Below are 72,089 nucleotides of genomic sequence, written 5' to 3' on the forward strand. Positions count from 1 at the left end.
ATACACTAAGTACTGTTCGCGCTGGTACACATTCGACTTTTTCGCACTGCGGGTGAGACCTAAGAGAGCTGGATGACTCCCTCCTTCTTTTTTCGTTTTACCTTGCAGGCAACAATCGATTAGGTGTATTGAATAGTCCAGGAAAAACAACAGCATTACTCCATAACCGCTTCACAATATCGCACGTATTTTAATGATTTGAGAAGCGGTTGTGAATGTGGTTCCATTAGCAGCGCATAGGTGCCCACACCCACAATCACTCGCTTTATTCTTTTATGGTAATCCTCTAATATTCTCATTTACCAGTGCGACAGTGTAGCTACCCACACTTTTAATCGCTTTGTCAGTAGGTACTTCATCCGCTTTCTACCATTTAGCTGCTGGGTTTCGTGTCTCATATAAGCATTTTTCTTGTATATATTTCCTCTCGCATGGTTCAAGTGCCCTTAACCTGATTTAAAGCACTGCCACGAAAAGTCTACATACATGTGTCTGAAGCGCTGCTGCATCAACTTTTCAGCGGTTTAAATGGACGTAGTCGGCTACAGGAAAACAAATATTCAAGCGGGAAACCCAATGTCATGGTGCCAGTGAAAGAGACTGCAAGAATGAAGCAATTTCCCTCAGCCTGTTTGCTGATGTTTCCGGAAAGGATAGCCTCTTGTGAGCACAAAAGGTAAGTATAAGCGGGGACTGCTTCTGAAATTTTTCGTGTTACCAACAGCATTGCTTTATTGTAGCCAGCTTATAGTCCATAATGACTGCATTCGTTATCTAGCTTTATGGGCCTTAAACATTGCGTCTCAGGGCGTAAGATTCCAGGGATATTGATGCGTGAACAAAAACGTCCAACATTAAAGCTGTAGAACGGGAAGAATGTGAATATTTTCGAGTAACAATAAATATTGAGGTGATACCTTCAGTTCTCTCTCCATTTTCAGGGCCACGAAAACCGGCGTATTCGTTCTGGCGTTTCTGTTGTTCGCTCCAGTGCCGGTTCAGTGTTTCGAAGAGAGCCCGCACATTGTATTCTTTCTTGCCGATGACCTGGTGAGTGAATTCTATGCAGTAAAGAGTGCAACTACTTATCAAAGCGCGAATATTTACTTTTCGTAAAACTTAGGAGCCCTTACGAGAATTCATCAGATTATCACTCTTTTCATTGCCTGAAATATAGATTACAGGTGCACTCTTAAGCATATTTTTTTTTTTTCAGGGAAATTCATAAAGGCAGATAGCCTTGCGGATAAGTTCCAATAGATTCGACATATTAAAGGCTGGGAGCCACATGAATCGTTTAAGCAAAATGCAGCTAGATTATTTTGCAGAAATAGACCCACATATTAAAAAAAAATGATTTTTCCCCTTAAATAACTTTTTTTTTAGAGCAATTCATGCTGGACGACCAGTTTATGCCGGTACGTAATTCTCTCTGTAAATAGCACTATATTATGAGGACGGTTAGCTCTGATGGTCTGCCTATGGTCAAACAAGTTCTGTGAATAATTAGGCAAGTAATGAGAATAACAGCCAACAAATGCGTCATGATCAAGTTAATAGTCATTTTCGTTCAACGTCATCTGAACCCTTTGCTGCAGGGATGGGACGATGTAAGTTTCCACGGCTGTCCTCAGATCCCGACACCTAATTTGGACGCCATGGCTGCGGACGGCATCATACTCAACAGTTACTACGCCCAGCCATACTGCACTCCTTCAAGAGCAGCTTTGATGACGGGGATGTACCCGATACGCACAGGTGGTGTCTTATTACGACCATACTAATAGTTACAGCGAACAAGAGGCACATGTCCGACCATGATGACGGAAGGACTTCCAGTGGCGATACAATGAACCTGTAATACAGTTGATTAAAAATTCAGAGAACAATTACGGCATTCCTGATGCAAAATTTGAGCACAGGTTGTTATTCTTTCTTTTTTTCACAAAGCGAAATAGAGAAAGAGATAGAGAAAGAGAGAGCGAGAAAGAGAGAGAGAGAGAGCGCTGCGCTCTAAAAAATAAAAATAAAATATATATTTTGACGCAGCAGCTTACAAGCCAGTGATTGATAAGGGCAGTCAACATTATTTTCAGTTATTAGATTGCCTACTTATTATTTATGCTTCTGTGCGGCGTTAACATTACCGGCGGTAGTTTAGCCCTAAAGGGTTAGGTATGTGTGTCGGCATGTAAGAGGTTTGAATGAAGATCGTGTGTTCCGATTCGTTGTTTGGCGGACTAGTGCCGCTAAGCGCGCTAGTTGCGCAAGATCTGAACACCAGGTGTTTCCAAAAGGGGACACAGGTGGGGCAACATCATCCAAGAACATTCGCAGAAAAATAGACTTTTGGCTTCTCCGCTCCTTTGGCGATATTTGCTCACAAGCAAACACATACTTAGGGGCGAGAAAATTGGGACTTGAAAATGGAACTGTTATTTTGAGTCAGTGTATTTAAAAGCGCGTGACGTCAGGGACAAAAATGACTACTTCATTTCAAGTTACAAGTTAAAACATATTTTGAAACCGCAAAAACGATGTGCAGTGGCCATATATATTTGTGCTTTGTTTGACTCCTGCAGTTCATGGACAGTCCACTTTCAGTGAAAATAACCTATTCAGTGTAAGAACACAGGTATTCTAAAAATATATATAGACCGTTATTTATAGACTAGGAGTTTGTCTTGGCTTCCATCAACAAGTCTCGGCAAGGCGGAGAGCTATAAGTATATAGACGGTCACCTAGCTAGGCAGCAATGTTTTAATAATCTACTTTCTCATGATCGGCTCATGTACATGTAAACAAAAAGCAATTTTAGGGCAATTAAGCAACCATTATCCGCTTCCATGCATTCACTTTATTTTTCCGTCATTGGTCTTCGTCTTTTAGGCATGCAAGGCGTCCCGATTGAGGGAGCAGAACCATGGGGACTGCCCACAAACGTACGGATTTTGCCTCAGTATCTAAAGGAATTTGGCTACGAGCCTCACCTCGTTGGAAAGGTGGGAACACATTAAGCGCACAACCTATATTTTTGCTCTTCGGACGCAACAGCTGGTCCCGCTCTTTCAACGATGTGTGTGAAGGTTGTACAGCTAGTTGCCCTCTTGTGGTGTAGCACACATTTATTGGAAACTGCAGAAGTTACTACCAAAGCAAAAATGTGAGATTTTCAATGCAGAGCAAGGATCAATATAAATTGATGGGAATATTGATGTCGGAACAGTTTTCTTAAAGTGGCGAATGACTTGAAAGCAGCGTTATAGCACTGAGGCCGAATTCCTTTTGGAGCAAAGCTCTTCCATCCGCTTGTAGAGGATGTGCTCTGGGGCGGCCACAAGACTAGACTATCGGTCTTTTCGAAGTGCCATTGCGTCCGACATGTACTCGCATCGAATGAAAGTTTCGTAAGCGCAGATGGACCCGGCGGCGGTGTTTGGCATGGTCTGCCACTTAACTTCTAAACGCAGCAGGGTCGGACGCAATTTACTCGCAGGAAAGTAGCCATGCGCTCGCTTGTTCACACTAACTACGGACGACATTGTACATACTCGGTGCCTATGAGGAAACGTGTTAACGTTAGCACCACCAGAAGGCACACGTGGATTGCCCGCCTTACCAGCCGAGCCGCGTCCAGGCTGAAGGGGAAGCGCAGTGGATGTAATGTCCTTGCCCTCACTGCTGAGTTGGTAGAAAGTGTTAGAAATTTTTCGTATAGATATTCGCATTAAGTGGATAGTATTCGTAGAGGTTTTCAGCAAATTGATTGGCAGAAGTCATTAACGCAGTAACTAACAATAAATGTTGAGAAGGAAAGGTTCACATGCAAAACTTTCACAATGCGCGGACAAGTGAGCATCGCCATCACACTCAGCGGATAACTACTTCGTAAGTATAGAGTCTTGATCAAAAGTCCTTAAAGCAAGGGGCTTCCGTGCAGTCGCAAAATGTTGCCGTCACGGGGCCATGTAAGACTAGAGGGCTAATAAATGCTAAGAGAAAGTTTCATGTTGCAATAAGAGATAATTTCCTAGCATTTTAAACGCCCTTCGGTGTTTACTAATGGCGTGACGAGTCTATTTTGCGACTGAGATAAACATCTTTTGGCTTCATGACCTTTGACCGAAACTGCACGTGCTATTCACGTATTCCAATTGACGACCATTCCTTCGACGCGTCGAGCAAACTTATGTGGCAACGTAGTGAAACGAGGAGGTGCACTTTATCCTGAGTGGCTGTCATGTGGAACGGAAAATTCATCTTGAAATAACAACCTAATTTAGTTTACACTTATTGAGTGTCTCTCCCTAACCTAATAAGTATTGCAAGAAGACCCCAGAATATCCTTATGCAAAGAGAGCGCCTAAAATCATCTTCCCAGAACCACCACGAGCTGTATTCCGACGCAATAATAAATCGCGGTACTTTTGAGTTTTCCAGAGCTAATCATCCAGATTTTTTTTCTTTTCTATACACCATGTAGTAAATTTCACTGTAAAATTTGTCCACAGATGTTAGCGTCCTCGGCAGCTTCCAGCACCGCTTCCCGCTACCATATAAAGATTAAATGTAACTTCACATGTGGCAATGCAAATTTAATATAACTACTTCAATGTTCCTCCCGTAAGCTTCAGTACTTATATATCAGGCAGCATGCGACATCTTTTATACGGCAGTTTAACAATAACGATCGAGGCTCACAGTGCCATTATAACTAACATTCTAAGTACGTCAACTTTCCAGGCCATTTGTTTTATCAAATAAATAGTATTACATTGGAATCTGGATTTCTATTGCGTTATGACCGCGAAGTCAGATATTAATTCTTAATCCGCCAAGTTAAGGCTATGCCAAAACAAACCGTACGGAAGCTTACTTGCTTATGGTAGTAAAATCATTTGTGACTAACTTCAAATATCAGCATTGACATGACTGGTTTCCGTACTACTCCGTTCAGTGACGTGTTCTAAAAGTGGTAAAATAAGATTCTGTTTCTCCATGGCACTGTGCGTCATTTAACTTACGCCTGGTATTTTTTCTTTCATTCAATATGCAAGTACTGTGAGCCTCGAATTTCCTCACTTTATTAAATTACATATAATTCACGTTTTCGTGCACGTTATGCTTTGCAGTATTATCCACAGTGTACCTTGAAAGCATGTCTCTTTGCTGTAGTAAATACTTCTTGATGTGAAACATTATTATATATATATATATATATATATATATATATATATATATAGGACACCGCTTGAAATCCCCTTTTCCAAAGAAAGCAGTTCTCGCGTCCTCTGAAACATATTTGCAACCAACTCCAAATGAACCTTCACACGCACACGCGCGCGCGCACGCGTACACACACACACACACACACACACACACACACACACACACACACACACACACACACACACACACACACACACACACACACACACACACACACACACACACACACACACACACACACACACACACACACACACACACACACACACACACACACACACACACACACACACACACACACACACACACACACACACACACACACACACACACACACACACACACACACACACACATGCGTGCGCGCGCGCGCAAATAATTTGGCCCAGGTAAATCTAACCTAGATTTGAAAACTACTAGGCGCCCTGCATCAACTGAGAGCAGTTGAAAGTCAGCTACCCTCGTTTGCAGTATTCCTTCGCTCGACAAAGGGCATTATTTAGTACAACCTTATTAGCTAAGTATTTATTTACTGACTTCAGAAAAACGTGTCAGTGCACATCTATGAATGATGTCGAAAAGCGGCTAATCAACTGCATTTCTTCTATAAAGCAACTACTTACGTAGCTTATTGACCTTCAAAGAATGCGGTCGCGTGATCAGCTGCTAGCTTAAATCACACGCCCAGTGTGCGTATAAAGCTTCATTAGAGATAGCGTTCGCGACAAAAGCATTTTCGTTATGTCACAAGACTGTGAATTAGTGCCGCTGCAATGTGGAAGTTTCTTTTACTTATTTTTTTAGAGCGCAGCTCTTCGGCACCCGTTCCCGGGTTTCGTGTCGGCGTCAGCGTCGGCGTCGACCTCGTAACCAGCTCCGCCCCCTTTCAGTCCCCTAGCTCAGCCCCTCTTCCTGCGCGGCGCCGACCGCGCGTGTTATCTGATTGCTGCACGCGCTCCCCCGTTTGCCGCTGCTTATACCCCCCTATCCGCTTTTCCTGCGTGGTGGCAAGGGTGCTCTCCGGTTAACGAAACGCCGGCTCGCTATAGGCGGATCACGGTGCGTGCATCCCAAGCCGAAACGCAGAGTCACGTTCCCTTCCCTCGCTAGCGGCGTCAGCGGCATCAGTCAGTCGCTGCTATCTGTTTGTCGCGCAACGTTTCTAAGGGCCCACGCGCTGCCTCCCGCAACCTCCCGATAACTTAATTGCTCTCTTCATTTTTCCGACCACAAAGCTTCCTTCCTGACAACCAAGAACTGTCAGTAGTGTGTTTCTTGAAGGAATACGTGTGAAAAATTAAAAAAAAAAAACGTTTTCTGTAATTGTACATACGGGTCTTGATCGAAATTTTCGCCTCAATATATCGAAAAGATGAAACAGCTAATGAGCTGCGCTCAAATTTCGCGTTAGAAAGTTATATAATTGTCGGCATTTTTTTACTGTGGGAGTTATCGTCTACGGTCTGTGAAAAGAAGCACTTTGTGTGTATGACAGCTTGATGGAAACAACGCAGCTCGCTGTTTACGAGGTTATGTACAGCTTTTACATTGACACTGCTTTATCAGGTCAATTTATAGATATAAACGTAGTATAATTACCCTGTACTCATTAATGAACTTTGGCGAGAGAAACAATACAAGAGACTAGGATAGGCGGCTTTCTCTCGGTCTCACTGGGGTTTGGAAAGACCATATTTGTTAAAACCTTGGTTGCATTTTCCTGGGACACTCTGTCTGTGGGCTATTATGTCATTTCTTTGTCATTCAAACGGATGAAAAGTATGTATATCTTTTCCTCAACATGTAAGGGGGTGAAAAATGTTCTATTTATCAAGGCAGTACCTTTCAATTCGTTCCAACAGTGGCATCTGGGCTCGTATACAAAGAGTGTCACACCGCTTTACCGGGGCTTCGACAGCTTTTATGGATACCACTACGGAGAGCAAGACTACTATAGCCACAACCTGACTGCTGTATGTAACAAATTGATATGTATAATATTCGTTTTTTTTTTTTTGGGGGGGGGGGGAGGGTGCATCTTTACAGCTATGCGCATGATACCACAAAATTCCAACTACGTTTTCAGGAAAGAATTATTCATGACGTAGAAATTAAACCTTGGCAGCCGGTTGTAGTGGCTGGATAATCTAAGAGCGGTTTCAATGTCTATGAGGCATGGAGAAAAGAATCAAATAATCAAATAATAGCATCAATCAGCGAAGGCAACGCTTTGACGACGGACTTCTCGTCTGTCTTCGTCGGGGGTGACTCTTGTCGAAGCATTAGCATGCGGACAGAGGCTCCCCCTCAACCCTTCTTCGGTTTTCTGGACTTAATGCGGCCATCTTCTTCACTTTCTTGTACACAAGAAGAAAAGCAAGGTAGAGAAAGTGCGAATACTGGAAAATCCCCTGCGCTGTTCTATAACTTCTAAATATATTGACAACTCCGTGAACTATGCCATGATATCATAATGGAAATGGAAGTCTCTTGCCTCATATTGTAAGACTTGAGCTGGCGACATTAATTATACAAAGATTTATAATTTCAGTTTCGCTTAAAAATCACGCAAAGGAGGCTAAGCGACAATCAGCGAAGAATTCTTCACATATCAGCGCAGCACAACATGCGACCGCGTCTCACAAAAATTTTATCTGCATATGTCCTGTGTTTGTGTTTTCTTGAAAGTGTTCGAAACATTTTACAACACTTTCCGTTCTTTCCAGTGCACCTTTAGAAGAACGGAACACTGCCTTCGCATGGCTGATTAAGTGCTTTGAGCTATTCTTACTAGACGACACCACAGTGCTTTGTATGACTTGGTTGTAGTGTTAACCACGAACCACGGTGCTCTAAAAATATCGCCGATGAGGCATGAGCGCATGTGCCGCAAAGCATGGCCTAAGTGTAACGTTCATCGCAAGCCAATACCCGCTTAATATAAAGCGCGGGAGCTGAGGGCACGGCACTGCAAACTCGGGGTCACGGCCACTCGCATTTAACATGGGGCGATTTTTTGAAATGCCTCATGCGAGCCAGACTTCACAGCTTCGCATTTGGAAACTGATGTGCACGCTACACGGTGCTATAACTGCCTAATTGCTGAATTGCAGCCGAGGTTGCACTAGAATTAAGTTTACGCTTTTACAGGAAGCATTTGCTCCATGCTGACATCTTGCAGCATAGGACTGCATGTCAAAAGGTTTTTAAATGCTATTTAGGTAACAATCTGGTGACCCTTTTGATAACTATTTGATGCAGCAGCTCCAAGTATAATAATTCAACTCCTTCCGCCTCCACAGTATGATTGTAAGGCTTGGTTCTGTTTTCCTGTAAACACATTGAATTCGTTTTTTCAGCAAAACCATACAGGTCACGACTTCTGGCTTAACGAGGATCCATATTGGTCGGACAGCGGAATATACTCGACCACACTGTACACGCAAAGAGCTCAGTACATCATCGAAAACCACAACAAGTCGAAGGTATGCAACATGAGCTATAAAAGAGGCCATGTTTTTAAAAGAACGGGCTTGCCATACGTCTGAAAACGGTCTTTAATACTTGCTAGCCCCGAGGTGACGTCGATGAGCCTTTTGCTACTGTTATATAGTAAAGGTTTGTATATATCTCGTGGCCGCAATAAAATTAGCAACGCTAAATGCACCGTCGAGTTTATAAAGCGACGCTTCGACAAAACTGAAAGGAGTCTGTGTCCACAGATCCAGAAATTTTAACAACAAGCATGGTTGTTTGACTAGAAATGGAACATTTAAAGCTAGAACAGACCAAAAATAAAATATTTAGCTCGCTATCGACGGCCGATTTCGAAGATACACGGTGTGCATGAAAACTGCCCTTTGGGTGCACACAAAAAAGGCGCTGTCATGACTTTCCTTTCTTTCTTTTTTTTTTTTTTTTGTACGCTGGCGTGAACTGATTGAGAAGAGAGAGGAGGAGCGTCATTTCTGATCACTGATGGGTTCAGTGCTAACGAAGCTAGTTTGAGATACTTTGTGTTGGGGGGAAGATTGATGGAATATCTATTAATTGTGCTCGTTTTCTAGTTTAGTAAATAGCTTTTCGTGGGCCCTTATCATTATTGCTGCTGCTTTTAGAATAATGTAACATTTATAAGTTTATTATTGCTTTCCGACGAAGCTCATTTCACAAAAGAAAATCAGTACATTGTCACCAGGAAATCGTCACAAGGGGTCGCAGAAGAATATACACAACTTTGGCTTTCAGGACCAAATGACACAACTATGCTTGTTGCTACTGATCTTTTCCGAAGAAACAAACCGCAAACATTTTTATTTCTTTCTGAAAACTGCGGCTGGGGAAGCACGAATTGTTATTTGGGAGGCTACACTTGTCGTTTACAGGAAGAAATTGGTCGCCATTCGATGTAGGAGATCATTTAGCACAAATATATTTTTTCCAGCGAATGTCATTCATCCGTTTCAATAGCATCAAAACGACCGAAGAAAAGCCTTCCTCGAAGGCTCGCCGTGTTCTAGTGGCCATCCGGAACCAGAAAATACAATGCGACGCCAGGATGGCAGTCTGTGTTGCCTGGGAAATGTAAAGCCACTGTATTGGGGCAAAATTACAATCACTTCGGTGAAAAAATAATCCCAACCGCTTTAGAAAAGCACCTTTTTTCAGTTTAAATTACATTCTGATGTATATATTATGTTTCTCTGTCGAAAATTCTCGCTGCATACGCATTTGAAACGTGAATCTGTGAATGAGTTAACCGCGTAACAAGTCTGACGGTTTGAATTTGCCGGTGTCTCTACCAAAGAGCCCGTTTGCGCAGGAAAGGATCGGCCGACTACGAAAATCCTTCGCCCTCTTAGCTCTGCGTGCTTTGTCATTGGCAATACGGAAAAATAGAAATGAAAGTTACAGCCACGTTCACCATAAATTAATAATATTGCAGGGCTCGCTAACCATATCTCTTTTCCCCTAATAATGGTACCAGCTGAACCTACGATCGCTTCAATTTAAAACGGTGTGAACATGTCGCAAAATTTTAATTCGAAAGCATTACTTCGCATTGTTCACAGATTTCTGTCCGCCGACCGCGACAGCAAAATCGTGTCCGCAGCAGTTGTGAGTAATTGAGCAGGGGTAGAGGTTAATGAAGAGTGTCAGTCGATAAGGGTTACGTAATATTGTATCAGAAAATAATTAGGCCAATAAAAAGTGAATTAAGTAATTATTTACAGGCAAAAATGTAAAAGTTGTCCGCGGCAGTTGTGAGTAATTGAGAAGTGGTAGCGGTTAATGAGTGGTGTCAATCCATAGTGGGTGACGTTATGTGTCCGAAAAATAATTAGGCCAATAAGTTAATTAGGTAATTATTTAGAGGCAGAAATGTAAATATGAAGGCGAAAATGGTTTTATTAGCTAATGACTTGGCGCCACGTTTGAATATGTCAACTACTAAAATAGTTAATTAAATCAGTCAGTTAAGGTGACGTCAAGAATGTGACGTCACGCAACCTGAAGTAGAGCCGAAAAAGGACATAGGATGGGATTGGGGCGCAATTTAAAAGTACCAAAGACTAAAATTGGTGAACAAGAAGTGAATTAGGCAACTAGAAGCAACCAGAAGCCACCAACAGTAGCGTTCATTCTTTCGCATTACGCCAATGCAGATTCTCCAGTGCTCTTTAATTTTTCTTTCTGCTCTTGCAGCCCCTCTTCCTTGTGATGAGCTACCAGGCCCCGCACTCTTCAACCGGCAAAGAGACATTCCAGGCTCCGCAGGAGAACGTCGACAAATTTTTTTTCATTGGGGAGCAGAACAGAACCATTTACGCCGGCAAGTACGGTCGACGTGCGCATAGATGCGAGGTTCATGCGAACTTGGGAGTCATTCAGTCACTTTCTCATTTGCTTGGCGGATGCGTTACTGACAGGCAGACATGGCAGTAATTGAATTACAGTAATGAAATTACTGTAATTTAATTACTTTTTGCGGTAATTTGTAATGTAATGAATTACTTTTTCGGTTCGGTAATGTAGTAATGTAATGAATTACTTTTTGGTAGTAATTTCGCAGCAAAGGTAATTAATTCCTTTCGAAATTACTTTTACTAAAGTGCGCCACTACTCCTTCAATAGACAACAAAGTAGTGCCGCGAAAGCAGGAAGGCAGGAACGACGTACGGCAAGACGAAGCCAGCGTAACGGATTGGCAAAAGGAGACAGAATTGTGCAGAATTTTGCGTCTGAGACCTCGTGTGTAGCAGGGTCACTTAGTGCGGCTATCCCAAGACAACCATTCTCCAAGCAGCAGGATACAAGGCGTCAAGGGAATTCCGAAGGGGCAGATGGTGCAAGAAGGCTGGAGTTGAAAACTAGCTGGGAGCGCGGCGCAGTGGCACTCCCTGTTGCGTCGACTAGGGCACAGCGGTGCCTGGTTACTCGTCACCACGGGGCGAGGGAGGATTGGAGTGTGGAGAGATAGGTGGAAGGCTCCATGGCGTGAGTCGCCGTGGCTTGAGCATTACTGAGCAGCGAGTACAAGGTGCCGACGTCGATTCTTGGGACTGCGGAAGCAATAAATAAGCTAGCTTCTTCGGGCCCTTGAAATGGCGGAGACAGGCCAGCAAGAAGCTGCGTTTGCCGGTCATATAACGACCGTTCGACCCTGCTTCTGCTTTTTTTTATTTTTTTTTTTTTGCAGTTGTCTTGTTCTGGTAATGGCAAGTGCTGTAGGAAAGAGGAAAGGAATAGGTCTCTGGGACGGAATTTGGCGGGAAGACGAAAGAATGTGTGTGCTTCGCGTCTGGAGAACAAGTTGTTTTGTTCACTAGCTTTACTTAGTTTTTGCATGGATGGAAACTATAAAGTAATTTAAAAGTGATTGAATTAATCAGTATAAGTAATTGTAATGTAATTTCATTACTTTTTGGGAGTAGTAATGAGTAACGTAATTTAATTACTTTTCTGTAATTTTCAGCAAAGTAATTATTAATGTAATTTAATTCCTTTTGAAAAGTAATTTTGCCATGTATGCTGACAGGTCGAAAAACACTTTCTCATTACGGGAGTGCTGTTTCAATAGCACATCACCTGCATTGGTTTTAATACGAAATTATTTCTTTTCTCGTAAGCGGTGTGGGAAAAATTGTGGACAGAGTGTGTCCTTACAAACGTTCAGTACAGAAAAAAACATTGCCGCGACTAGATTTTGAGCCACGTCCGAGCCAACAGATAAGCTTCCCTGGCGCGGTCACGAGAACGCTATATATTATCTCCGCTATACTGTACTATCTATACTATACTATCTCCCTATATGATCTGCGCAGCCAATCAGGCCTCGTGTAAAACTACAGTACTCTCCAGCGTTGTGCTGTGAACATCGTGGCCTTCATCAACTTGTTGTTCAACAAGTTCCAACTGCAACTCATTCTCGCTCTGTGCAGTGAACACGTCACCGTCACGAGGTTCATTTGCACCGCTCCTTAATTTAACTTAAATAAATACGCCTTATATGTACACATACGCCATCAGGCCGAGTGTGGCCTATAGGTCCGGTAGGATAGTGCGAGGCTAATCCATAATGCGAATCCATAATCTATAATCTATAAGTAGACGAGTGCACCTCAGTAAGTTTTGTTTCCTTCATGGAGATAGGTGCAGCTGAAAAATATGCGTATCTACCATGGTACGTGGAAATTGTGTCACTAATGTTTAGGGGGCAGGAAATTTTTTTTTTTTTTTTTTTTTGAAGCTACTTTTAAGCTGAACCGGACAGTCGCAGACAGGTCACTGCCGTTCTTGGCTATTAAAAACGCTAACTTCGTGCGGCTTTCCTGCAAATTACAAATTTCCTCCATTCGGCCCCTTCAGTAAGTAAAGGCAAGCAACAACGCCAAGATTTAGTCTCAGAAAAGCATTATGGTTGCGACTTAGCCCGCCGTATGCCCGGTTATGCAAGTGAAATCTGTTATGATATGTTGCTAAGCCAGGTTCGAATCATGTAGATATTCTAGTGTACAGAGCGGAAAGCCTATTAAGCGTGGTGATCTATGAATTCCCAGAATGCTGGGAATTGGGGTACACAACACATGAGAGGAAATAATGGAAGCCACAAGAATAGCACAAATGGAGAGACTCAGGCAATCCGAGACGGGAAGGAAAATTCTAGAACGGGTTGGGCTCCAGCACAACAGAGGGACGGACCCCTGAGCCAAAACTGCAGAACCAACCTGTAAATGCTACCCACGCCAAGAAACATGAGCTCCATTCACAACAAAGAGAGAAGAAAAGACAGAGCCAAAGCCATCGAAAAGGAGGTGAGCAACCTTGACCCGACCCAGAGGTAGCAATTGCGTTAGCCTACGCCGGCGCGAAAGCTAAAGTGAGAATAAGCGACAGCGAAACAGCCATTTGGAACTTGACAAAAGGGAGAGTATCGGCCGCGGCTAAAAAAATTCTCGATTCCAGCCAGATCTCGCGGAGGATCACAATATAATGGACCCCAGGCCACGAATCGGTGTCTAGAAACGAAGCCGCTCACGCGCTCGCCCAAGATATCTACTACTGGACGAACGTCGAGAAAGTCGACAACCTAGAAACCGAGGAGTGGTTAAAAACCTACCACGAGATCTGTAAATACTACTAACTCAAAATAAAAACATTCTCTGCTTCACATGAACAGCTAAACAATGAAGCTGAAAATCTTCACAGACTACAGGCCGGATATTACCCAAACCCAGTATGGCTGCACCATTTAATAGTAAGGGGCAGACAACACTAAAACTAAGCACTGCGGACAGAGAGGTACACTATACCACATAATCTGGTAAAGCCACATTTCGCCTGGGGCAATGGCCAACATTCAAGACACGGAAGCTTGGGACTCCCTTCTACAAAGCGGAAACCTTGAGACCCAAAAAGAAGTAATTCGCCTGGCGGCTGAGGCAGAGAAGAATCAGTGTATTATCGCGCAGCTCTAGTTGCGGAGTCCCAGCCCCTTATTCAGGTCTGCGTACCTGACTGGGGGAGTAGGGGAACCTCCGATATTGGTGGCAATAAAGTTTTCAATCAATCAATCAATCAATCAATCAATCAATCAATCAATCAATCAATCAATCAATCAATCAATCAATCAATCAATCAATCAATCAATCAATCAATCAACCAATCAACGAGCTAGCAAAGTCTTGTCTGGTTTAGGCTTGTCTCAATATTTTGTCGGCACTCGTCTGCAGCTTGAATCGTTTTTTTTTTTCAATTCTCATATCTCTCCTGAGTCTCAGATATGCAATAAACTCGAGAACATCATCGGCCTCGTCATAATTCAGGAACATTGCGGGTGCTCTCCCCAGAAGCGATTACTCCATACGACTTGAGGAGCGAAAAGGTGTGCAATTTTTCGTCATGATCAACTCCTTTTTTTTTTTTTTTTTTACAGACGAGGCCACTTTTATTTTAACTATGTCCTACTGATTTTACTGAGGCTCAGTAAATGCTTCTTTGAATATTAATGGTTTTATTTATATCCGGTGCATCTAAACACGTAAGGCGAATGTAAATTCACATATGGCCAAATGACCGCGGTAATAGGCAGGGGCTGGCTTGTTGGTTCGTGATACAGAAGGATACAATGCAGTGATTGCAGGTACACGACAGGCGGACGCAAACACAGCTGCTGATGAAACGCAAAATGCAATCAACGCTATGTGGCTATAGTTTACAGCAGTTTAGCGGATACCTCACATAGCGCAAGAAGATAAATGATATAAAAGGGACTATTTTAACAGTTCGGTTTATAAATATAGACGAAACGCGTCTAGGTGTTGCGGTTCACTTAGTCCTCCTCCTCCTCCTCCTACTCGCCTGAATGCTCTTTTTGTTCCCCATATTTTCTCTTGTTTGAATATCTTCCTCCTTTTTTGTACCGACCTTCTCCATAATTTCTTTGTACAGGGCGTGTAAAGGGTTATTCGCACGTATGGAGATACCTGTGTTTTACATTAAAGGACCTCTTGGCTGCAGGAATGGTAGACGCTCTGGACCAATCAGTGGGCGAAGTGTTCCAGGCCTTGGGCGAAGCCGGCATGCTGGAGAACAGCGTCATCGTCTTCAGCAGCGACAATGGCGGCGCCGTATGGGGTCCCAATAAAAACCGCGGCATCAATTGGCCGCTACGAGGGGCGAAGACTACGGTTTGGGAAGGAGGCACGAGGGCAGCCGCCTTCATATGGAGTCCCCTGCTAAATCGGAAGCAAGCGGTGTCCAATGAGTTGATGCACATCACGGACTGGGTGCCCACGTTTTATTCAATTGCCGGTTTGTGCTCAGTTTATCGTGCAACAGTTTCCACTTTGACATGGACTTGCTGAGGGCTAATGAAATGTGAAATCACGAGGGAAGAGAATATATTTTAATAGTGTGTCTGGAGTAGTGCACGTGCATCTACTTGATGATTTCTGACACGGGGAAGGTAGTGCATAGAGAGTGTATCTGAATGTCCTAATTGTGATTGTCCCTACTAAGGGGTACAGGATGTTCTTATGATGACAAGATGGTAAACGTGGACGTCTAGGTTCAGAAAGAAGGATAGAAATTAGATACGCTTTTTGTTAACGAAATGATTGCTTTACTGAAGTGTTAAAGGATGCATACTAGTAAAATGCCTTCCGGCTGCAGCTTTGCTGTAAAAGAAGAAACACCATGATGCTGCTTAATTTCTCGAGTTAGATCTGCGAAAGCGCAGCAGAGGAACAGGTTAGAGCACATATGCGTCTTCTGCCTGTGCAAGCTTACAAGATGACTAGTGCGATATTAGATATGTCGGCAGTAGAGTGCTGATGCTGATATTAAACATGTATAGACGAAAGTTACAAGTGATATAACTCATCGTATTCAGATATATCTGAATACGATGCAGCCCTAACTATCCCCTCAAGCCGTTATTTTGATATAACTCAATATGCGCTTTCAGGAGGCAACCCGAAGAAGTTGGTTGGGCTGGACGGACACGACATGTGGCAGCATTTGTCTCACGGACACCGATCACCTCGAAGAGAGGTGTTTTACAACCATGACGACGTATTTCAGAAATCATCGGCACTTCGTAATTCCCGCTACAAGCTTGTCTTGGATGGTACGAGGGCCTACAATCAGCGCTACTCCGCGCCAGGTGACAGCTCACGGCATCAGGACTTGGACGAACTGCTTGCTCAGTGCACTGCAACCGAAGTACTCAGGAAGCTGTACGGTACAGATTGTTTGCACCTGCCTAAGGACTGGAGGAAGATATCTACGCTGACATGTGGCGCAGGGAACACAGAAAACTTTTCGCCGAGCACCGCTGTCTACCTCTTCGATATTGTCAGCGACCCTTGTGAGCTGAACAATCTGGCCAGCTCACACCCGAACGTGAGTGCGTATTATGAGCCACCATAGATGGTGGCTTGAGATTTCAGTGGGTCAGGAAATATTTGCGAGTTGCCTTCCAACGGCGGAACGAAAGCCCGCATAGGCTGATGGCGTACGTAGTACAGGGCAAAAGAAAGAAGCAGATTACGTTCAGTTTTCGATAATAGTAATATCTGAGTGGGCGTACAACCTTCAGTATATCAAGACCAAAAAGTATGTAAACCTATGGTATTCGAAATCGCTTGTATTGAATGTTCTGTAAAGATTAACATGTTATGGACATACTGTTAGATGCAGTCCAGAAAAGTTGCACAAAACGATCACTGTTGCGTAGCGCGACTGCAGCGGCATGCAGCTAGATAACCACTCGGCTTTCAATTCTAAGTCGGCGGCGGGCGCATCATTATCCTGTCGATGATATTGGTCGCATGTTGAGCTGAATATTCAAGGTCGTTCCGTGGCTCGAGCTCGAGGCTGTACATCGGCAATGTGTTGTCTTGCTATAGCGGTAGGAATGGGAGAACCAGTAGATGTCGCTGAGTTGCAGTTCTAACCACGCTACCGACCTCTCCCCCTCTATTTTATCCAATCTGTTGCGGAGGAATGAACGCAGTATACTAATCGCTGCCGGTGAGAGCCAGCGCAATGCGAAAAACGGTCAATTATCGCTCATAGCTTTCGTCTAGCGTCTCATGGGTATACAGTTCAGGGACGCATGACCAATAGGCAATACTTGAACACATCGCCTGCTGTTAGAATCTGTACATGTCCTCTTACTCACACCCCATCCCACCCCACCCTTTAATGCTTCTCAGCACTTCAAACGCTGCAACGCAGGTTATTAGTATTAAGACATAGTGACAAATAAAGTACTTAAGAGGACTGGTAAGAATGCAATTAGCAGCCCCGAACACCGTTGCTTCTGTGTTAAAACAGGCTATAAATGAAAAAAAAAAACTATTTTACTAGTGATCCCTAGCGTATAAAGCTAGGCTAGTTGGTTTCTAACACAATTTGGAGAGATTCTTCGACATTCTTCCAGCGCACGCCAAAACACGGACAAAGTTAGAAAGAGACACAAATGAACGCCGTTCGCGCGCGTCTCTTCTTTGTCCGTGTTTTTGCGTGCGCTGGAAGAATGTGTCCCAACTGCAATCGGCTAGTGCTTGGCTTTTGAGCTTGTATACCTACAATTCGCCTCCGAGTGTTACTTAGACTTCTAGAGTTTATTTTTCTCCCTCTTCAGGTATTCCCAGCGCCAATGGCATTGGCAATTTATCCCTGCGGTTGTGATACCTTTAAGGTGTTTTCTTTTTATGCCTTTAAGGAAATATTTCTGTTTAAGTCGGTAAAAAACTTGTCTGGTCTTTGTTTCCGACACGCGCAAGTAATTTAAAATTTTTCCTTCGGGTGTTTGTTCGCTTATACTTCGTATTCTGAGATGCTTCAGAGCAAAAATCCTGGTTTAAAGCATTGCCAGACGAGCGTGAACTTCGGGGCACTGTACCGTTGAAAGTTGAAGTTGAAATGCGCGTTTTTCCGGAAGTTTAGAAGTGCAGAAAAGAACCATGAAGGAACTACACAGAGTTGTGAGAAAAATTGAACAGGCTACGTGGTTTTACAGAACTGCATGCACGAGGATTGACAGAACTGCGTTTTCTGACGGTGCAGTGGCTGTCCACGAGATATGCATAGGGAGCGCCTCTCCATCCACCGTTACGACGTGCATTTTAATATTAAAAAAAAGTAATCGCAGCTGTTCACGCGGTATCTACAGCTTTGCGCAAGCCTGCCCTTATACAGAGAAAGCACGCACAAAAATGCGCTCTGCCTTACGACTTGTTGAAGCACTCCCACAACACTAAATTAAACTTTGATATGTGCGAGCAGGTGGTGATATGCAAGGTGCAGCCCTGGTGGTGAAGTGTGTCTTCTTATATTGTTTATTTTCTTTTGTCTAGTGTTCGGCTTTCGCTCGTAACTTCCGTCAAGAGGAACCCATGTACTAACTTCATTTCGCCTAACTTATCTACGTGGTATTAAAAACTAAAACAAACCTCAGCTCTTCAGTTTTAGAAGTCAAAGTTCAGCACGGTTTTCTTTAGGCACCTTTTCTTATCTATGCTGAAACGACATGTACATGCACAGCTTTTGTTTCGAAATTTCCTGCAATTATACCCCTTCTCGCTGGCGAATGTTTGCACGAGGGCGGCGAATTTTGGCAATTTAACTTCTACCTTTAGAATCATTATCGCCTACTTGGTGCACGTGTTCCACGTGGTCATAAATACTCAAACTGAATTTGCAAGATTTGATTTCAGCCCACCACTCGACGCGAACTGTTGAGAATGGTGACAGTCGAGTCAAATAACGTCGGTTGCATTATGTAGGGTGTTTAACTTTTGATCTGTTTCTGTGACAGGTTGTGGCGGCTTTGAAGAAGCGCATTGATTTCTACCTTGAGGCTGCCGTACCCCCAAGGAATAAACCTGTCGACCCTGCAGGCTTTCCAGAGAACCACAACGGAATCTGGGCGCCCTGGCTAGCATCCCCCTAGCGGGTATTGAGCAATAAAAACACTGATAACCGACTGTATTTCATATAACTGCGAGGAAATGTGAAGAGATCTAAAACATGCCAGACTTCGTCCAACGGCATGTCATTGTTTTGCCTATGAGAATCAAGGCCGTCTCGGAAAATGACGATTGCTAAAGTTGAAATGGGTTGTCACTAAGTTGCTAGAATCAAGGTCATTTATCTATAACGTCTCGCTTTAATACGCGCAGGAATAAATTTTCGACTGAAATATCATGTCTCCTCTTGACGTCATCGTCAAAGTTTTTTATTTCAGCGCAGGTCTTATGTGCCCGTTGGTCGGTTGAGCTACAATCAACTAGAATATCAGTTGTCAGTGCACGTTAAAGACCCACAGGTGGTCGAAATTTCTCCATAGCCTTCCACTACTGCACCTATTTCTCTCATTGAACTTTTAATCCCAGCTTTCTCTTTTTCCCTTATGGACGGCTCAGGTATCCACAGAAAAAGTGACAATTACAGCGCTTTTCCTTTCCTTCCAAGCAATTAAATGATCAGGCTGTATGCGGCATTATTACAATTTTGTTAGTCTTGGTTCGGTTTATGGGGTTTAACGTCGCAAAGCGACTGAGGCTGACGGACATCGTAGTGGAGGGCTTTGGAAATTTCGATCACCTGGGGTTCTTTTACGTGCACTGACATCGCGCAGCAAACAGATGTCTCCTCTCAGTACCCCCTCCACCTTATAGAAAATTGTGGCATATTTATTTAAGAGAGCGTCGCGCTGCAGTGAGTAGCGGTGGAGAGTGGCTGCTTCCAGTCCTTCGTAGCTGGGTGGATTTCCACGATGGACAAAATCGCAAATTCGGCATGACATGACCCAACACCACTAATTTCAGCTGCTCCGCTTCAGTCCGCGAGCAGCAATTGGCGATATGGTTATTTGCCTTCTCTTCCCGTGATACATCACGCCTCTTTACGCTGATGATATCACAATCTGGGTCACGCAAGATAACCAGGGTGACATGAAGACCTCCTGCAAGCCGCTGCGACCGTAGTCGGCGATTACGCGACCTACTGTGGTATCCAGTGCGTCTGAGCTAAATCTGAATTTGAGCACATACACCCCTCCTCTCGGGACAGAACTCAGATTCGCATCAGCCTCCTCTCTGGAACGATCCGGGAGACCAGGTGGGGCGTATCGTCTACCGGGTCTCCAGCAAGCGGGGCGGATTACGGAGCAAGGATGCACTGCGGCTTTCCCATGCTTTCGTAACAAGTAGAATTCTCTACTCGGCCCCCTTCTTGTGCCAGTGAAAACACGAGGATGACGAATTGGATGCCGTCCACTGGAAAGTCCTCAAGCGAACTCTGGACCTCTCGGTCAGCATGTTCAACCAGAGACTTCTGACCCTGGGTGTGGGGAACATTTTCCGAGAGCTCCCAGAAGCCCATTTACTCAACCAGTGCACGCGCCTTACACAGACCACGTCCGGTCGCCGCCTTCTGAACCAGGTACATATCAAACATGAATACTACACTGAGGAAAAGGTGAGAGAGCAACAGCACTGGAGGCGCGCCCTCCGGTTGCATCCCTTCCCTGCAACATGTTCAAAGAAGACCACAGTGGTCGTCCATGATGAAAAAATAGCACAAAAAGTACACGAAGGACGGAGTGGCGACACAGACAAGCGATTAGTGTACGTTTTGCGCTATTTTTTCATCATGAACTTACATCAACTCGCTCAACCTTCGGCACTGCTTATAGTGGTCTTCGCCAGGCGCCCGCGGAAGCGATAGCGATATTGTGTTCACAACAACACGTGTAATACGTGGACGTTGCCGGCCCACACCACAGGGGGAGTTATGCGGCTATAGTCGTGCAGAACACAAACAGAAATAAAGGGGCTCACTTTGAAGCTGACAGCACAACAAACGCGGATGAGATTTCCATCACTCTGGCACTCAGTATTCTGAAGTCGAAAACCATCATCATCGTCTCGGGAGGGGCCTGCCCGAACTATAGGCTGGGTATGGGCTCCCCGGTTGCTAGGCGCATACTGCAATCTAGCTGCCGATGCGTAGACCCAACTCCGCGTAACCTGATTTTGGTGGGCCCTGCTCCTCCCCCCCTCCCCCCACCTTCTCTCTCATCAGGGACTCAAGGGAAACGAACAGGCCGATCAGGCCGCCCGCGCTCTCTCCCCAGGCTATCTCAGTGTACTTGGAGGCCTACTCTCAATCACACACTCTGGCCCATACATTCAAAGACACTACCGATTACTGTGAGATTACTGATGTGAGAGACTGGACCGCACTGATGAGTGACCCCTCATCAAAATTCTCACCAGCACTGTACTGTGCCCGGCGGTGCTTAAGCATTGCAACACTTCCTTTGAAGGCGCGCGCCAGTACTTTGAGGAGGTGACTGACACCTTCAACATGAGCTGGGCGTGCCAATAAAGCCTATATATTCTCCCCAACCCGAATCCAACCAGAGAGAACTGAGAGGGGGCCCTGCACGACTGTCGAAATCTCCAGGTTCAAAATGCCTTGGTTCCACGGGTGCGTGTTGCGCTGCTTACCAATGGGGCCCCGCAATAGTGGCTCCATCTAGTACTAAGAAACTAAGATAAGCTAACAAGAGAAATCAGTGGAGCATTTCATACATTCACAAAAACCATAACTCGTGTGTAAGCACTCTTTCTGTAAAGGTAGATGACTGTGAAATAATGTATGTTCACTCCAAGGACTGAAATATCAGTATGACGTTTGGTGTTACACATGTGCTCCTAGTTGTGAAAGGAGTATATTACCCGTGCGTTTGTGTAATCAACTTCAATTGATAGTCGGCGCCATTGTTTTCTTCCTTCTTTGTCCCTCGTCTCTGCACTGGTATTCTCTTCAGTATGTACCAACCGGCTCAACTCTCTGTTTTATTGAACTATATATTTTAGTGATAAGAGGGAAAAGGCTAATAAGCCCTTAACCCAATCACCTCTCTATAACCATTTAATGGTTAATAAATGCTTCACTACCGCCTCCACCACGAGAATTTTCATTTGGAGCCTTCACGAACCGATGTTTCTTTTTGTTTTCATATCTATCGCATAAAGCTTTCCAGCCATACACCTTGTGGCCAAGCATGTACAATGTAACTAATATTGTACTAAAACTCTAGAGGAAAGTGAGAAATAGCCTCAAAGAACTGACCTGTACAGCTGCGAAGCACGGTCACACTGCAATCTATCCCTATCATCTCTCACCCGTTAGTAATTATAAGTTAATAACCATGCGCCACTGTTGGTGCGCACACTCGCAGACAAACGTAGAGGGAGGAGGGGTAGCGTTTCCGGTCTCAAATGAGATGCCCTCGGCTTGCGTGCAAACTCAGCCGGAAGTCAACTATCTGTAGTGACAGAAGGGGGTAGCCGTTCGGTGCCCAGCTTTCGCCGGTTCAAGCCAGAGCAAGGGCCGGAGTCAGAATTAAAAGGCAAAACAAACATTATAAGCAAGAGGCTCTAATTCAACACAGAGGCTTCACAGCAACGAACAATGCACGAGGGAGTTAGATCAGATAAGCACCAATAAATACCGCGACGTTCATCTTACCGCTAATCTTTCATGGGCGACACATATTGAAAATATAAACGCCGAAGCATCGCGCACGCTCGGCTAGCTAAAACGACGTCTACACAGCGCACCCATTTCTACTCGCAAGCTAGAATATGCATCTACCATCTGGTCACCACATCAAGAGTATCTAATTAAATCCCTAGAAGTTGTCTAAACCGTGCAGCACGTTTTATTTCGCGTGATTACAGCTGCCATTCCAGCGTTACTAACATCAATTTGTCCTTATCACTTACAAATTTACAATAACGTAGGGCTATCGCGCTTCTCTGCTTACCGCACCAACTATTTTACAGTCATCATGCATCAACACTGCCACTTAAAAGGCCGACTCGCCCCCCTCGGCCGAACACGTGAACATAACTTTTCTGCCTTGCCAAGGGCTATAAAGGGTTGGAATGGTCTTCCAGAGCGCACTGCTAACATATCTTACCCACAAAGATTAAAAAGGAATTGAGTACCTTTTTGAAGTCAGAATAAGTTTTATACTGCAGTAACTATGTGCAAGTTGGATACGCCCAATACCGCCAACTATTGTATAATGTTGTAATCTGTATTTACTCCTCATACATGCTCTAGTAACTGTTTGCAGTTACAATTCTATATTACTGTTCACTTTTGTGTTTTAAACTATCTACCATTGTTTCTTTCTAAATGCTGCAACCCCTCCCTCTAACACAATGTTCCATGCTCCGAACCTGTGAGGTATTTGTATAAATATAAACAAATAAATTGTTCACCGGACACACTTGCAGACCAACGTCTGGAGAGTAACGATGTGGCCGTCCTGTAGACGAGCGCGGCTCCCTCGCAGATCTGCGGGCATGCCGAGCAGTAGCACTACAACACTCCCTACAGCACTGGTTCCTAAGCTGTACCACTGGTTAGCTTCGTTTGGTTGTTTGCTTGAGTGGACGACGAGGAAGAAGAAAAAAAAAAACGGAAGGGAGTGGGTGGGCACCGCTACTGACGGCGGTGTCCGTTCTATGCGTGATTTGCGCAGAAATTACCGTGGCAGCAACTACGTGACATCGAATGCGTGAGCTCTGCGGCTGAACCGGGCAGTCGCTCGAAGGTATTAACCACTTTCCTCTAGGGTTAAATCGCGCTCAAGGTTACGCTACATGACCTTCGGCTTTTGACACGTACCGGGACCACAGGGGCAGCAGTCTGAATGATTGTCTTCTAAGGTTTAAAAGGAGCGTGGGCATGAAGATGTAATTGAGCGAGATCTCTTAGATTACAGAGAATCTCCTGCGTATTACATCATATCGAGCAAGATAGTCAGCAGTGCAATACCTCGATAAAACGGCGCAGCAGTAGCAAGAGTTCAGGCCCGCCACAGCCTGCCATGACTGCCCCAGCGTCTAGTGGGCCACCCTACTCAATAGTGCGCCCTTGCAAGGATCTCCTCTCTTGAATTCGGTCTAGGATCGGACGTTCACCCTGTAGTCTGCTATTTTCTCCTCTCGTGATTGACTGGCTAATTGATTGATTGATTGATTACTACCGATATAGGAAATATCCTTACTCCACTCGTGCACGCAGATCCAAGTAGCGGGCTCGGACTCCGCAACTAGAAGCGCGCAAGAATACACTGGTTCTTCATGGCCTGAGACGAAAGCGGACGGCTTTTTTTTTGTGTCTCAAGGTTTTCGCTTTGGAGGAGGAACTCCCAAGCTTCCTTGTCTTGAATGTTGATCATGGCGCCAGGCGCAAATTTCTCGGCAGATGGGCGGACAGCGCGCAACAAGTCACGTGAACGATCGCTTCGCAATTCGACCCGTCATGCTTTCGTCCTTTACTGTGGAGGCACCTCAATTGCCACCGGTATCCTTATCTATTGAGCATGGCGTCATTTAATGCTCCGAGGCTTCGGTGGTGAACGCCGACTAATCTTGCGGCGCGTGCCTTTCTTTCTTCCTTTCCTTCTTTCTTTCCTTCATTCTTTCTTTCGTTTTCTTTCCTTCCTCCTTTCTTTTATTGGATTTCTTTCCGGTAGCGCATCCCTTTTGAGGCCGGCAAGGGAAATGCGTTACACGGGACAGATTACTGGGCTCCATGGCACATTTTCTGCAGAAATTCATTCACAATATGCAGGTGGGCGTATTTACCAAGCAGTAATTGAGTGCAAAGCTGGTCTTGCCTAGCTTTTGCAAAAGGCTTGAGTCGCCTGCAAAACACGGTAATGTCCCCCCTCCCCCCCTTTTCTTTCTGTCGTATTTACCCATCGTAAGTGGATGGTGACGAAAGTGGCGATGCCTTCTCTCATGGTGCGAGCTAAGGGAGGCGGGGACAATAGAATGTGTGCATTTCCGAGAGGCTGGCGGCAGCTAGCGCTGCACGCAATTATTTTGCAGAAGTAGTTCGTCGCATCGATGGAGCGAGGGTTGTTGATTAGTAGATAAACATGTGCAGAAAACTTCATTACTCATTTTCGCCTGGCAAAGGTTGTGGGTGTATGAAGAAGGAAAAGAAAATGCACGGGCCTGCTACTGGCTCTGTAGCTGAGCCACCTCCGCTGCCTCGTGCAGACAGAAGAGAAAATAGAGAAGAAAGACAGAAAAGGAAAAGGGAGAGAAAGACGCGCGCCGCAACAACAGCCCTCGTCCACCACCGAAATGGTGGCGGGTGCAATGACGGCCTACAACAGATGAAACTTCTGTGGCAGGACGACGAAAGTGGCGGCCGAGAGGGCTTCATGCAGGCGCAGTAGAATTACTGAAAGGTTTATTCTCTTCTGTCTGCTCGAGAGAGATGCTTAAAATGAAATAGTCTTAGGTAAAACAGCGTTGAGCAAGGCAATGGAATCTGAGAACATGAGGTTTACCGGGTTCAATATTGCCGTCAGCATCTGCTTCGCTATGTTGCGCCGATGGGCCAGTGATTCGTTCAGCCATCGGACTTGTCCGCAAGAGGCGGACAAGTCCACCTCATGCGGCACAAGTCCATTATGCAGCTTTTTTCTTTTGGTGCATGACCTCTTACCAAAGCATTTCACCCCAAAAAGTCGATCACCAGACCGGGGGAAAGCAGTACACCCGTCAAAAATCAGTGGGTACCCGGTGGTACCGGGGAATGAACCTGGCACCTCCCAAATGCCAGGCGGGCGCTCTAACACAAGTCCACCGCCTCGCTACCAGCGTAAGAAGTGGAATTGCATGGACAAGTAAATGCTCCTATTCGGGTTTATGTACTAGACTAAGTATGAGCTACATTTACCGTCACATATTTAGGTGGCAGCATATGCGACGATTCAGACTAGCCGCGTGATAGCCGCATTAAGCTTTATTAAAAATAAAGCGAATGAGGACCCTCGGTTTAGGCGTAACTGAAATGATCCTTGCTGGAGTCCTTATGTAGCTTAAGGCAATTCAACCTTATGGGGGAAAACTGCAGTGTCTCTAATGCTGCAGAAGCAATTATAGAGTTGGAATTGTTTAAAAAAAAAAAAAAAAAAGGTTCTGATTAGCAGCCCGCTGAAACGACAGTCTACTATTTAACAAGGATGCACTGTTTATAAATGCCTTATCGAGGAAGCTGCATTTTCATAGGAGAAAATACAGAAGTGGGCATCGATTTTAACGGCGGATGTTAAAAGTCCGTAGGTGGGTCCTGTCTTTTTTTTTACCTTTCCAACGAAGTGTGTCTGTCATAGTTAGTTCTGATGATTTTGAAGCTATTTTTGTTGTGTTTTGTGAAAGCGGAAATTAACTGAGCATGTCGTCGACGATACCAAGAACATTTGTTTGAGTTTAATCTTTATATCGACTGTTGATTGTTACTTGCAATGTTTCTTATTTGCTTCACGTAAACGAAAAGACTAAATAAGGGGTCATCCACATGAATTTACTTCCCTAAGTAACAATTCTTCCCACTCTTGCTACAGCTACACAGGAATTCGTCTGCCGTTTGAAAGTTTGATATAATTATGCACTACGACACTGCCTTGCTTGCTTATTATCGAGGGTACCGACTCATCCTTGTGTAACTTCATAGTGCTGCTGGCGCACCTTTGGACTACAGAATGCAAATGAGAGCGTTGTTGCGACATATGGTAAGGAAAGATCTTCGCAAGCTACGAGCTGTACAGCAAAAAGGCGCCCGAGTTGACATCTATGTATGCGTACAGTGAGATCTACTTACCGCGGATAATTCAAGTACAGCCTATACAATACTTTTTGATAGCAATGAAAAAAAAAAAAAAGAAAAGGCTGCCGTAGTATACGTATGACTGCCTTCACTTCAAAGCGACGTGCGCGCTTTCCATAAAAGTTTCTTCAGTACCCATCCTTTTGCAAGCGTTTTAAAAATGCATGAAATCGAACTGGACATTGCCTAGTGGGAAGCAGAAATAGGATTTGAAGCCGCCATCATGACTGTCAGCTCAAGAGGTGGATATACGAACAGTAAATGTGCTGGACCTACAGCGCCTGGTGTTCTTTTAAAAGTGTCAACTAAAAACGTATCGCCCGTATAAAGAGTGATACACCTGTAGGTCGTATACCTCCAGATGATAGCCGTCAGCTAAGTCTTGACTTGGCTATGGGATTCCGAGGGAATAACATAAAAAAAAAAAACGATATACCAGCATAGCTGCGCCACCAACTGCTGCTGTCCACACGAGTTGAGTAAGAGTCTGTCAGCGCTGTGTTGGTCGCGCAAAAATCTCAATAGGGAACATGCGGGTGATCAGCTTTCGAGTTGTTATTCACGGGGTTTCTAGCGACAAGTGTGGACAGTGTGCCGGAAATTGCGATTCTGAGCAGCTTTTCTAGCTAATAATGATGCAACCGCACGTTGTGACTCCGCGACAGGTTCACGGCTACCTTCCTAGTTCCACAATGTTTATCAGTTTACGCACTGAACCCAATATGTGATAATATTCAGCGGGAATTTAATGAATGCAGGATATCTGTAATATATATAGTCACAAAACAAACATCATCTGTACTGGTTTCACCGCAAGGATATCTGTTAAGCCTTCTGCTTTTAAGCAGCACGTTGAAATGTATACGTGTTTAGAACTCCTTAGTCATAATACGTGTTACGCTGCTGTGTTCTTCCTAGTCTCGTGAAGGGGAACGTGACACGCTTTCTTTGCTTGTTTTAGAGTCGCTGTAATTCATTTTCTTGCCCTACTTTCTTTTGCTCGTCACTTATGTGACTGCGACGTGGGCATATGTTTGGACAAATGTATCGCTGCGGGAGTTCTGTGCCGTTCCGTCAACGCTCCTAAAATCTAAATGCATACCCGGTGTATTACCACCGTACATTCAAGTCGGGCAGCAGAGAACGGCGCGGACATGTGCCACTGTCTGAGAACGAGTCGTCACGCATGAAGGGTTTCTACTCGACACTTTTACATCTACCATCGACAGCAAAAATGGCGGCTCTACAAAAAACGTAAGCATCTTGCGTCTATCCCTTTAATCAAAGAGACCTGTTTGTGCAGTGCCGCACTTGAGCCTTGGACGAGATATGGGGTTGAACCATGCAATATTGGCAGTCAGCACGTGATGTGAGGCATGTGCAAGATTTTCTTTAGACGCTTGGAGAGATATATATAGTTGGTTTCGTGGCAGAAACACTGAGCACATCGGGAAGAGGACACTTGCGCCATTTAGGTAAATGTTTGCTTGATCATTATATCGCATAGCACGAGCACACGAGGAGTCAGACAAGCGCCATTCTCGAAACGGAAAAATTAGGAAAGAGAAGTTTTTAATTTTTACACTTTGCAAATACAACAAAATTGCATAAGTAACGAGACAAGTGGAAAGAAAACCTGGCATGATTGCGTAATTTGATTCGCAGGTCAAAGGCTTCTTTCGAGAATTCGTGACTGATGGCTTAGAAATTTTAGCCACGAGGCTGAACGCTCGTTTAAACATTCTTTTTTTTTTTTTTTTTTTTTTTTGCGCAGGGTAATCCACTTGTGTTCAATAACGCCCATGTGTTGCATCTCCAGTTAGCCAACGCAGTCATGAATGTTTGCGTCTTTTCGGCGCGCAGCTTCACTGCTTGAATTGCATTGTTATGAACACCTCTGTCGTAGTCATCCGGATACCAACGCCAAAACTTCCCAAATATAAATCATATTATACTTGCATCTAATTACGTATCTCCGTTTTTCATATCTAGAGCACACGTCTCGAAAATCTGCTGAATCACAGTTTCTGCCCGAAAACTTGCTTTGAATGAAGTCCACTTTCTGACTAAGCAACGTTGAAGGTGCAGCATGCAAAATACTGGATTCGCTTCCCGTCTTTTTCAACGCTATTTACAGTTCAATATCAAGAATCTAAGATCGTTAACGCAGGTGATCTGAAGCCCAGTTTAAACGAGAGTAGAAACCTTAAAGCTACGTTCTGAAAGAAAGAGGTAAGAAAACAGGCGCTGATCGGAAATATTTTCTTGGCGTCTTTTCATGTACCGCTGCTCGCACCAAGAACACCCTGCTTGAAGACTATTGTGCATGTGGTTGAAATGGCCGCAGTGGCACTTAATGACAGTTCTTTTTTTTTTTTTTTGCAATTTCAGCGTGCACAAAAAGCCTGCTGAAAAGCCTGAGAGAGGACCCTGAAGTGGCCTAAAAGGGATAACCATTTAGGGGAAACAAAATATTTCATTAAACGTAATAAAAGCAGAGGTATGATTTGATAAACAGTTCATAGCACAAAGATCCACTTCCAGAATTATCTACCTTCTTTATAAAATATTAAAGAAAACGAACGGAGCTTTATGCCGCATAAAAGACTGAGTGCCAAAAGATCGTTATCTTGTCTCGAAAAGAAGCAGCACCAAAGCCTGTGTTTCGCACTTTTATTTCGAATGACAATATTTGTGCCCAAATAATAATTGAAAAACTATAACCAGATTTTTAAACACTGTCTATAAAATAAAACAAGGAAATCAAACTTCTTGAATGGTTAACCATTTTCTTTATTCTGGTGTCAATTTTATAAATTTGTAAAACTGCACATATTTTCTTTTTCTTTTGAAAACGTTCCGAGGTCATTTGATATCTGTATCAAAGATTTATGGCTCAAGGTTTAATTTTTTCAAGCTTTTCTTGAGTGCTCTGTTTATTACCCTGTAATAAGGGCAGTCAGAAGTTGCCCGTTAGGGCTGCTGTTGCATATTTTTGCATAGGAAGCGCTTTGCATAAATTTTCTTTTGTGCCTGGATAAAGTTTTGCGTTACCAAACCCATAAGTAATCGGTTGCGTCCACTCGGCATAGCATGCGTATCCCTCAAAGAAGTACTGTCGTTGCATGATGTTCCTGGGATGATGCGCAGCACCATCTGGAGCACCATTTAGGAAATGACGCTCGTACGTATGCAGGCTCCCTTGGCAAGCGCAAGAGTGTTACGGTGCGTACCACCTGCAGCAGGAACGACCCGTGTTCATCGCCTTCAATGACTTATAAAAATGAGTTGTCTTAATTGTCTTGGTATTGCATGCATTACTGATAAATGATTAGTAAATGCGACAAAAAGTTCGAATGAACCATAAAGTTGCCAGAAGAAATCTTTATCTGCAAAAAGGGTCGTCTGCAAATAAAGTCGTAGTCATTCCCAACGAGCATGCTGAGGAGCATTACGACTGTAAGAGCTTAATAGAAGTCGAGCGTGCGTACTCGCTAATGAATCCTGTTATCCCCTTTTCTTGCTAGGAAACCGCCAAGATGCACTTTACACCTGATGCTTCTCGGTTTAACTTTAAGGCTGGCGCAGGGCGCCAGAACGAGCCCTCACATTATACTCTTCCTAGCCGACGACCTGGTGAGTTTTCAGGAATCCATATTTCATGCTGCGTATCAATGCCTCTAGGTAAATTTAGGTGAACTCATTTCTGAGTAAAATTGCCATTTTCCTTAATACTTAGACACCTAAACGATATTTTTTAACAATCAAATTAAATCCTATTTCAGAACAAAATAGTCCATCCAGGGCTCGAAGTTTGCAATTTCAGCAAGCTAGGTCAGTTTATGATAATTAGCGCCAAGCGGTTCCGTGTTCCAAACATGCCTTTTCATTTGAATATCTTTCTTGATGTTACACCCCTTTTAATGAGACCCATTACTCCGAAAATCTGCGTCCTCGTCGGTGTCGCTGTTGTGGGCGAAAACTCGCGGGCATGGCCGAGCACCGACTCTTTGATGGCTTGCGCGACTTAACCAGACCACATATCAGAAACTTGGGAGGAGCTGTCAACTCGGGTTGTTCATTTGAGGTGGGAAAGAGGAATAAGAGCAAACATTCCAGTGATCTTGGATGTCGAGCCGTGCAAGCTAGAACTACAGGCTTCGCAGGCACGTTCAAGAGCAAAGGTAGAGCGTAGCTTTATATTCCGAATGGCCGCCTACCTTATAGCGTTATACCCTAAAGGCGGAGCTTATGTGCCCCCATATTCTTCTCCATGACAAGCGTCAGAATATTGAGGGTGACAGAGACAGAGTATATTTCTAGATAATAAACATTTAATTAAGCTGTCCTTAGTGTTCCTTTCACAAGAATGACAGCAACTGCAGCAGCAACAGAAGCAATACTCAAAATGGCTAGCCATAGTCTCTACTGCTATCATTGCGTAAGGTTCCACTCGATTTCTGATTTGGTGAGGTTTTTGTTATTTTGATTTCATATGCAGCAGAAGCTATCATGCCTCAAACATTGTTCTCTAGAAGTGTCTTATTTAGCAAAATGACAGAAAAAAAATTCTTAAATTACAATAATTTAAACACCCATTTTTTTTTTCATCGGTATTTAGGACCACACAAAAGCTCTGAGCTAGGGGGCAAATAGAATGTATTTGCAATAAAATAATGTAAAAATTTTGTTATTTTTGTAAAGTGCTGCGTCTTATTTTGTTAAGGAGGCTATAATCCGCCTCTTCCGATGCGTGTTTGTGCGGTTTTATAAGATTGATTCAAAGAAAAGATAATGCAAAATTTAAAAACGTTTTCTAAGCCGATAATGAAGACGATAATTTAGAAAAATTGACAAGGTGGAGTTCAATGTATGCCTAATTATTCCACGTAGCTCGCCATTCTTATCTAAATTTCCCAGAAAAAAAAAAAAAAAAACTCATACACGCATGCATACATTCAAGCGTGAAATTTATCTTATTGTGCACTTTTTTCAGTGTGTTCGTACAAGCTTTAGCAATAATGAAAACGATCTCGCATGTTATAGATAAAAAAAAATACCTTTTAATATCAAGTTGGGAACCTATGCTCTATCTTTACACTTACACAAAACCTGGGCTCATTGCTGCAGGGGTGGGACGACGTGAGTTTCCACGGATCCTCCCAAATACCGACGCCAAACTTGGACGCCTTGGCTGCGGATGGCATCATACTCAACAGCTACTACGTCCAGCCGTATTGCACTCCTTCAAGGGCGGCGCTCATGACTGGGCTGTACCCGATACGAATAGGTGGTGTATCAGGACAACAGTAACCACTGCAGAGCAAGAAAATTATGTCAGGCTCTCCAAGGCTCCGAAACGCAAGCGGCACGATGTTTGAGCATGGAGCAGCCGTTATTTACGGATTTGTAAGATGCTAGAATACTTCAACACTACGAAACAAAAATCAAGGATGTTACTGCTTGCGCTGAATATATATATAATGCGACGATAACAACGCTGCTAATGACTACAACCCACATAAGGTGAAATTTATTAAGGCCAATGTCTTACTTGCCTATTAAAAAAAAAATTTGTCCGCAAAAAGTAGAAGCAAAGCATGAAAACAATATATGGAAGCAAGATGTGATATGACGTCAGATTACGATGAGACTGGTAGCCATAAAGTGCATGTAATGACAAGTGGCACATAAATGTCATGTCATGTGAGTCATTGCAGTTTAATCATAAGCCATAGTCCCTTGTCATAAGTACGTCAGATCAGAGATCCAATGTGCATTACTATACAGTTTATAAAAATAATACTAACAATAATAATACTGTTTATTTTTCCATCAGTAAGATGAAAAGGGTCGTGGGTAAAAAGCTGCAAAATACTTGACTCGAGACCACGGTGCCCTCTAGAAGGCGATACTAAAGCACACGTGAACACAAACAATGCAAATGACTTGTTTATGGCTGGACGAAACAATTAAAACGTTTAAAGCTGTTAACATTCACGCAAACAAAGTGGCGTAGCTCGCGAAAGGTAGTGCGCCATAAATCAACTTCATAATCATTAAGCTCATTAAGGAAAGAAGGCAGGATGTGGAACAGTTTTACCATGAATAATTGGCCCGAGGAGTGACCATCTTCCTGTAATCAGATTGATGCATAGTATAAGAAGCCATTTTTATTTGCAGCTCGGATAGGTTGTGGAAAAAGGATCGGTTTTTATTTAATTCACGCTTAAATGCGACACTTAGCCTATAAGGGTAAAATTTCAAACAGGAGTCACGTCTGCTTGAAGGAAGAGATCATTAGTATGAGCCTTATATGGGACACCAAAAAGTTAGCCCAAGTATCTTTTTTTATTGGAGTATGACCACCTCTTTTAAGTTTGTTGCGGTGGTAGAACCCCACACTAGAAAGCAATAACACGGGTGAGAGAAAAAAAGAGAGTCATAGATATGTTTTTTTACGCCAAACGGTAGTATTGTTCTAAATCGAGAGCATCCAACACTTGACAGTTTAGCGCAAACGGGATCGGCATGCTTATCACAGAGCATATGTTGCGAATAAGTGACCCCAAGAAATTTAGTACTGGTTACTATTTCAATTTTTGTGCTGCCGTACATAAGATCTGCGCTTAAATTGACATGTTTTGATTTCTGTCAGAAAAGTTTGGTTTCAGTTTTATTAGTATTCACACCTAACTGGTTCGCATCAGACTATTGCCGAAGGATTTCAAGAGCATAGTTTGATATGTTGGCAAGGCACACAGAGTCTGAGGCAGAATAAAATATGCTAGATATGCTAGCACCATCGGTGTATAGTACGTATTTGGCTACAGTACAAGCATTTACATCATTACTGTATATATATATATATATATATATATATATATATATATATATATATATATATATATATATATATATATATATATATATATATACACTCGTAGCAATCTTTTGTGTTTGGTTTTACTCCAAAGCACCTCCCTAGCTTACTTCAGTAATTAGAGTTATGCATAACTACAAGACTCGGATCGACACAACAATAAAAAAAAATGTAAAAAGTGTATCATTTCCAATATTTCTCTCAAAATTCAGAGAAGGCAAATATTTTTCCGTTACGTTCTGAGGGACATTACCGGAAGACTGTATAAAAGGATTAAAAATAATTTCTACTAAGCAGGTGCACCGATATGAGAAGTGGCAGCTTTTGATTTTGCCGCGAAGCATTCAAATCTTTATTCGTTTTTTTAGAAAGCCGCCGACATACGGCTTTACCACTGCGATTCCAGAGCACAAATCGATTCTGCATCCTTTATTTGTTCGTGCTAATTGTTGCGAGACGCAGCTTATCATTTTATTTGTCGCGCAAGATGTGGCGAGATGTATCTCGAAGATTCCAGCCACTCGCGTGTGCATCTACGATGTTTCAGATTATGCTACTCACCGTTAGCGACTTTATTTAGATATTTCTTCGCCACCTTTAAATCGAGCGTTGACGGGTGTGACGGGCATTCTCAGTTCGACGACCAGAGAGCATGTTTATTGCTATCGCCGTTGCCGAGTTGTTGAGCTCTTTTGCGGACGCAAGTCAGCACAATAAATAGTTGATTTCAGTGTGATTACACCTGTCGTTTCCTTTGGTGCCTATGGCCTTCTCACCCCCACGTGACAAAATGCTCAAAATTAGTTGCACAACCATCATTTGGGACTGTCCAATCCGTGCGTTTTAAATTAAAGAAAAAAGTACAGTAGAGATAACAGGTTCGTGGGTACCTGAATGAGATTGAGAAAATCTCTGTTATCTCAGACAGCTCCCATAATTTAAAAATTAACGCCATATTCAATAACAACGGTGGAGGAAAAAGCAAATATAAGGCAACGTATTTTTTCTTCTTTTGTAATAAATTCATGTATGCCAGATGAGTGCAAAATACTTAATATTTCACTGCCGACCAATCCGCATGATAAGCGGCAGAGGACAGCCAGTGCACAGCAGATGCATAGCAGGATAAAAAAAATGGAGTTGTGGAGGTGCGAGCTATTGAAAAAGCTTTCGACACAGTGTCATTATTTAGATTGCGGAGCAGGAAAAAAAATGAAACAAATAAGGAAAAATATTAATCTAGATTCTGTACCCTAGTCAAACGGAAATTAGATATCACTTGAAAGTTACTTATACCTGACATGAAAAGTCGTTCATCCTGCTACATTGTATAGTGTCACTGTATTTCTGTCATTTCTCAGGCATGCAAGGTATCCCTATTGACGGAGCTCAACCTTGGGGACTGCCAACGAATGTGCGGATTATGCCTCAGTACCTAAAGGAGCTTGGCTACGAAACTCACCTTGTTGGAAAGGTACGGGGGCGACGTCTACATTGTACATCTGTTTCATGTACACGTGCTGCCGCTGTATTCAGGGGAAAGGAACGACAGCTTTGAGAACGAGAAAGAATATTTTATGGCCGTCAGCATTTTCTCCAAAGAGCTACTTACTCCGCGGGCGTTATATAGCAGCGAGGAAGCTCACAGCACGCAAAGATGTCCGGTTCTTGCACAAAGCGTCAGCAATCAGGGGAAAAAAATGAGAGTGAGGTGACTTAAGGACATCTGTTCCCAAAAATTTGACCTTAACGCTCACACTGTGCGGCAACCATCATTGTCTTCACCGTCGTGGAAAACACTTTGTTATCGCGACAACCGATGTCGCCTCGCGTAAAACTGCAACAGACTCTCGAACTGAACCGCTACTATGTTTCTTTTTGTACCTTATCCATTTGCTTATTCTACTTATTTCATTTTCTACACAGAGATATTCAAAGCTCGTGAAGCGTGGTTAAAAAATATCTGAATCTCTACAGCCTCTTACATTATGCAATTACTGACTGCTTTTCTTTCTTTTCCTGTTCAGTTTGGACCAAGTTCAAAGCTGTCTAAATGGTTATTCGCGGGAAAGTTAGGCAGTGACCCCGGGCACGCTATTTCGTAGAACACCTACTCTTCCGATGACATTCTTTTAATCTCTCGGGGAGCCTTCTGTCATTTCGAATCGATTCAGTAACTAGAGTGTAATACTGATTTTACAATATATAGTTAGTTATGCTGCACCGATGGTGCAGATACCAAGAATTCCCTTAGTCAATCTGATCTGCAATAAGTACATATTGTTACGTACTCAGTACGTAACGGGGGTGTTTATTGGTAGTCTAAAACGCTGCGAGTCACGCAAGGAACACCAGCACACACCACTGTGTCTTCCGTTTCTTCGTCTTCTCCCTAGCCTCTTCTTCCTTTCCTGACGCGCCGAAGCACGTGACACTTCCCCCCTCGCAGACGAGGCCCCAGGACAAGCAGTTTAAGAAAGGTGCGGGGATGGAACCTTTTTAGTCGAGCGACATGCACCACCTGGGTCCGGCGTGAGCATCGGCCACTTTCGGTGCGGCGTGAAATTACATAATACACGTCACTCAGGCGCTCCAAAACGACAAAAGGGCCGCTATAACGAAACAGCAGCTTCTGGGCTAAACCACGCTTGCGCAGCGGCGTCCACAGCAACACTAAATCACCGGGCACATAAGAGACATGTGGGCGTCGGTTGTCATAACGCTCCTTCGAACGTTCCTGTGAGTCCATGATGCGGAGGCGGGCAACGCGGCGAGCTTCTTCGGCTCGACATAAAGTAGTGGCGATAGAAGGCTCGTTGTGGAGGGAGAAAGGAAGGATGGTATCGAGACAACTGCGGGGAACTCGAGCATACAGGAGGTAAAACGGACTGTAGCCAGTCGTCTCATGCTGTGCAGTGTTATAAGCGAATGTAATAAAAGGGAGGATTTCATCCCAGTTCTTGTGCTCAGAGTCCACGTACATCGCCAACATAGTGGTCAGAGTGCGGTATGTATCCAGAGTCTGTGTCGGATGAAATTCAGTGTCGAAATGATTAGAAACGTTGGGCAGCGGTCGATGATCTTGTGGTAGTAGGCCCCGCCGACGGCAATACCGGGAGATGTGTCCGGTCATGCCACAGCTATAACACACGGGTTGCTGGCGCCACCGGTCCGAGTAAATGCGGGCGGAAACTGGTTCTGGTTGGCGGTAGTAATCGGGACGGTATTGCTGACGAACCACCTGGCGTGTGTAGGTGGTTCTTCGGCCCATCCGTGGCTGAGAAGTGCTTAAATCGTTCTGTTGTCTGCCCCCGCCAAAGCGTGATGCATTTAAAGCCGGAATCCAGGAAGTTGATGGGGTCGCGGGTTCTGCTTGCAGCGCGCAACCGTCATACTGGTGTTCGTCCCGGCACGCAGAGTCTTTGTCACGCAACAATTCTTCCCGCACAATCCGGCGTATCAGATCAGCCATGGACTCCGGAGCACTGACATCAACGCTCGCAACAGATGTGACGTTGGCCAGTCGCCCAAATTTAGGAGTGATACGGCGCAACTTCAAGGTTTCGAAAGTGCGGCAGTGCCTGATGAAGTCAGCTGTAGAGTTCAAATTGTCTTTGCTGATAAGAAAATTATAGACATCTACAGCGATACCTTTAAGCAAGTGCCCCACTTTATCTTCCTCGGACATCCGAGGGTTTACCACCTTGCACAATTTCACAATATCCTCGATATATGCGGTGCATGTCTCGACAGGTACCTGGGCCCACTGCATCAACTCTTGTTCTGCGCGTTTCTTCTTCGCGGATCCGTCGCCAAAGCAGTCCTTTATCTCTTCTGTGAAACAATCCCAGCTGGTAAGCGAGTCTTCATGATTATCAAACCAAACTAGGGCAGTGCCTTCCAAGAAGAACACTACGTTCGCTAGTTTAACGGTCGCATCCCAACGATTGTACCGGCTCACCCGCTCGTAGTTGGTAGGCCACTCGTCGACGTCCTCGTCAGGTTTTCCACCAAATGTGCGCGGCTCGCGGTAGTGCTGCCAGTTGCTCACCGCAGGTGTTGTTCGGTCAGCGCCGCCGTCTTGAGCCATGTTAGATGGTAAGGGTGGCAAACCAGCGAGCCGGCGGCTTCGTCGAAGACAACGGGGATCCGTGTTGATCTACACATCAAACTCCACCACACTGTTACGTACTCAGTACGTAACGGGGGTGTTTATTGGTAGTCTAAAACGCTGCGAGTCACGCAAGGAACACCAGCACACACCACTGTGTTTTCCGTTTCTTCGTCCTCTCCCTAGCCTCTTCTTCCTTTCCTGACGCCCCGAAGCACGTGACAATATAATAGTTATAGTAATTGGTTCACAGGAAAGGAAAGGCGCCGCACCTATCATAATTGTTCTGTGGAATACTAAACCGCGCCGTAAAGCAAGGGAGGAAACTGGGAGTAAAAGCGGAAAGAGAGAAAGGGGTCTCTGAAGACCTCTGGAGTTGCATAGTTACAAACACTACACACACACACGAAATAGCGTCTAACATGAGTATGATGATAATTATGATAATGACTCACCTAACCAACTAGCCCGCACGCAAGTACTACAGAGAAAGGGTGTCTTAGTGGAGGGTTCAGGAGTAATTGTAACCAGCTGGGGATGTTTAACGTGCGTTGACATCGCACAGCACACGGACGCCTCTTCCTTTCGCCTCCAGCGAAGACTTCATGATCTAAGAAGGGTGTTGCCCAGGAAAAATGACCAGAGAGAAAATACAAGATTCTCTGAGGAATATTTCAATCGATCCACTAGAGCTGAAAAACCAGGATAGCAGGCGCAGAATGCTTAGTGAAAGACAGCTGATATCGCCCGTGGTTGGAGAGAAGATGTTAGCTCCCAATATACAACAATAAAGTTTTCGTTCGCTTTGCTTTATCCGACATACGTTGACTGTCCTCAAATTAAAGTTCAGTGTGCCGTATAAGCACCGCTCTTGGCGTTATAAATGTTATCTATGCCCGTAAGGTTGAGCGCTTAAGTGGAAGCAGAAATAAACCAATTTCATTTCCGGGCCCACAGCAGTGACTTGGAATACGTACTTTGTCACACATCGAATTTTGGTGCATTTTGAGATTCGACGTTGACATCTCTCTTTTTCTTTTTTTTTTATGTAGTGGCACCTGGGTTCTTACACCGAAAGTGCTACGCCGCCTTATCGGGGATTCGACAGTTTTTATGGATATCTGTTAGGAGAGCAAGACTATTATTCCCGCTACATGACGTTGGTACGTACGATCGATGGGTCATATAATTGATATTTAGAGTGGCGAAGTGAATTTACCCATGTCATTGAGCACAAATTCTTTATCAGCCAACAGTAAAGTGAGTCGGGTGATTACTTGGCTTCAATTAGGGTGTTTGAATCTAGCAGCTACCGTTCGGTTGTAACATTTTTGTTTGTTTTTTTTTTTTCCTCATCAAAAGGGAAGGAGAAAAGAAGACATGACAATATGGAGGTCATCTTTGGCATGCGAAATTTGGTAGGACTGAGCTTCATGTCATTCTAAATTCCAACTAGGCTTTAATGATACGAAAACCAATGAACTGTACCTTGTAGCTAAAAATACGGCATCACACTGAGGAGCTTTATTTATAACCTTTTATCCCTGTTCATTTCCTAGAGAGATAGCAAACGGCTTTCCGCTAGATCAAAATCCGTGCTCTTTAAACAACCATTTACCGTTTCGAGAAATCTCTTGCGAAATCCAGCCATACAGGCTGCATACATGTTCTTGTACTGAATGTAAATCTGCACATTGACTACCACAGGGCCGAACGCCCCACAGAAAGACGTCCTCTCGTTTAATGCGAAAATATTTCTTGGCTCATGAGTGGCATATAGAGGAGCTGTGCACAGAGCGTGCATGCATGAATTGTCAACAGAATAAAAACATTGCAGCGATTGATTTTCGAACCTATGCCAGAACGAACAGATCAGCTTCTCTGGTCCAGATACCAGACCAATATCACTGCAGCCCATCACGCCTAGTGCAAAACTGCAGCATACTCTCACGGTGTGCAGTCAACATAGCCATCTACAAGTTCCATCTGAAGATGGCTATGTTGTGCAATGAGCGTCTTCGCCCTTGTTAAGTTTCATCTGCACCACCTATTCATTTAACCTAAGGAAATACGACATACGCATGTTGCTGTGCCCGGGCAAGCGGCATGGAATCCGTTCAATCGAACGTCAAGCTTCTTCTGCGAACACCCCCCTTCTCAAGCCTCAAGCCTCGATGCTACTCTGCAGGACAGCGGCGCATTGCAAGGAGGCATCGGCGAACGTCATGTTGAAACACGCTCGCGAAATTTCAAATGACCCGGCGCCAGTGGCCTTCACACATGGAAGATTTGAAGCGAGTGATCAGCGCGCTCGCTAATTCTACATTTCGGGCCGCAGTCACGCGCTGCCTCCGGCTTGGACAATGCGAACGGGCGAACTTAAATCCGGCGCCAACGGGAGCGCCGCTCGTGGCGAGGAGCGCACGTTAGGCAGGATACGCTAGCCGCCGCGCGTGAGGAAACGGCTGCAGTCCGATTGCGGCAAGTATGTTGCTGCATTCTCAGTTAGCAAAAACAGCCGATTTTGCCTATCGGTGGTGGAAATGTGTGAATGGAACTTATTGCAGCCATAATTCAGCTGGAATCGGAGCTAACTTGGAATAATTTGTTTCACCTGAACCAGATATGAATTCGCAATTGCATGCATCCCGCATTTGCAGACTGTTCTGTTTATGCGTCCAACAATTCCGCTGATGAACATTTTCTATACCTGCATAAGCACACGGTTCGTGATAGAAATTTCGTGCATAATATGAGCAGCACAACAGCTGTACCACGTTCACTTATTTTTTATTGCACTAGACTAGACTTAACATGGCCAAATCCAACCACGAATCTTGCGTAAAGCCTCTGCCGGGGACAAATTAAAAAAAAAAAAAAAAAAAGCCGTCGGAAATGAACGGACTCGGACCCAGTGACTTCTCGTAGGAATAAAATACCAAATTCCATATTTATCGCCCAAGCCGATTATCCCATGTGCAGAATGCAACCCCTCTCCTTTTGTACGTCGTCTTCTACATGTCAACTTTCACCTGTGCCGAAAAGCTTTCGGCTGTGCAACTCGATCAGTTTACGTAAAAACCATATTATTTTTTTCTTGTTCTTTCTGTCCTGCACTCAGCCTCAGAACGTCGGGAGTATTGCGGTGTCGTCACAAAGTCCTAGTATTCTCGTGCTCTAAATATGCCAAGAATTGAGGCATCGCGGCTTTTGCGGTCAGGTATGGGGCGCAGTATGACTGCGTTTTCTAAATGGGACCGCCCCAGAGCTTCCACTGAGCTAAGACATAGTTTTGGTTGCATTCAGGGACACATTTTAGCCGAAATATCTGTTTAAAATGCTGACACTCGACCATGCATAGGAAGTTCGGGTAGGGCACCATTGAGACATCGAAATTATGGCGTGTCGTCATACGATAACTTAACTAATGCGTGCTATATGGAGCTGGCCGTACTGGTCATGCCAAAACACTCTAAAATCACCCATAACTGTAAGCCCATATAATACAGGTGTTTTTAAGAAGAAGTGCGGCTGGTTTCCAGAGGAGCCAGACATCCCCTCCTTCACTTCATATATGCACCTTGCTTCAAAAACGCGCGCTCTCCTTTTAACTTGTCTCTGCCAAATAAAAGAACTGATAATTCAAGCATTTAAGGCGTAAATCTCGGCCGGAATAGCCATTTGGCCGGCCGCTTTCTTTTGAGATGCCTTCGGTTCCGCGCTACCCTACCCATCCTCCTAGGCCGGCTGCCCTGGAGCGATCCTGCAATACTATCCTGCTCGCTGGGTTTCGCTGACTTGCTAGGCGATCGCAGCGGCTTCTAGCGAATACTCGTTGCCTATATAAGCGAGCACACTGCCTCTGGAGACCGAGACCTTCACGACCGTTCGTAGAGTGCAGTTCCGCTTTCAAGGAGGGGACATGACGTAGCCTCCCTAGCCGTCGCTGTGCCACAATAGTTGTGTCTAGTCTGTAGTCCTTGGCCCCCGTGCATATTTGTTGTAAATAATGCCTTATAAATAGCGTATAAAGGCGCCTGTGTTCACCTAATTGACGCTTACTCATTTCATCACTACCGCCAAGGGAGCCCGCAGCTCTCGATCATGAAACGAGTGACATGAGCTACGGACCCATACCCTACGGCACAACAACACGTTATCTGGCCCAGTGTGGTCGAGGTCAGCTATCGCTGTGTTGGGTGAATTCACAAGGTGACAGTGCAGAATTAGTGATGCTTTCATATTACTACTCCGAAGCAGACTTAAGTACATCCTTGGGATTTTTGTTATGGCTAGGTGCCAGCTTCACAGCCTTCATTGTCAGCATGTTGTGTTGCCTTACCTTTAGGGAGGCCACACAGGCCTCGACTTCTGGGTGGACAAGGAGCCAACACGATCAGAGGCTGGAACCTATTCTACGGCACTGCTCACTAAACGGGCGCAGCACATAATCAGAAATCACCCGAGGTCCAAGGTATGTAAAGCATCACGGCTAGGGTTTACAAAAAATTGTTCTTTAAGACGAGTTCGACGTGCTTAACATTTGCCATAGCTTCGAACATTCATTGCATGTATTATATTTCGTAATAATTCCAAGAATGTCTCTTTAACTGCAGCCACTGCTGCTTGTCATGAGCTACCAAGCAGCGCACGCAGGAGACGTCGAGCCACTGCAGGCACCGGAGGAGAACATCCACAAATTTCCTTATATTGGAGAGAGAAACAGAACTATTTATGCCGGTGAGGCTGACATGTTAATCACTGCTCTGCAGAACCCATCACTAGTGCGTGCTCCATTGAGCGTCCGAAAACACTACACTGATGATAAAAGCGACTGAAAAGCTTCGATTGATCCTTTTTGCAAGGTAACGAAAATTTTAGCGACGGGTGAGCTACTCTTTATTGTTTTTTTTTCTTCTATGATTCCCTCTTCGTACGCTCTATTACCCTAGACGCTAAAATGAAACCCAATTCTTTCTAACAGCTTGCAGAGTGCATGAATGCAATTTGGAATACGCCCTCAATATTTGCGCTGAATAAGCGATTCTATCGCCACCTCTCCTACGCAGGAATGGTAGACGCCCTGGACCAGTCTGTAGGCAAATTGTTCCAGGCTTTGGGAGAAGCCGACATGCTGGGAAATAGCGTCATCGTTTTCAGCAGCGACAATGGTGGTGCTCCTTGGGGCAGCCACAACTCCCGTGGCGCGAACTGGCCGCTGAGAGGAGCGAAGGGATCCCTATGGGAAGGCGGTACCAGGGTGGCTGGCTTCATCTGGAGCCCCCTACTTGCACGGAGGCGAAGGGTGTCTAACCAGCTGATGCACATAACAGACTGGCTTCCCACCTTTTACTCCGTGGCTGGTTGGTGTACTAAGTTAAACCGATAATCTGACGTAAAAGTTTGTGGTGGGCATTTTGGCTTAGATGTCGCTTCAACTGTAGGTTGACATATTGGCACCAATAAGTGCGAAGTATATATGCTGTTTCATGACGAAAATGCTTAAGCGGTTTGAGTAAAAGGTCATCTCAAGAATAACATCTACTTCTCTGGTGTACTGACGGAAGGAGGCTGCAGCACTGAAATAACTGCCCTCATGCGTAAGGCAGTAAATATGGGAGACGTATCGCTTTCGCATCTTTCTCCGGAGGTGGTAAAACTGTGGAGGTTTTATTCTTCTGTCCATCTTGCATAGATGGGGTCGACAGATCTCGACACAGAACAAAGTCTGAACTTTTGTTTTTCCGATCCCGTTGTGTGACTCATAGACTCCGTAGAATCCACGCGCAGCCATTGGAAAATGCACCCCTAAAAGTGAAGTTATACTCCAAAGTTTTTGGCGTGCAGGCGAGCGCTCGCCGACGTCAAGTCGGAGACGCCGCGCTATGTGTAAAACCCGCCCTCTACAGTGAAACCGGAATCGCCACGGCGAGAAGAGTGGAGCTGGAGAGGCGCATGCGTAGAAGGCGAGTAGCAACAAGGGGCGGCCGGCGTGAAATTATAGTGTTCTAGAATTGAGAAGTGTGCCGTCTGCCGCCGGCGAGCTGGTCGTTTCAGCGATGACAGGAGAGAGGGCGCTGTGTGCAGGAGGAGCGCAGTGAGCGCGGAGCAGACAGCTGGGTGAACCGTCACCGCTAGTTCAATCGGACTCTGAAGACGCAATAAATTGTGTCGCTCCCACACGCTGGTCTAAATGTATTAAAACAGTTATGTGCATAAACAAAACAACTAGTTCCCTATAAAATAAGCGGCCGTCGTCAGGGAACGGCAATACAAATACAGGCAATGTAAGATACAGATTGCCGACGAACTGACAAGCAACGGCAAGATATATTTCCTGAACGTATTGGGTGCTTTATTTCTCGAACACTAGCGGGAGGTTAAATGACGAATGTCTAACGTATTTCTATGATCATGTAAATTTTTAATATTGGATGCACCGGTTTATGCGGGCTAGACTGAAGTCTTCCATCGACGCTCGCACGTACTGAAAACGCAGTGAATGGTGTTTTAGGCTAGGCTAGCGTACTTTTTGCGCCACATGTAAATAGAGGTATGCGAAGATTGCTTGAAGACAAATTATGCCAGCGCTTACTGATGACTTTATTTAAATGTGGGCGAATACATATGAACTGGCAGTCCTACTTAAAATGAAATGAATGAATGAGAGCATATAGCAATGAACGAAACCACATAATGCGTGAAAAAAAAAATCGCGACTTAGTGCAAGAATATGGTACGAACATATAAAACTGTACAGAACTATATGAGAATATTAATGAACTGTACTAGGCCGTGAATAAATTAAGCTGCTAAATTTGAAAACACACAAGAGAAAGGCAGAATGATTAAAGTCCTCAAACACGCCATTGCACCTCCTCAGCTTTAGGTGCTTTACCTGCTCTGCTTTAGAGGTCTGCTCTTGGTTTAGCGACTTGGCATAAAAACGCAATCGCATGAGAACGTAGAACTTCACTATGTTAAGTGTCATTTCTTTGTCATGAGTAGGGCTACCAAACTTGGAAACCTCTGCGCTTTGCAAAAACAAAGCAAATTCACGCAGGCTATTGCGTTAATCTTTCTTGAACTAAAAAAAAAAAAAAAAACGTGAAAGACTCTTCCAGCGTGTGCACGAGCTTTGCAAGCTCCGAGGACGGATAAAGAAGACCTCCGTGGTCGAAGTTTGAGATAAATTGATTTTCTTCTTTTTGTGCCGCGCACGATTTGCTTGAAATGAGATAAGCGGAGCAAGTACTGCATTTTGACTTCTTCATGAACTTTCTAGCGACATATCTTGCAATATAAGCTATGAGACGGCTAAAGCTGTGCCTAGTGACGTATCTGTGGTCATCTGAAGGACGGGAATTCAAATTAGCTTCGACGTCCTCGAGCCTTCCCTCGTCAACCAAACGGTCAAGCTCATCAATAGGATTTGAAAGAACCTGGGTAGGTTTCTCGCTTGTACGGCTACTTCCAAGTAAGGCATTTACAATTTCAGCATTACAATTTCAGCATTACAATTTCCTGTCTTTGGGGGCTTCGCTAAGTTGTAATATGCCAGGGCATTAACTGTCACTAAAAATCGAGCCGGCGTGGGATGATCGTTGCAGCCATTAAATTGCCTCACGATACCGAAGAGGTTTTCTAGTTTGTCTTGGCTTAGTCTCGATGCGATAATGTATGTAAAACCGCATTTTGCAGATAAGTAGACAACGAGGTCGACTGTGGACTGCAAAGTTACCCGAAGGCCTTCCGCGGTGCTGTTGCTTAGGAAACCATGATTTGAGTCAACCATGCTTTGGGTGTATTTCGAGAAGGGAAGGGTTCGAATAGGGAAGGCAGCAGAAAGAGCGCGCAATGAGCAAGAAGAACGAAAGGAAGGAAAAGAGCATTCAGTAAAAGAAGGGGGGGGGGGGGGGGGGGGCGAAAGTCATACGAGACGGACGGAACTGTTACTGTGCTCTCTGCAAACATGTGTTTTCCTGCTTGACCAATCATCGCTCTTCGCTCAACAACGCGCCATAGTACAACAGCCAGAGAAGCAACGCGATGCAAAAAAATTCACGCAGGAAACGAGCCGCAGAAGCAGACGCCGCAAGCGTTTCCTCTGCGGCGCGCGCGCTTGTGATGCGCTCCTACGGCTGACAGCGCCACCTACGCTTTTCATCGCTCCGGCGACCACGTCGCTCCCATTGCCGCGCGCCGAAGACGGCACACTTTCCAATTCTAGAACACTATAGTGAAATGCAGCATGCTGCATTTGGCACCGCTCGCCGTTGGACCACGCCGGAAGCCGCCGAACGCGCCGGCGTCGAGCGCCGCTGGAATGTAGCAGGTCGCGTTTTGGCCGACGTGACGTCGCCGTGCAGAGTGCGCACGCACGCGCGCTACGTAATATATCCGTGCCTGTGAGCGACATCAATGTGTCAAAGTTAAAAAAAATGGACCACTTTGAAGTTGAAACCAAATGATGTAAATACCCTAAAATTTCTTCAATAATTGGTTTACAGGAAAGGAAAAGAAAGGTGTGGTACTTGTCAAACGTGTTTTGTGGACAACTGAACCGGGCCGTAAGGAAAGGGAGAAAGGTGGGAGTGTAAGCGGAAAGAGAGAAAGGAGTGCCGTAGTGGAGGGCTCCGGAGTAACTTCGACCATCTGGGGATTTTTAACGTGCACTGACCTCGCACAGCACACGGACGCCACTTCGTTTCGCCTGCATCGAAACAAAGCCGCCTGCGCGCAGTAGTCGGACATCTTACAACTGCACCACCGCGGCGAGGCTGTTTTTCAGATAAAGAATCATTTAGCGCATACAAAAGCAGCGAAGTTGTCTGGAGAAATAAAGAGGTTCTCTTTACCAATATTGTTTTAATTGAAATGCAGTTAAATCCGTGTACGACCATCAATCCACGAGGTCTTTGCTGTTTTGCTTCTTCTTGTCTATCACTAATCTGAAGTTCCAGTGAGCAAATATTTCACTCATTTAACAAAGCACTCTTTCAGGTGGGAACTCTAAGAAGCTGGTCGGGCTGGACGGAATTGATATGTGGCGGCAACTGTCTTACGGACTGCGATCACCTCGCACCGAAATACTGTATAACCACGATGATGTATTCATGAAATCGTCAGCACTTCGGAATTCGCGCTACAAGTTGGTCGTAGATGACACCCGCGTGTACAACGGGCGCTACTCCTCACCGGGCGGCAGGTGTGAAGATCAGAACCTGGACGAGCTGCTTGCCCAGTCCACCGCAGCCGATGCGCTGAGGAAGCTGTACCGTAGAAATCGTTTGTCTTTATCCAGAGACTGGAGAGAAAAGGCCACTCTCACTTGTGGTAGACGCAGCAAGCAGAACTTTCCTTCGAACACTTCTGTCTACCTCTTCGATATCGTCGCCGATCCGTGCGAGCTCAACGACCTGGCACACTCGCTTCCGAATGTGAGTGATCATCGCTCACCTTAGAATGTGAACAACGTTGCCTTGCCGAGGGTGCAATGGCAGTGATCGTGAATGCTTGTCGTTCTATGTACGTTCTCGCTCTTCGGACGTTACAGGCGCGTAGTATTTGTGAACAACAACAAGCAAGACGTGCGTCAGGTTGTCCAGCCAGATGTGATAGGTGGCATCGAACAAAGGTAGTTGGTATAGTTGTTGCGTGCTGTCTGTGCGAGGTGGCTGCAAAGCAGGCGTGGAAAGATGGATGTGATATACCCTTGGGCCAAACCGGGTTGTCGCCCGTCTGTGGCCCAGCTTAAAGCTAAATTTGTGATACAGGCCAAAGCTCAGGGATAAATACAAGGATGCAGCAGGAAAATGCTGCCAATATTCAATGTTTTAATTTCTCTTGTGACAACTTGGGATCTATATTATGGCAAACACTGAGTCGAAAAGCGTCGCCATAAAATTTATGTATTTTCTCTTCGCGGTCCGTGGAGTTACAGAATCACGCAAGCAATATAGAAGAGCGCCTACTGGAACAAAATATTTTATCCACTTTTAGACTGTGTGACTGGGGTCATGATAGTTGTGGCAAACCCCCCGTCAAGATTGCGGTATGGTATCAATAATACGTAATTGACTCCAAAAGGAAGAACGTGTGTACTACGAACTGTAATTACTTTCATAGTAATAAAACAATAGGAAAAATAAGTTGATTTAATGACTAGAAGATTAAAGCCGAAGTTTATATTAATTTTACAGTAAGCTGTTTATTCCTCCCTTCATCTCGAGAAACTCGATAATCTGACTACTTCGTATAGGGTTCACTAAAATGCGGTAATCTCTGATCCAAATTCTTATTCCTTAGGGTGAATATGTTTTGTTCTGATTAATAGGGACGTGTTTTGGGATCTCTCCTGAAGAAGCAGCACCCGATATATTGTAATAATACCGGTCTCCGAGGTTTCGCAATTATACCACGACTGCCACCAGTGTGCACTAGAAATGTAAACGCCGTTCTCGACTAGTGCGACCACTGCTGCGCTTCCCACAAGGATGAGCGAACAGGAGTCCGACGCCGCTCACACGGTCTGGACCCATCAGCGGGAGCGGCTTCTCCGCCTTGGAAAAAACTAAAGCTAACGCATAATCTGCCGCGTGAATTGCATTGGTCATCCGTATCTTAAGCCGATAGTGGTCTCGAGGGCGTGTTAGTTCATCCCAGATATTGCTCGCTGTACACAATCCGATAGAAATGTAAACAAAAAAGGATATTGTTAGGTAAATGTATTTCACGACGAAGGAATCTTTCAGGAAATAGAGGTTCCTCGATATGAAGACGTTTCTTTTTTGCCACCTCAGATAATTCGACATTCCATTATGTAGGCTAGTTTCTCCAAACAAAGGAAAATCTGAGAGACATTTTCTTTTATTGCTTATGTGAAGAAATGGAACTCACTGTCTTATCTACTTTTCCGACAGGTTGTGACGTCCATGAAGAAGCGCATAGACTTCTACCGATCCGTGGCTACACCTACAAGGAACAAGCCTACTGACCCTGCAGGCTTCCCCGAGAACAACAACGGAATATGGGCTCCCTGGCTTTAATTCCCGTAGCTGATTCTGAAGACGTAACGAGAGGGTTACAAATTGTGTGAATAATTAATCGAAAATGAACTAAAGTTATTTTGTTCAGCTCTTCTTGTCTGATACCATTTTTGGGAGGGAACAGTGCAACGGCCTGGTTTTATTGGCCTGTTATGTTTTGGCATGCTATTTAAACCGTGCCCCCACGACAACTAGAGGTGCTGTTTGTTACATAAGTACATGATTTAGAGTGGCAGCTTTATTTTCCTGATGCGATTGGGCTTGGAACAGTAACGTGATGACGAAACATGAAAGTGCTCGAACGGTCGAAGGACTTCCCCGTCTCTATTGGATTCTGACAGGAAGCCAAAGCCAATTTCGAGATTTTTTTTTTTTCGATGCCTTATAGCTTCCCCGCGGAATGCGTTGAAAATAAACGAGGCGGAAAAACTGTTCAAACCATTCAGTACCAAATTAATCCCATGCTTTCTCATGCTCAATAAAGTTGCAGTTGATTAGACCGAATTACATTATGTTAAATGGACCCAGTAGCAAATGCATGCGCATCGATTTTATGCAACGAGTTGAGTTCAGTTGTATGCTACAGGTGGGATTAGCCTTGCTTATTCTGCCGGCAATTGCTCCACCGTAGCGTCACTTATGTGTTAAAAAATCCTAATATTTGTGAAATCTGCCCCACTATGTGCACAGTCACTTATAACAGTACATTCCCTCACAATATAACATAGTCCACTCCAGAAGTCACCATCTACGCACACATTCACTCACAGTAGAACGCATTTAATTCCTGCTATCACCATATAGAGTCAAGATCAGTGTCCAGCAGAAATTGTAAAAGAAGGCGTGAAGCCTCCTTCTGCATGTCTGGTTACCACTCGGGTAGATAATGTTCTGATGTGGCGCGTATGGGCGCGTATGGCGCCACCACTGGAGCGAATGGCACCAGCGTCAGCATAGGCGAGTAAGTGGGATCACATATGACTCCTCTTACTGCTGCTGCAGCAGGTGCTTGATTGGATTTTAGAGTTTCAAAAGCGAAACATCACGTTTATCGGCGCACTTTTGTTTGTTTGTTTGTTTGTTGTTTTGCCGGCATTGGACATTTTGATTTTGCTTCACTGCTGGGGTTGCAGCCGATATTTCGAGCTGTTGTCATCGTCCGTTCCAGCTGTGTACCTCAATTTCGGACGTACGCCACAGAATACAGTGCAAGCTCCCATATCTGCCCGAAAAATAAGCTGAGATAAGCGTGGGTAAGTGAGCTACGAATGAGCAATAAAACGAGAGATCCTTCTCACGCGTACAGCAATCATTTCATCGGACAAGATTTAGCCGAAGAGCTGCCGCGCACGTTATTGAAGTTGCCCTTTTCCTCTCCGAAACTAACACAGTCTGATTACTTGTGAAATGGAAAATATGCTTGCTTTTTCGCGTGGCAGTACTTTCTCGAAGCAAAGAAGCTTCCTCGGAAAGCCGGTAAGTCTCATTTTCTTATCAATGAAAACATTGATTCCCAAAACCGAAACTTACACTAAAAGGAACTAACGATTCTGCCCCTGCGCGCAAAGGTATGCACGAGGAATGATATACATAGGTTTAGAATGCACACTTTTTGTAGAGATGCGAGCATTATATTTTTTATTGCTTCTTGTCATGCTATTCAGCGAGTTTTATGCGCGATCATTGATTGCAAAGTTGTCTTGCTATAACCTCGGCATCCCCGGTAATGATTGACGCGCAGTGGCTTTTAGGCCTTCAGATGAGCTGATACTCTCTGCCAGAGTGTTGCGAATGCCTAAGCTACCAGCTTTACAGCTGCTGCGATCTTGAAGAGGCCGAATGCTTGCTTATGTGGGATGCGTACGCGGGCTTGTAGCTTTCGGCTCTCGCCAGTGCTGAATTTCATTCACGAAACTTAACAGAAAACTCTGTAGAAATGGAGACTTGTACCCGACTTATGATGTCCTCTTGTCGCATTCCATGCTTGCGAATGGTAATTTGGTGAAGCATGCGGCATATGTTTACCGTAGTTGGAAGCATGGTCTTTGCGAAAAGTGACAACGCTGCATGATCTCTTTTTTACTCGTATAGTGAAGTCGTGGCTGCTTCCCTGAAGACAAAAAAATATTTCAAGCTTAGAGCAAGGGGCTCCTTACCGTGGAGAGATAAGGAGCTTGATGGATGGCGCACGCGGCCTGTTATACGACTTACTAACAAATCATGCAGTCTGCTTCATTTTGGCAAAGACGCGACATGCCTACACTTTTGGCCTTACGGGGTAAAACTATCCGCAGCCCCCCCTTCCCCCCCCCCCCCCCCTTCCAGTCGATATAATGTTAGCGTGTTGTTCCTTTTTGTCTCAATATTTCATCGTAAATACAAGTTCAGGCCGAACGGGAGCGTACTCAAGACAGCTTTGTGCAGCTTGCGACTTCACTACAATTTTTGGGCACAGGAGCATTTTTTGCATTCGCCGTCAGGTCCTCACACAGTGTCAAAGATGGCGCCGTTCGCAGGAGAGCATGCCTATGATTTAGTATAGCTTTCCCAGTCTCGTCCCGCGCTGTTTGATCAAGATAAAGTTGAGGAGTAAGGGGACAGATCAGCTCCTTGTGGTGTGTCCTTACTTCCTATAAGATCTCGACCACGCCACGGTTGCGCCAATTTTGATGTCTTCTTTTTGGCTGTTAAGTTTTCCATGTAATTTTAAATTCGCTTTCACAACTGACCTTTGCAGGTTTTTCAGAGCTTTCTTGTGAGACAAGTATGAACATCTGATTTCAGATCTAGAGCAAGAGCAGCTTTGAAGGAGCATCTTTGTATCTGGGCCGCAACTTCTAATAGTTTAAGCTGTGCATCTTGGATCGATAAATGTGGTCAGAATCTGATCGTGGGGTGGTAATGAGATTGTTCTCTTCCAAATATTTTCAAGCTTCCCGAACACATATTCTATTTGTACGCTTACACAATACATAGGTATAAAATATAAGGAATTCATTGCCTATAATCGGCTTCTTGCTTGGTTAAGAATGAATAGAATTTTCAAAAAATTTAATTCTGCTGCTAGTAATTAGTTTTGCCGAGATTTCTTCATGTAGCCTTTAGTGTAAAGAAAAGTTTGTTATCAATGCCTGCAAGTACTTTGTCGTTTTTCTTTTGCAATTCGATTTCATCCGGCAACAACTGGCTAAGGTCGCAGCATGTGCGTTCCAACGCCATGGCGTCGAACGCGAGCTTAGATTGGATATGAGTGAAACCCGGGAGCTCAACGCATCGCTACCTCTCAGACCACCGTGTCGAGAAAGCATGATCATGAGGCGGCACCCCATGGCGTCGAACGCGAGCTGGCCTCATCCAGCACCTGTTCTGACTGGCTTTACTGTATTTTCTCCTCAATGTTCTCTCTCACATTCCTCTTCTAATCTCGTTTCATCCCTTCACTTTGGCTCCGAGGTTGGGTGTCGAACCGGAATGTCTTCGGGTTCGCTTCGGGTTTGGTTCGGATTCGAGTTCACGACTTTCGGGTTCGGGTTCGGTTTCGGCTCCGGATACACATTTCGTTCCGGTTCGAACCTGTTCCAGCCTGCCTGAACCCCGGTTCAAACGGGTTCAGAAAAAAAAAAAAATCTTCGGATGTATTTTTACCCCTCTTTTTAACAATGAGTTTCCTCTCCTGGTGTATAATAAAAGCTTAAAATTCACATAGTAATCTGTCAATTGTTTTTGTCGTCAACTGTGACGGGCTGCAATTGGTTGTACAAGACGTGGGCAAAGTATTTTTACTGAGAGACCGACGATTAGAGGTAGGTGATGGGAAAATACTGATTATTAGTTTAAGGTGCACAAAATATCAAATTCAATTTAGTGTAAAGCAAAACCTCTATTATTATATTTACCATAATTTGTCCAGCTCCCACTAAAGGACTTTGAAATGAGATCAAGGTCAAATCAAGCACATACACCCCAGGACTAACGATATATATTCCATATGTGCGATTATATATCGCAAAGCACGCGGACACTTTTGCATTTCGCGTTTCTGGGGAGTTAAAACGCAGAGGCATCGGCGTGTTGTGGCCTGGAAGGAGTCGTTATCGTATATGCCGGAGAATCGGATTAATTAACTATCTCACTCCTGTGGCCGCGAGGCGATACGACCACCGTCTTGTTGCATGTCATGGTTACCTGCATAGGCGAGCTATATAGTTTCTGTCTTTGAGGATTGACTTACTGGTACGTTCAAACATAATTTACCACAAGCTTGACATGAAGTCATGGCTGCTCGCAAGTATTTTATGATGTGCTCAGTAAATGCTGCCATTTTTTTTTATCTGCCAGATGGCTGCTCGCAAGTATTTATGATATGCTCAGTAAATGCTGCCAATTTTTTTATCTGCCAGCATCGAAAGATCAAAAGACGAGGACATTGCCGAGTGTTCTTGAAGTCATGGATTTGATGATAAGACAGGATATACTTTAGTCCAGAAAATTCTCTCTCGACTCTGAATAACGTAGATGGCAGAGCAAACGCTACTGTAGCTAGTGATTAGAGTTCTGGGCGCCGAACTTCTCCTCCTCCCAAAATTACCAAATACTCGAATGTATACTTTTCCTGGGCCCGTTTTCAAATGCGTAGGGCAGGCTCTGAACTTCTTCAATTTTGGAAGAACTGCTGTTGTCTCCGAGTTCTTTCAGCCAGTCTTGATTCTGCTCTTTCTATAAAAAAAAAAAAAAAGACTGTTCAAGCTCGTCCTCAGCTAAGATCTTAGGGGAGATTCTGTTGACGCTTGTTGACGACCCTACGAAGCCGCTTCCATGTGGTCACTAAATGGTGTTTTACTCGGCACTTTTCCTCGCTGGTAAATGTACAGTGATAATGAGGGTCCCACTCTGCAGCTCACCGATTGCTCAATTACTGACATTTCCTCTTCTGTTATTGTTTTCCTTAGAGACTAGTCACAGGCTCTTTTGGCCCGCTTACCGCGTCCTCCTCCCTGCGTTTCAAGTTTTGTCCTGATATCTCTCGTCGCCGCGCAACCCGTAGACCAGGCTATTCATTACTTACGTTTTCTCTCAAGAGTGCGCTTCTACCTTTCAGTGCCACCTTTCTAGGCTGTTTTAGACATTCGCATCAGTGATGGCGGATAAAGCAATGAAATGCATTCTCTTTTTCGACACCGAATACTTGTACGTACGGAAACATTAGCACAACAAATAGAGCCTGTGAATTAATACTCTTGGCATTAATTCTACTTAGTTCCTTGCTTCACCCAGTTTTCCCCTTTGAACACCGGAGCTTCATTTCTCACACAGTTTACCTTGCCAAGGGAAATAAAACAAGCAGACATTGCTAAGGACAAAAATAAGAAAAGATAAACGGGGAAATCGAATTATGGAACTATTATTGTGCAATGTTCAGATACAACTCAAGAGCAGGCCGGTAAATTGATGCCCAAGGCTTGCTTCTCACCATCAAAGTCGGCTTATTTTCCAGTCTCAGTCAACCAATTTAGTATATGCTGGCGTCACACCGCATTCGACTGCTACGCACATGCCATGACCTATGTGACTCATTGCAACGTCGTCGAACGATAGGAAAATAAAATGACACGTGAGATTATTTTTTTAACGGATTCGATATTTCGTTTTTGATTTGTACATGATTATATGCTTATTCATCTAAAATATAACTCAATTTACGAATTATCTGCTATTATTTTACTGCCTAGGAAGGCGCTCGAATGGGCAACTTTCTCGACGAGCGGTGCCAAGGCGTAGTGCAGCAGCGGTCCCTGTGTTCGGTATGAAGCGGAAGCCGGACACCAGAGATTGAGGCTATGCAAGCGGCAATGTATTTTCATTTGTACTTTTCATCTTTATCCAAGGAACAATTTTTCAAAATAGTTGTGATGTTTGCGGTGTGTAGTGGCGAATTGGAAATAAGCTAGCAGGGTGTTTTACAAAAAGCGATAAAAGAAAAAATAGTGAAGGTAAGTTGCCAGCAAAAGTGGGTCGGAACCGCAACGTGAACCGGTCCGGAACGGTTCTATCGATTTGTTCCGGTTCATGTTCAGTTCCAAGATGACGAAAATAGTTCGGGTTCGGTTCCGTTCCGGTACCGGGCGAAAATTTGGGTTCGGTTCTGGTTTTCAGTTCAGTTCCAGTTCCGGTTCGACACCTTGTTTCAAACTACTGGGGACTGTCCATTTTCGTGAAGATGGCAAAACTAACACTAACGCATTAAGACCCCAGGAATCCATGGAGGATACGAACGAAAGACGGCCCAATCGAGAAGCTTTCTTTTCTGGTGCACAATAAGGTAACTCAGCTATCCCCGGAACTTTCGGTTATGTGCGGTCATTGCACATCTCACATCCCTCTAGCGTCTACGGAATGCTCAGGAGGAGATGGCTGAGTTCAGGACATTGCCGTCGCGGGTGCATGCAGTTACCTGAGCTGGTTTACTGGGTATTGACCTTGTGCTCACATTCATAATCAAGGCATCGCAGCTGCAGCCTTGTCAAATTACAGTAGTCGTGTACCTGGGTTGTCCAGGTAATGATGAGGGAATTGGCAACCATGCGTTGTTGAGCCAACGAAATTGTTCTCTTCGTTCGTGTCAATTACACCATCTGGTTTTGAAAGGTGAATGAAACGTCAGGACGGCATTCGAACACACCAGCTGTAATTTGCACATAACTGTGACTGACGATGGTTCTAAAAGCGTAGCAGAGATAAAATGCGGTTTTTGGTCAGCCACACATGAAACACGGATTGCAATAATATAGGATGCGTTAAAATTTATGGGTTTCATAACCTGTCCGCATACGTCGGTTGTCGCATCGACTATAGCAGCAAAAACAAGTTTGTGCAGCTTTTTCGGACTAACTGGGCAAATCTTTGGCCATATGCCTATGTATTTTGCGATTATTGAGTCCTCTGAATGCAGCTAGGCCCCCAGGACAATTGCTATATAAAATTTAAACTATCGGGGACAGTGGTTAATTAAAAAAAATGAGGTTGATTCACCCCCAGTCTGACATTGCATCTTAGACACGCGTATGCAATGGAACGTTTCGCTGACCTCGTGCTTAAATATATGACACTCTAAGAGTCTCAATGTACGGGAATTCTAGGTCGGCATGTCAGAGTTTGTGGCTCGAAGAAAAAAAAAAGAAAGAACTTGCTCAGAATTGCGAGAACGCTGAAGGGCGCCGGCAGCAATTGGATCCAGAGTGGGAAACTGCCTCTTCCGAGTATAGCAGTTGGAAATAAATGAAATTACATAAATAGCATGATTGTCAACTTTTCAGATATAGGGACAAATGTTTGACACAAGCAAGGACACAAGACGAAGGTACACATGGATGACGTGTCTACACAAGAAGTAAATAATGATCCGAGTCAGGTATCATTACATATTTACATATCCTTCGGAGTGTATAATTTTTTCGATCATTTCTTTATTCGTAGCATGGATGTCTGACCTCAGATGAACTTGTAACGAAACTTTTCGTGTTACTTCAGTGAAAGTGTAGATAAGTGTATGCTATGTGTGCGTAAGGAGAGCTCTGCACCTGTTAAAAATTTATACGAACACATATGCAATGCACTTCCGACGGGGTCAAAGCGTAACAAAACGTCCTTAAAAAATGCAACTCAGGCAGCAATTTAACCTTTCATTACTAGCTTTCATTTTATAGTGAACCATAAAGGCCGCAGTCATATTAGCCCGGGCTTGACGGAAAAGAACAACAACAAAGATATATTGTCAGCAGTGGCTATTGCTGCTACAAGCACCTTAGCGGGAGCCCGCGGAAATAAAAAGGGTGTGCAGAGGACAACAAGATGAATTGCAAAGGGGAGCAGCACTAATAAAATGCAAGTGAAATTTGTTTACGCACGCTGACAGGCGAAGATATTCACAGGCTATATCGTTTATGATGTATGCCCAAGGTTGACAAAATTGGACGCTTGTATGTGAAAAAATTGAATTTATAAGTAGTAAAACAGTACCTAGTTTGGAAGAATTGGTTACTCCTTTCTTATAAAACAGCGCGGGCTCACGAGGCTAAGACGGAGACCTGCAAGCGCCGTGTGTGACTTATCTCCGTCTTAGTCCCGTTTCCCTGCACTATTTTAATATACACGAATTGATATGTTCCCAATTAACGTTCACATTCTTTTCGGTTCTGCTCTGTTGTAAAAATGGCGCCCAAGCATTTGGGGTCACTAAGAATTAGACTCGTTTCAGATATTTATCGTAAACTGCCTCATCGCCACGAACATAATTGTCAACATCTGGTTTTCGTGTACCATGGATAGGCTAGACGCTGATCGCCTTTCAGGATAACGTAACTCAAGAGTCACGCCATCGTTATTGCAGCTTGATGCAATACAAGTCCTGTTTCGCTTTTATTACTGTCTTTCCAGTACACTACACATCAACAGGACAGTAAAATGATGTCATTCGGTGCGATACAATGAACAGCGGCGAAAGCTGTGTCCACTCTTCTCTCAATCTCACACCTGTCATTGGGAACAGCGCTTTTCATCGCCTCTGCTGCAACCTTGTCTCTCCCGCTCTCCTCGAACTTTCGAGTATTGTAGTACCCTGTAATATTATGTCGTATTATTTGTATGATGGCCAACTAGGGCCGCACATGTTTTTCATTTTCGACTTCACTGATTTATACCAGCTTTTCTACAGTAGAATATTTTTGCGGGCGAGATGGTTCATTGAAGATAAAAATGTAAGCTGCGCGAAAAACGGAATAGGCGAAGGAACACAAACACGACAGCACGGCCGCAACAACACTGCGGTCGTGTTATCGTGTTTGTGTTCCTTCGTCTATTGTCCCGTTTTTCGCGCAGTTTAAATTTTCATCACCTTTTCTAGCTGTTCTGTCATGAAACAAAATTTTCTATAAAAATCTAGAATTTGTCCCCCTTTCCCAGATCAATTTTTCTGTAATTACTACCACCAACTGCGTAGGAAATGACGCGTTCAACGTTTGTCGTCGTTTTTAATTGATATTTCTCAGTGACCTCAGCGCTGCTAGAACTCCCTGTTTTGGCAGAACTGTTAGAAATGCAGCAATACGTAACAAAGGTCAAATAAGTTTGCTAAGCAACGCGTAGCGTTCTTTTTGGGGTGGCGTCTTATACGTGCACGCAAAAAAAAAAAAAAAAAAGAGAGAGAGTTGTCCAACCAACATTCTCGAACACCCTTGTTCAAACTCATTTTAAGCAAGCGCATATTCACTGGGCACGTTTTTCTACGAGTACGGCTTCTTTTCGGTTTGGAGCGGTAAGTAACATTTCTACCGATAAACACAGCAACATGGTTTGCTTTGGGAGAAAAGCTTTGTACCTTTTTACGCCTTAATTCCTGCCCAAAGGCCAAAACGCCTTAACGGGGCATGCAAAAGCTGAATAAGAGATTAGAAGCATTCGCCTCTTTATGTGCTCAACCTAAGATGTGTTTGATCACTGCTGAAACTTTGGGGACGAGTGTTAGCATCATGGGTAATGGGCTTCCATCTAAGGCAGATATAGTAAGGCCGAAATAATCTGTTGCACCTCTGCGCCCCTTTTTACTCTACCTCAATAGCATACCGAGTTCATTAGTCTGTTTATTCTTTTTTTTATTCCTGAAGCACGTGGACAGACTTTTTCGAGTGACTGTTTCAACGCTGTAAAGAGTTCAAATGCACTCCCGTTTCCTGCCATATGTGCTTTAAATACGATAAGTCTCTTTGGGAAAGATGTTTTCTATTTAGTAATCGCAATAAAGCTTTGCTTTAAGTAAGCTCCCGCAATGCTTTAATACTCGATGTCTAGTGAAATATTTTTCTCGCCTTGATGTTGCAGTTACTGCATGATTATAATAAAACTTAGTTGGGGCACTCGGATCACTTTTAAGTGCGGTAAGGCGAAAGCCTTTCCTGCGACTCTCCACACATTTGTCGATTTTTCACTCATTTTATTCTTCCATTTTTTCTCTTTTTTTCTTTCTGTTCCTTTCCCTTTCTTTCTTTTCTATTTTTAACCCTTTTACTTTTTCCCTTTTTGGTTGTTTTTTTCCTCTTTTTATTGTATTCGTACTTTTTTCGCTGGTACTACGTACGTTTTTCCTTTTTTCCTCTTGGCTGACTGCTTTCGATGTTGTAACGCAATGACAAGGCCTGGCAATAAAGCGTCGCAATGTTTTTGCCCATTCCTTGCACATTTTCCACATCCGTAGCTGTTTAGGCATCTGCACACTGTATCGACGTCCTTGGCTATTGTGACGTCGAATCGACGTTTTTGGCCCCAAATAATTATCTAGGTATTCCACATCAACGATATAACGCGACCTTTTCGGAATGGTCCTGCGACAAGAAATGTAGTACTTCCGGCAATCTGCTGGCCATGTTTCCTACTGTAACATTTGTTCTTACTCATATCTACTTCGAAGCATCGATTCTCATTTCTCGTGAGCAATTTGAGCGGCAAGTAAGTGTGAATATAAAACAAAATAAATTTAGCCGAGCAGTTATGTGGCGACAATGTACTGCATTCATCTCAGGTGAAGAGATTTTACTTCCACCTTGTTGCCGCCCTTCATCACGCAATTACGCATGCTTGCAGGAGGAGAGGTAGTCAACCTGTCCGAACTGGACGGAAACGATATGTGGCGGCCTTTGTTTCGCGGCTTGAGCTCACCTCATGTCGCGCTCCTTTACAGCTATGACAGGTGAATTCTGCATTCATCGGCGGTGCGCAGTTCTCGATAAAAGTTAGTGCTAGACGAAGCTGGCTTTCACAACCAGCGCTACCCCGTACTAGGAGGTCGTCGGCCTGACGACGACCTCGATGAATTGCTGTCCCAGTCCAAGGTGGCGAGCGTTGTGCGAGACCTGTACAAAACGACCAGCATGAACTTTCCCAAAGGGTGGAGGGAAAGAGCGACGGTGAAGTCCAAACGGAAATCAGACCAGAACTTCTCTACAGAAAAAACTCCATTTGTTCGATGTCGTGAATGATCTCTGCGAGCTGAACAACCTGGCCAGTTCTCATCCTGAGGTTAGTAGACGCAGCGCTCTTTCCCAACGAATTAAAAAAAGAGAAAGATGTGGATGGCAAAGTGCACAAGACAAGTGCTGTAAATATGAAAAGTTATTTTCGAATTACACGCAGTCAACCACTTGAAAAGCGCGTAAATTAGAGAATCGAAAAAAAAAAAACATTTTCACATTCACAAGCAGCACATTAAATGGTTTTAAAATAATCGCCTTATTGTGGTGGACATTCAACACAAGGTTTGCTAAATAACAAGCGATGTTTGCAAAAGATACTGCAGCCGCTAATAATCTTGATAGCCACACTGTATAACTGAAGAGGTATGAAATCCAAGCATGGCCGATGAATAAAGAAATCATGAAATCTTGAAAGTTACAAAATCCTCTCATAATTAGAGAAAATCTCCGAAAATCTCAGCACCATGTTTCTAAAAACAATATCAGTAGCGTTCAAATAACAAATTCTGTAGAACCAGCAGTTGCTTCACACGTGCTGCCATTGCATATCATTTGTGAGTTTTCCATGGGTCGATTCACGTTTTACGGCTCTCAATTTTTCGCTGCCTTTTCTGCACGAATAAGTGTTTGTTTTCTGTTCCAACAGGTTGTGGGAGACCTGAAGAAGCGCTTCGATGCATACGCCGCCGATGCAGTAGCACCCCAAATTCCCCCGAGAGATCCCGCCGGTTTTCCTGAGTATCACAATGGAATTTGGGCGGCCTGGCTAGATTCACCGCTATGACAATGCTGTTTCGGTTACGCCAACATATATAAGATACCAGACAATCATTAAGCTTATATTTTACTTGTACAGTAATATTATTCCCTAGAATACGACGCGGGCCGACAGTAAAATCACGCAGGGCTGCGCCATTTTGAGAATGAAATGTTTAGTTTCACAAGTCAAATGCAATTCTTGGAGCCCACGTAATTTGCACCGTGAGGATTGCGAGTACGTTAAGCTCGTCGCATAAAGCTCTGGGTGAAGTTGACGTGGAAAGGTGAGCAGCTTAGCCACCTATGTGTCAGCTTCTGAAGTGTGGCAGATTAGTGTAGGTATATCACAAATGCTAAACAAATGCACGTTAATGCTTTACAGGTTGACGATAGGGGCGAAGAATAAATAGAAATAGGCCGACGTAAATGTAGCCTATATCTTCTAGAGTATCTCCGTAAAAAATCGGCAATTGAACCTCTCACAAATAAGCATTAATGCGAAGGTAATAAATATCCTTTGGAGTCTAATTTATACATGCAGAAATTGCATTTATAACCTTCGGGCTCTACTCTATTGTGAAATGCTACGCAGGTGTTTGTCATTCCTGAGAACAAGAATGGCTTGAGATTGTCGTACATAATAATACCCCGCCACACAGAAAGAAATGGGCGATTTTCTTTGTCGATGCATGGCGAGGAGCTGTCGTTGATCGACCTCCAAATCAGTGGGTAATTAGAGTCGCGCTTTTTCTGCACGAGCTGCAGCCATGAATGCAGGTGGTGCCGCACAGCTTAAATGTCGTACCGTCATTCTTTTCTGTTCACACTGCGCTGCAGCACAACAGGAAAAAAAAATGATTACGCAGAAAGCGAAGTACGCCTCGCCAACTGACTTCACATCGAGAGCGATGGGGGCGCACTCTCTATTTCGTGTGCAATTGTAGCTTTTCATCCCTTCTGGGTCCCCCTCACTCACCCCTGCTCCATGCAACAGACGACACTGCTTCGAGCATTCTAGCACAGTGTGACGCTACACCATTTCACTAGTATGAAGACCAGCCGGTTGAGAATGCTTTTCTTTTAGCCTTGTACATAGATTCACGCCAGTTACTCCCAGCTCTGTTGTTACAAAACGAAATGCTCCTTTAAAATCTTTCTTTGTTCCCTTTTTGGAATTTTTTTTTCCTGAACTTGCCGCCAACAGCTCCGCAGGAAACTTGCAGTTTTATGGCTGTTTTTCATTGTTTATACATGCAGTATAGGTACAGTACATGAGGCGCTGGTGCACAAGACAGGATTTCCCGCTAGAAATGCCTCGAACCAGCTGATGCGTGTTCGCAGATTTTATGCGTGCCCTTCCGCCTACAGAAATAGACAGCAGGCGGTAGAATGCGGTTGCGCGGAACATACCATGATTTCTTTCAGATCATAGACAGCAGGAAGCAATTCACAGGAGTATAAATCACAACGGTCAAAGTTAAAATAAAAAAAAATTCATAGTTAGGGGAATTAACACGTGGCGATGGACCCCAAATGGCGCAGTTTGACAAGCGATGTGTGTTTGAATTATTTTCCGAAGATGCCAAGTTGAATGAAGCAAACTGGAGAGCGATTGATCCTTGTGTACTTTGAAGATCGTGCGAAGTTGCCTACGCAGTTGCCATGCCTTCGAAGTTGCCATGACAGCTCAGGATATCAATGTATCAATCTTATTGCTATCTCTTCTACAACGTTTCGCTATTTTAGTGCCATAGGCTCCAGCAGCAAAATTTGTAAGCCTGGAAATACTGACCCAACGTTTAGAACGGTGTTTATCGTGAGGAAATTGTGACTTGAAACCGGTGATATCATGACTCTGTCAGAATTTACTCAATGTTTCCCGGATCAGTACCAGGGAGGCTTTTTTGCCTCGCTTCCTCCGCAGGCGAATGTACTCGTTTTTCACTGATCCCCTTCGCACTGCGCCGGATGGCTTAGACTACACGCTGCAGTGACGACGATCGGCTGTTTATCACTTCTGAACACCTGTTCACCTGAGCGACAGGATAGAAATTATATACTTAAAGGAAAAATTTTACAGGCATTTTTGAGACTGCTTACCTGTATTGACACGAACGCATCAGACGACTAAAATTTTCAAGTTATTTTTTCGACATGCCTTCAAGTTCTTTCTGCTAGTATTCTATCCGGTGTGTGGGTTTATGTACTCCACATATACTGGCGTGCATAATGCGGTGTGTGTGTGTGTGGGGGGGGGGGGGGGGGGGTCGTATTCGCTGGAGCCTCGTTTCGAAAGCATGCTATTAGAGATACATAGGTTGTTAGCTCAAATTTTCTTCCCGAGCTATACTCTAACGTGACTTGCACTGCTGTGCTAATGCAACAAAAAATCGTATGACACGAACCGAAACATTGCACGATGAATAACTGCGTCACAAATTTTGATACGAATATAAAAAAAAATGACGCCGAATGGAGGTCGGCTAGTGGCAAATATATGTAGACTAACGACATATAACTTTAAAAACTTCCTCAAGCACCGTAATGAGACGTGTCATGTTGTGTCAATACAAATTTTAAAGCAAATATTGGGACGCAACAAGTCTACGCAAGAAGTCCAAAATTTGCTTTGCGACCTAAGGAGCATTTGCACCGCTCGCTATGATTATGTTGAAAGCATGAACAGGATTAATACCAATTGACCTAATAATGTATATCACATAGGAGTGTAGCAAAGTAAACATGCAGGATGGTTGGTGTACACCAAACAGAATAAAACTAGCGAGGAAGACACGTACACACCAAGAAGGAACTTAACAGGATCGAGAGGTCTGGAATAATAACTGAAGTTTTTTGAACGTAACACCACTCAGGTAATCTTAAAATACATACGTCTTAGACAAGCAAAGCCACACACAATCAATAAATGAAAAACAAAAACACCATAACAAGCACCATAGCATACGCACCACACAAAGAACTTATTTCTTTGTTTTTATCTCTTTTTTTTTTTTTGTGCGAGAACAGTGAGCCTTTATATTTTAGCTTTACACGGGACACCTAAATGACCCCCATTGCACTCTCATTAGGTTTTCACTTCCCGATTAGAGTTCATTTGAATTAAACTGCAGTATGTTACGATTATGTGGAACTAAGTTCTTTATTTGCCAGCTTCTGTACCTAGTGTAACACCTGACAGATGAAAATGAATTTTACTAAAACTGTGGTAATGCCATTTTTAAAAAGTGCATTTCCCTCATTATCTAATTACACTTATAATCTTATCTTATCTATGCATCGGTTTTCCGAGTATATTTATCGTGACGTCATTTACCGCTAAAAGGTCCTGGTTGAAATATATTAAATTTCATTTGCACTAAAGAAATTGTTAAGCTTGATTATTCGAGGTCGCGCAACTTGAGCTATGCTCCTCAGGTGACTTATAAACCTTTATTTCGTCCAATCTTATATTATGTCTTTCCTGTCTGGAACCCTCATAAGCATTGTGACATTAACCTCATTGAGAGCAAACAACGAAAATCAATCAGGTTCATATAACGCCGCTATGATCAACATTTTTCACCGTCTCATGCCTTGCCCTCTATGAACCTAACCTCTTTATCCGTACGCCGTCACACTGAGTCACTGAAATATCCGCATTGCATCGTCGATTTTTCTGATCGCGTTTCAAATCCGGTATATATTCATTCAGATATTCCCCGATGAAGTAGGAGTCACCATAACCTTAACATTAAGCCTTACTTTGCTCAATCTGATAATTTTAAATGCAGTTTTCTTCCACATATTATTGAATACTGGAACTTAATCCCTGGGACAATTAGGTCACTGCCATTAAACGATTTCCTGTTAAAAATTATTTCCGCCTGATTTTATGTATCTTGTTATTGTTAAAGTGTACTGCTACATTAACATTTTAGGGCTGTATCCCAATACTTCTATTGTTCGGAGTTATATTTTTGTCCTCTGGCTTTTTTCTTGTGAATTTAAAATTTATTTTTATTTGTTTTTGTATGAAGTTTACAATTGATTTGTTTAGGCCACTGCTGCAATAGCTCCACAAAGGGACTGCACTATGTATAAATAAAATAAAATATATTAGAAAGGGGCGTAGCGGTTCAGTTCCGGCACTGTCGGCACCAGCCTTCTGCGGCTGCGAGTGTACACACTGCGTTGCGCCGGCTGAAGCTGTCTCTATTTCCCTCAGATGGAAATTGTTCCTGGTAGCGGCATAGCTGCAAATTACAGCCTGGTTACTTTTTCGGAAATGTGACACTTGTGGATAATCGCGGCCTAAGCACGTAATCACGTGGCAAACGGAATATGTAAGAACATGATGAAAGCGAACATGGAAATGCATGTACCACGTGTTCCAGCTAAATGCAATAAATGTTTTAAAAAGGGTAGCGCATATTAGCCGAAAGTAAGCAACTGAGAGTTGTCGCGTGGTCATGTCAACAGTATTTGTGTCCACCAACACTAGGACTCGTATGCGCCTATTTCGCCGATGTTGTGCGGCTCCTAGCCTTTGACAGGTAACAGTTCGCAGGCATTCGCTGAGGCTAAAAGAAACTAAAGTGAGATACTTTATAGATGCCAGTAGGTCCCGAACCCGCGGCTGAGCGCACAGATCCGCTCCGCTGGCCGCTGCATTGGACCACTACGCGACCGCTGCAGCTATATATTCCTTGACATGTAACCGTCTTTATCAGCTTTCACTCTTCCGGAGTGTTTCTAGAGTCCACAGCTATCGCATGTCATCCTAAGATAGGTTAAGCGTCCCCAATATTTTATATTGCACTACCACTAAGCTCCCCACACAACGAGTTCAGCGATCTTCGTACGAAACCTGCTTGACCTTGACACTGAACCCCTAACCGAATCAAAGTGTTGGCACACCTAACTCGCACTTTCTGTAATTGTGCGAAAAAGTCGTTTTTTTCTTCTTCAAATTTCACTCCCCAATTTTTGTTTATTAGTAGAGGCTGTAGTTACAAACTATGATATTTTATTTTTCGGCTTCAGGATCAAAGCTTCAACGCTGAAGTTGCAGATCCTGTTGAAAAGAAATGACAAGAACGTTTGCACCAACTACCAGTTTACGTAAAATTAATTTTAATGGGCCTTACGCAATACCTGGCGAAATAAAAAAAAAAAAGCATCCGCGTGACGCAAGCTCAGCTTCAGTGTTTCAAGACACGCCCCTCCCCCCCCCCAAAAAAAAAAAAAAAAACAACAAAAAACAAATGCGCTTTTCTCTGCAGCGCTCTCCTTAATGCGCGCACTGGGAGACAGATGTTAGCAGCAGCTGGTCACCTAATGGCTTTCTTTGAAGAGCAATACGCATGTTTTTGAAGAACTACCACTTATATAGTAATGCTTTGTTGCTCAACCGAATATTTATAATCACACAACTTGGGAAAAGAAGAAAATACATCAGAATAGGCCATGCGGCCTGCAACAGCCTTTAGTTTCTTCCACTTGGCTAGAACATTCGTCACCTTTAAAAAAAAAAAAAAGCTTGATAGACTTAGCTGCGCCACTAGCTGTAACTTTGTGCACTGCAACGGTGACTCACTAATTAGGGCGCTAAAGTACTAATTCCTGACAGCCATGTTGTCACCCGGCCGTAACCTCGGCCGTGGCGCCTGCGTGTCGATGGAGGCCCGAAACCCAGGCCGCTCGTGTGCGGTGCTGTGCCAGTACCAGTCTACAAACTACGGGTGGTCAAAATTGCCAAGAGAAATCTATTACGGCGTCTCTCATAGCCTGAGTTGCATGTTTTAGGGCTTTTTTGTTTGTAATATTTTGTAGCAGGGACAACATTCAAAGCAAATTATTGGATGAACGACTATATTGGTAGAGTATTTGGGCCCCGCCACGTCGCTCGATGGTTGGACCTTTCGCCTTCTGAGCTTCCATCTTTGTAATCCTGACCGTGTTTGATAGACGACGAAACATATTATGCCAGTGCACTGTTCGATGTAGATGACAGTTAAGATACCCCTTTAGACAGTTTTAGTATTGTGCTTGGATGCTCACATAAGCTAAATTCAATAATGTTGTGGGACGTCACGTTTGTAATTGCCAAACTATTTTAAGTAGTTCAGTGAATTCAACGGGAACACAAAAACAACGACACCCTAGTGGCACAATCTGACTCTACACTGTAAAATATGTGTGGGAAATTACGGGTGTTTTTAAAGACAATTCCTGTCCTCGTACAGAGAATATCTGTTCTACTTCATTGACAGAAATACGTTCAAGAAAAGAACAGTAATTTTCTGTTTTCCAGCCGAAACCTTGATTGGAAGGCAAACAATTCGATATATTTTTGTCGTCTGTTCTAGCTTCTACTGCAAACTGATTTTTACTTGATAACTTGGAGGATGCTTAAGCTTCGTCTTTAAGAATGGAACGCGATAGCACAAGAGACACCGTAGTGCGCCCGGCAATGGTAGACGCAACCGCTTTCATTACACGTCTCTCAAGAGCGAGCTCACGTTCCGATGCTTCATACCCTAGCGGTGACGTCACGCTTCCCCTAGCGGCTTCTGCGAGAGAACCTTTCGGCTCCAGTTCGCAAACGAAAAGGCGTCCGTGTGCTGTGCGATGTCAGCGCACGTTAAAGATCCCCAGGTGGTCGAAATTACTCCGTAGTCCTCCACTACGGCTCCTCTTTCTCTCTTTCCACTTTCACTCCCACCTTCCTCCCTTCCCTTACGGCGTGGTTGAGGTGTCCACAGAAAACAAGCGAGAGAGTTACCGCGCCTTTCCCTTCCTATTAATCAATCAGTTCGCGCGTACAAGCGTTCCTTCGCTTACAATGCGGCTGAGGCGTGCACTGAGAATGGAGGCTCTGTTTCGAATTCCTACATACAGCAACTTGCTATACTCATGTTTATTTATTAATCCTTCGGGGACGCAGAAGCGCTGCCAGCCACCTTGTCGAAACGCGCGGGCCTCATGTTGCAGTCGTAGTTCGTCGGCAACATCGTTGCCGATCCGAGCCGGCGCGATGAAGACCTCGGAGGCCATGCGTATGTCTATCTTATTCCGTGCGCCACACGCATGATGGCGCTACGTGCATGCCAAGCGAAGGGGAATTACAACGGAAAAGTAATTTGCCACTCGCCTAACTGCGTGTTCTGTAATTCTGTAATTTACATGCTCACAATTGTTGTAGAAGACCTTGAGCAGGGCGATACGTCGTCAACAGTCAATGGAACGTTCTGCGATCAGTCGTGAGACTTGTGTCAGCACACGTACGAGCGTCGAAGCGAGCTTCGTTGTCGTTTTCTTTCCTGACCGTCACGAGCGTTGAACATGCTTGTCGTCGTTCTCTTCAGCATCAGGCGCTGAACATATCAGAGCCCAATACCTGTTTTACAACTTCCCCGGGCGAAAAGACACCATCCTGGCGGCTCATGGCGATGGGACGATGGCCGGATCGTAGTAAGGTTGCAGGCGGTTACTGTGTACGATTTCACGACTTCGGCGACGGTGGTTAGTGGATGGCGTAAGGGGTTCGATGGGGTAGTTGACGGGGGATGTTTGCTTGACAATACGGTAGGGGCCCTGATACTTGCTCAGAAGTTTGGATGAAAGGCCGGGACTGGAGGAAGGCACCCATAGCCAGACCAAAGAGTCTGTACGGTAAGTAGGAAGAAGTGCAGTTTGATCTCGGGTGGTTTTCTGCTGTTGCTTGGCGTGAGAAGTGAAGGACCGGGCAAGCTGGCGGCATTCTTCGGCATAAGTTGCAGCTTGGGAAACAGTCGTGAATTCGGAAGAATCCGGTCGGTATGGGAGAATGGTGTCCATGGTACAAGAGGGCTCACGACCGTACAGGAGGAAGTATGGCGAGAAACCGGTGGTTGCTTGTGTGGCAGAGTTATAAGCGCATGTGACGAATGGAAGAACGCGGTCCCAGTTGGAGGGGTCGGAAGCGACATACATTGCTAGCATGTCGCCCACGGTGCGGTTAAAACGCTCAACCATTCCATTTGTTTGCGGATGGTACGCGGAGGTGGCGCGGTGAACGATTTTGCATTCTCTAAGAACAGCTTCGACAACTTCAGAAAGGAACGCGGGACCTCTGTCACTCAGCAATTCTTTGGGAGCCCCGTAGCGAAGAATTATGTGATGGAGGATGAAGGAGGCAATGTCTTGGGCTGTAGCAGATGTCAAAGGCGCCGTTTCGGCGTAGCATGTGAGATTATCGATTGCAACGATGATCCAGCGATTGCCTGCTGATGTGCTAGGAAGCGGGCCGTATAGGTCTATTCCAACGCGCTCAAAAGGCTGAGTTGGGCAGGTCAGCGGCTGCAGAGGAGCGGCGGGTTGGCGAGGTGGGTGTTTTCGGCGCTGACACTCTTGGCAGGACTGGAGGAACTGACGAACATAACGGTACATCCCACGCCAGTAGTACCGCTGTCGCAGGCGAGTGAAGGTTTTCAATAAACCGACATGCGCACACTGGGGATCGTCGTGGTAATGGGAGCAAATCACGGAGCGTAGATGGGTCGGAATTACAAGCAGCCACTTTCTACCATCCGGAAGGTAATTCCTACGGTAGAGGAACTCGTCTCTGATAGCGAAATGGTGAGACTGGCGACGGAGAGCGCGGCAAGGAGGTCGTGAAACGCGGCCAGATAAAAAATCCAGGAGTGAAGCGATCCATGCGTCTTTGCGTTGCTCGGAAGTCATATCGGTGGGCATGTCGGTAAGATGTAGAACGGGTATAACAGGGATATAACAGGAGTGGCTTCAGACGGCAGGGGAGAACGTGAGAGAGCATCAACATGTTTACGGCCAGAGCGATAGATGACGTTAATGTCGTATTCTTGGAGCCTCAGAGCCGAACGGGCCATTCGACCAGAAGGATCTTTCAAAGAAGACAGCCAGCAGAGGGACTGATGATCGGTGACGACATCAAAAGAACGGCCGTACAAGTAGGGGCGAAATTTTGCTATTGCTCAGAGAATAGCGAGACACTCTTTCTCGGTGATGGAATAGTTTGCTTCAGCTTTTGCTAGGGTCCGACTTGCGTAAGCGACAACGTACTTATCAAAGCCAGACTTCCGCTGAGCGAGTACTGCGCCGAGGCCGACGCCGCTAGCATCAGTGTGGATTTCCGTGGGAGAAGAAGGGTCGAAATGACGCAGGATTGGCGGAGTCGTCAGAAGGTGGCGGAGTGTCGCGAAGGCATCATCACAGTGCGGAGACCAGGCTGAGAGATCGTGGCTGAGCAGAAGCTTGGTGAGAGGGTCGATGATTGTGGCGAAATTGCGAACGAATCGGCGGAAGTACGAGCAGAGGCCGACGAAGCTGAGGAGTTCTTTCACATTAGTTGGCTTGGGAAATTCTGCCACAGCGCGCAATTTTGCCGGATCGGGAAGAACGCCATCCTTGGAGACGACATGTCCGAGTATGGTTAGCTGTCGTGCTTCGAAACGGCACCTCTTTAAAATTAATTGGAGGCCAGCGTCGGTCAGGCATCGCAGAACTGTGTCAAGGCGCTGGAGGTGAGATGGAAAATCTGGGGAAAAGATGACAACGTCGTCAAGGTAACAAAGACAAGTGTGCCATTTGAGCCCTCTGAGTAGGTTGTCCATCATGCGTTCGAATGTGGCAGGGGCATTGCACAGTCCGAATGGCATGATATTAAACTCATAGAGCCCATCGGGTGTGACGAAAGCGGTTTTTGGGCGTTCGGCCTCTGCCATCGGCACCTGCCAGTAGCCGGAACGCAGGTCTGTTGAAGAAAAGAACTCAGCTCCCTGCAGGCAGTCAAGGGCGTCGTCGATACGAGGGAGAGGATAAACGTCCTTGCGCGTGATCTTGTTCAGATATTCGTGAGATGGAATTAGCAAGGCTCTAGCCTTAAAAATGGTGTTCATTAAAGAAATTGGCACTTAACGCAATTTTACGGTTGTTACAGGCAGAAATACGTGTGAAATGAAAGAAGAGTAAAAAAAAAGATGTATTTTTATCCTTCTTTTAACTGCGGCAAAAAAAAAAACGTGAAACAACAGAAGATTTGTCATTTTACAAAATTTTTCTGTCAGTTGTAAACAGAAAAAAAATGTAAAATCACATAAAAAATAAAAACAGGCAGGTCAGCTGCCAGAAAGGTTCTGTATTTTTTAACAATTTTTTTTTTTACATTGCAGGGAAGGGACCAATTTTGTCACAAACCCGACTGCCTTTTTTAGGTCCAAGAGCGTCATTAGTATACATTACAATTAGATGTCCCAAATGTATGGCTGTTAAGTTGCGGTTTACATGAGATGAAATGAACTGAAAGCCCGATATCCAGTTTTACGGCCAGCGAGCTCACTGATAAACGCAGAAATCTCGATGAATTCACTTTGAAGCGAGGGGTCTTACTTCAAAGTATAACCATGTCAAACATTATTTTATCGCACGCCGGAAGCACTAATGTTAAATTCGTGAAACAGCGTACATAGCATGCAAGTACATTAAGGCTAGTGACCACTGTGAAGCCCGTTGTTTTTCAGCGCGTGTTATCGCTTTGAGCATGTCTGTATAAGCTTCCATACTAGAAATGCCTAACTACCGGAGCCCTCGGCTACGAGAATCCTCAAAGTTGATGCCGATTTTGAACGCTAAAAAACGTACGACTCGTCGTATATCATACCAGTGGAGGTCTTGGTTTACGTAAGAAGCTAGGGTTAGACTCTTTGTATGTTCAAATACTGAATTTATATAAGGGCTACACTCCCTCCCCCCCCCCTTTTTTTTTGTTGTTGTTGTCTGCACTGTCCTAGAAAGTGCTGCCCAAGCACTTGTCCTAACTAAGATCTCGATTAGAGGTCTATTATTGTTAATAAACTGTCTCGCTTCAGAAAACCAAACTTTCAGGCTTCGGTTTTATGTATATAGCGCATAGAGGCAAGTTTTCATCGTCGTAGAGATCTGCGTAACACGAGAGCCATGCTTTCTTCCACGAACTCCAACAGCTACTGCCGACTGGTATAAAACAAGCCTCGTCAGGACAGTCCCGTTGTCTATCCGCCATTCCGTTCTTTTCATGCTGTACTACGAAACGTCAGAATTTGACACAATTTGACAAAATTGTCGTACATGGGCACACGACTTGCGCATTGTTTTCATGCCATGAGCTTTTGAGGGCGCCCTCCTGTGATTCGCATCGCCGCTTTTGAACTCTTCTGCGTCCCCCCACTGCTCTGCACACTGCATTGTAATGCTGCCCAAATTTTACTTGTATATTCACCATCTGGACGGGTGTGTTTACTATTGTTTGTGTTTA

At 44.4% G+C, this 72,089-nt stretch overlaps 2 protein-coding genes across 2 annotated transcripts in view; both read left to right on the plus strand.

The window, feature by feature from the left end:
• Positions 1-19,193, plus strand: part of LOC146198062 (arylsulfatase B-like) — a 20,462-nt gene extending 1,269 nt beyond the window's left edge. The window contains exons 2-10 of the mRNA XM_084591844.1: positions 942-1,050; positions 1,599-1,758; positions 2,891-3,003; positions 7,093-7,203; positions 8,590-8,715; positions 10,937-11,063; positions 15,251-15,544; positions 16,200-16,636; positions 19,059-19,193. Coding sequence (XP_084447970.1) covers positions 942-1,050; positions 1,599-1,758; positions 2,891-3,003; positions 7,093-7,203; positions 8,590-8,715; positions 10,937-11,063; positions 15,251-15,544; positions 16,200-16,636; positions 19,059-19,193 — 1,612 coding nt within the window. The remainder of the gene's footprint in view (positions 1-941; positions 1,051-1,598; positions 1,759-2,890; positions 3,004-7,092; positions 7,204-8,589; positions 8,716-10,936; positions 11,064-15,250; positions 15,545-16,199; positions 16,637-19,058) is intronic.
• Positions 19,194-30,511: 11,318 nt separating this feature from the next.
• Positions 30,512-48,998, plus strand: LOC146198063 (arylsulfatase B-like). Its single transcript, XM_084592560.1, has 9 exons — positions 30,512-30,592; positions 32,087-32,246; positions 35,201-35,313; positions 39,003-39,113; positions 42,299-42,424; positions 42,567-42,690; positions 43,020-43,313; positions 46,954-47,390; positions 48,873-48,998. Exons 1-9 carry the CDS (start codon positions 30,512-30,514, stop codon positions 48,996-48,998), a joined length of 1,572 nt encoding a protein of 523 aa, XP_084448686.1.
• The last annotated feature ends 23,091 nt before the right edge of the window (positions 48,999-72,089 follow it).

The sequence above is a fragment of the Amblyomma maculatum genome, chromosome 2 (assembly GCF_055883805.1).
Source record: "Amblyomma maculatum isolate TAMU_Amacu chromosome 2, ASM5588380v1, whole genome shotgun sequence".
NCBI classification, from domain to species: Eukaryota; Metazoa; Arthropoda; class Arachnida; order Ixodida; family Ixodidae; genus Amblyomma; species Amblyomma maculatum.

Bases quoted from the DNA above. Each gene is read 5' to 3' on its own strand.
- LOC146198063 (XM_084592560.1), top strand. From the start codon at position 30,512: ATGCTTCTCGGTTTAACTTTAAGGCTGGCGCAGGGCGCCAGAACGAGC. The intron at 42,425-42,566 runs GTATGTAAAGCA...CTTTAACTGCAG, and splicing joins GAAATCACCCGAGGTCCAAG to CCACTGCTGCTTGTCATGAG. The intron at 42,691-43,019 runs GTGAGGCTGACA...TCTCCTACGCAG, and splicing joins AAACAGAACTATTTATGCCG to GAATGGTAGACGCCCTGGAC.